At 43.2% G+C, this 65,617-nt stretch overlaps 1 protein-coding gene across 2 annotated transcripts; it reads right to left on the minus strand.

Annotated features, from left to right (window-relative positions):
- Window positions 1-8,102: 8,102 nt before the first annotated feature.
- lmx1bb (LIM homeobox transcription factor 1, beta b) lies at window positions 8,103-53,804 on the minus strand. 2 transcript variants are annotated; one of them, XM_035166874.2, is made up of 9 exons: window positions 53,486-53,804; window positions 53,074-53,199; window positions 52,395-52,581; window positions 15,087-15,319; window positions 13,001-13,176; window positions 12,461-12,538; window positions 12,015-12,081; window positions 10,448-10,609; window positions 8,103-9,299 (listed from the first exon to the last, which is right to left on the minus strand). In XM_035166874.2, the coding sequence occupies exons 1-9, from the start codon at window positions 53,625-53,627 to the stop codon at window positions 9,142-9,144; spliced, it is 1,329 nt and encodes a 442-aa protein (XP_035022765.1). In that variant the 5' UTR covers window positions 53,628-53,804; the 3' UTR covers window positions 8,103-9,141. The 2 variants fall into 2 exon arrangements, with proteins under 2 accessions (XP_035022765.1, XP_047197440.1); XM_047341484.1 differs by lacking the exon at window positions 53,486-53,804 and having other exon boundaries at window positions 53,074-53,230.
- Between the last annotated feature and the right edge of the window lie 11,813 nt (window positions 53,805-65,617).

Consider the following 65,617-nt stretch of genomic DNA (forward strand, 5'->3'; position numbering starts at 1 on the left):
TCATGATGAACTGATAATCATGTTAGTTCTCGCCACTATCAAAAGATCACAGCAGGTCAGAGTAGCGCTAACCTCTGTGCTATGAAAATACTGATTATCAACTTAGAGCGGGTCAGTGAGGTCAAAACCTGGCCCAGTGGTCATTAGACCAGTTTGGGGCAATAGCCAGTGTGATTTACAGTTTTATATAGGTCTTTGGAAATTACTTAAAATTGGATCTAATTTATATAAACAAACAAAAGGTGGTGTGACAGACTTCTCTTTTACAACTTTTCATAACAGAGGTTAAAGCTGTATTTTCCCAGCAAATGCAGGTTAGACAGCTGCTCATTGGAGTCATTAAGAGTATACAATAAGTGGAGCGTACGCGAAGGGAAGTGTGCCAAACGCAGAATTCCTAACAGTTTGGTTTAGCGCTCGCTGGCTGTTGACTTTCAGATTTACTGTCCACTCTCCGCTCGGAGGGTACACTGCCGGTGATTTATCAGCCTCACAGGTGAGTTCTGTCGAAACATCCAGGGGCTTAAATCTACAGCTCATGGCTCACCTCGTCCTGCAGCCGGATCCCACATCCAGAGGCCATGTTTGTGAGCCCTGCAACTCTCAAGTCATGTGTGAGCCAGAGGTGAGTGAGGAGGGAAAAAAACTGTTAGTGTGAATTCAAACTCGAACAGTCTTTTGGGTCACGCTGATAAAAATGATCCTGCAAACATAATTTGCGCAGAGGATAGCGGTACTTAAAATGTCTAAAGTAAAAGTACTAATAAATAGACAGAAATGTCCTCAAGTTAGAGTAAACGCACCTCATTACCATTTAAAAGTAAGCAAGTAATTGCTTTTCAGTGTACTTGAAGAATTAAAAATCAAAGTACTTCCCGAAAGCAGCCTATTACTAATGCAACTTCATCATTAACTGTACCTACTTTATATTTTGTTTATTTCAAGATAGACTCATTATAGTCATATTAATAAAGAAAGCTGCAGATGATGCTACTGAAATCACTCCAAAACACACATTGTAATATCAAATATCAAAGAGCTTTTTCTTTCTTTCTCTTTATTACTAAGTACTTTTAAAAATATTAGGAACAACATGAACATGTAACACAATTAATTTTAAAAATGTTGTGGAGTAGGGAGTACAAGTATTTTCTGATATATGTAGTGGAGTAAAGCACCTGAAAGTACAACAACTTAACCTAGTACAGATACATGGAAAATGTAAATACATTGTTGAAGTAAACATCCAGCTCTGGTGGGAGGACTAGCAGCACACGCATCCACGTGACCTTACCGACACGATTTGTAAATAGCGTGAGTAACCTGAACTGCACTGCAAACTCTTTTCAAACTCTTGTGGTTGAGGTGACTGCCTCTGCCTTTATCTGCCTCAGTGACACATTTAATTTTCTGCTCCAGTTTGACAAACGCACGTCCACGCAACCGCTGACAAACAACAGTGAACATGAAACTTAAGTCAAGGACTGATTATAAATACACAGGTATGATTTAGCTTGGCATGTCATGCTCTATAGAACACATCAGTACTAATTAATAACTACACCTCACATGTTTCCACTGAGTCCTTATTAAAGGAGAACGCCAAAGTGACGTGTGTATGTGAGCATATGCTCCAGTAGAGCGACAGTTAAAGGACTGAATGATTATTCTAATCGGCAGTCTTACACCATGTATAGCCTGGAGCTGATACTGATTATAAGAAATAAATCACTAATTCGATCATTAGAAAGTCTGCTTGAACTTTCATTTCTTGAATTTTAATTTCTAGAAATGTAATTTCTTAAAGTGACCGACCAAATATTACTTTGCTAAATGTTCTGATCCACAAAGATCAGCAGGACTTCTTTTTGTTTGCTTTCTTTTTGAACATTGTGGTGTTTGGTTGGACAGACCGACACTTTGCACCACGGGCAGTTGTTACTTCCAGAGGTTGCACCAAGGGACAACCCACTTTAACGTCTGGTTTGGGAACTGCTCGAATTTGGCATTTTTTCCAGCATCATCTTGGTTTTCTGAAATCAGATGTAACCAAACTGAAGGAGTGGGGGGCGGAGCCTAACTAAGAGCTTGAGGACATTGGGCAATGACCTACACCGGCACCCATTGGTTGGTGCTAGATGTCAATCACACAGTATCCACGCCTAAGTGTTTGATTTGATTTGTCATCTAATTACTGGGACCGTAATTCACAAAATGAACATCATGCTGTACCGAAGAAGAATCCAAATCAGTGACTGCAACCATAACCTCTGTATGAAACAGACTGGGACTTCTTGTAGTCTAAGAAACAGCTTTTTATAACCAGTGAATTCGCCCTCTGTTGGTAATTTAAGAGAACATGAGTTTCAGGCACATAAGTGTTGGCTTCATTTTTCAGACCCATATTATACGTCCATTTTATATACACACTACGGGTTATACCCTAATAAGTTCCGTTTTTCCATGATTTTTCATCTAGCGCCACCCTGAGGGTGACGTTTGTGGTTCACAGTGAGATGGCTCAACAGAAAATTGTAAGAACTTGAGAAACTCTCATCATCCTCAGCTTTTCTGTGTATTTAGTGCTTTAATTAAAGACGGACATTATGATGTTCACGGAAAACTACAACTGTTAAACATCAGCATGTTACATCATCATGATACACATGTTAGCATGTGGATGTTAGCATTTAGTGCAAAACACTGCTGTGCCCTCGTACAGTCCTGCAGAGCTGCTGCAGACGGCTGTATTGTTTTTGGTGTTGATATGTTGTTGCCCTCACTGCAGTAAAATTGCACAATGTCACGAATTAAGAAGTGTAAGAAGGAGTATAACAGACACTTAAAGGGGAAGGGGAGATTTTAGAAATAAAGTCATAATATCACAAGAATAAAGTCATAATATTACTAGAAAAAAAGTGAAATTTTACAAAAAAATACGAGAATAAACATAAAAACAGTTTTAATGAAATAAGCAGCAAGGCCCTAATACTGTGTTGTAATAGTGGAAGTGGTGGGAAACAGCTAATATTTGCTAAAACATATCAAACTGACTCAACATAAAAGTAGTTGTACCATTAGAGAAATAATGTTTCTTGAAAGATTGTGAACAACACAAATGAAATGTGGAGTAGCCTATTTTTATTGATTGTGGGAATATAAAAAAGAGAGAGATGTTCGCACATGACTGTGACTCTAATCAACTGCCAGATGAAATGGCAAATTGCAAAGTCCAAGGCGTCGGAGATCGAGGAGAGAGCAGGACTTTGGATTCCAACATCAAGGGAGAGGCTCCTGGAGGTTAGGAGTGCTGGCTTGTGTTAGACCATAAGGTCATCATTCCCTCCACTAATGCCCCTGGCATCACCTTCCTCCTTCACTTCAAACACTCTGGCTACATTCCTAGACCATGTACCAATAAGCACTAATAATGCAGAAAAATGAAAACCAAAACAGATGGGCTCCAATAGTGGTGGGGATTACCAAGTCCTATCCAGGGCTCTATCTGCACCCCTGGGCGCTGAGAGGTGAATCCCACACCATCTTTTTCCCAGCACAGCCACAAAGGCAGGAGGTGAAAAAAACAGTGGCAGCAATATGTTGACATGTCCAAGACATGTGTATGGAGAAGTTCAAATGGTCAATTGTTCTTAGACAAGAGAGGACGGAATGTAACAGAGTGCACTCCAACCTTGTTTGTATTTTTCTTTTTGTTTACAGGAGTTTGTATTTCACAGATACACTCTCCTCTACGAGCGCTATGAAAATGTGTGTGTTGCATCACTTGTGGTCTTTAAGCCAAAGAGTTTCCCATTGTGGAATCCACAAAGTAACAGTATACCACTGTTACTACAACTATGCTTGACCTGCAGTATGCAAACAATGGTCATACAGTGGCGGCAGCGTTTTGTGCCGCTGACTGACACAATAAAGCAGCACGCCGCTGGGAGGGCACGCTTGGATGTTTGGCTCTGTCCCCTCTCTATGGTCAAACCCGCGGCATAGTCTGTCATCTGATTACGCACGAGCCCTCGAGGCTCAAAGACTATGTGTCAGACTCTGGTTAAAAGTCTCCCTCAACAATTAACCACGCGCCATGGAAAATGCCCAACGAAAACACCCAAAAGCCCCCCCCCCACCTCTTCCCCACTCCCACTGGGAACTCGCTGTGAACTCCTGTGAACTCTGGGAAATCATGAGAAGAAATCTAGACTGTACTGAAACCCACAAACGCCACAATGTTTTCAGTCCTGTGAAGCAACGATTAATTGAGGTTTGGTTTGTTAAAAAAAACAAAATAAAAAAACGATATTGGTCTGTTGAAAAAGTGATGTGGAGAAATAATATATTGCCAACTGCCAATTACACCAGTAAAGTAAAATTTAAAAAATGGCCCTGTCAGAATAAAAGTCCTGCCTGGTTAGAATGTGTCACAGCCTGATTGATTTAGCGTGATGAAGTGATGCAGGGATACGCAGCCGTGTTGCGTCCTCGCTCCGGCCGCCGCCTGAGAACACGCTGTGCCTTTACGCAGCAGCTGCTGAGAGGCTTGTTTTAAATGACCTCAAATAAAAAAAATCAAGCTTTGTATGTTTTTCAAGGGTCGGGCATAAGAAGACACCGGCGAAGAGAGAAAACGAATCACAAACCTCCAATTGTGTCTCAGGTGGAAAATTTGCGGATTACATTATCTAATGAAAATATTGTCACTAGGCTCATTTCCTATGTGGTGCCAGGACGGCAGAAGAGTAAATGTGCGAACAGTTTACTGAAGGCTGACTCTTGACTTGGACTATGTGAGTTGGTGCATGTGTGTGTGTGTGTGTGTGTGTGTGTCTTCAGCTCAGGTTTCAGTGGACTGTTTTCATATCGAGGCCACGCTTACCTCAACCTCTGAGAGTCCTCTTTGGCCTATTCACGTCCCGGTGCCAGCGAACAAGGAGTGACATAGGTTATATTCACGCATCTCCTTGAACTGGAGAAAATGGAGAGAGGAAGCTAGAAATAAGGCGGAAGGGCACGAGGATGTAGAGTGTGGACGTATAAATGGATAATAAAATGCATCCTGGCCAATTTGGATTTCTGTTTTTACTCTGTCTGCTCCAACTAATACTGAGCCTGGGTGGAGCTGAGTGGGACTCTGGGTATTTTGGAAAAATGGTGATGCACGATTGTGACACTAAAGAAACAGTTGAGATGTGTTTATTTTGCTTTCTTCTTGAGAGTGGGATGAGACAATTCAGATCGCTGTCAGGCCTGTGTGGTTAATATAAATCTACTTGCAACCAAATGCACTGGTAAGCAATATTCTCCAACTGGCCAGGCTAGCTTCTCCCCCTTGTTTCCAGTTTTCATACTGAGCTAAGAGAACACGCTGCTGGCACCAGCTACATATTCACCGTGCCAACACGAGGGAGGGATAAATACGGTATTCTCCTTTGATTCTCGACAGGGAAGCAACCAAGCCTGTTTCCTGAAGTGTCAATGAGTGAGGACTGCTGTACGTATTTAACTGTTTTGGTCTCATCTGAGTGTGTGTGAAAAGAGATTGTTCAACTAATGCGAATTCTTCCCAACATTTGTGAGTATATATTTGTATTTACTGGATTTTTCTGTAAAAGTATGGATTAGCAACAACAACAGGGGGCACGGACCCACAAAGGGAATGTGAATATCCCAGGTCAAAGTTCACCAAAGTTGAACTCTGCAGATGTTTTGTTCACGCCCTCGCTTGCACAGATTGGAAGTGAACAGAACACAAAGGTTTGCTATTGAAACATTTGCATATGTGAGACCGAACCCTAAAGCATAAATCAGTTTGGTCTGTTTCGTTTACACATGTGCTTTAACTTGTGTTGCCTGAATTAACGATCAGCCATTTTTACCTCTTTCCACTTTTTCTAAGAGGATACGACCTCAAACTTTTATTCATCCTTTATTCTTGACAATTTAATCGTATGAATTTGTGATGGCAATTTACTGCTCCGACAATCACACGAGCGGACAGAAATAAACACAACAATATTTTAGCAAGGAAATCCTGCAGGAGAATTCATGGATGTTGAAGGTTTACTCTCACATCTCTACCACACAGCGCCAGCAGGTGAGTCTTCTGTCCTCTTCTGTCCTCTTCCACGCACAGACACCTCTCTGTAAGCTCACCTGTTCTGCCCCAACAAGGAAGAGCTTCAAAACAATTGTCCTGTCTGTCCCGTGCAAACACGGCATGTGCCCGGCAACCCCATCCATGTTTGCTGTAAACGGGCGCCTTTTGTTGCATGTGTGTACTCAGTCTTTCACATCTTTCACACTTAAATCCACACGCACATATATATATATCTCTATATATATATTTATACATAGAAACCGGGAACAAACCTGTATATTGTCCTTGTAAGTCTTGCTTATAGACACACAGCCTGTCCTGTTTTTTGTTCAACTTCACAAAGTTTCATTGTACGACTTAGGTGACAAGAAAAAGAAACAGAAAGTCCTTCAATACTTTTTGTGTCAGTTGATTTTGAGTCAGTTTTCATTCCCATGCGCCTTGAATCTCATCCAAACATGTTCCAGACTGAAGATGATGTCAGTGCGGTGCTTCTAGGTAAGTTCACCTATCACAAGGAAAGATAAATGGCAGTTTAATGTGGCCAACAAGTCCAGCACCTGGCTGTCAGATTGAAGTCCTGATAGTGGAGATATATAGATGTACCACACTGCGCTCAGGTGCGAAACAACACATTTCATACTTTCACTTGCTCCCTCAGCTCAGGAATAGCAGCAGGGGTTATAAAACGCTTTCATGCGTATGGCACTAGGAATAGAATCATAGTTATACGGAACACCATGAGTGTTTATCTGCGTGATCACGTTACCACACAGACAGTGGGTGGAAGCTTGCCTGGCCACATTGAGGAGCTGTCAGGGAGATGAAGGAGCACCCAGATGGTACATCCAAAAAACCGCCCGACAGGCCCCGAGGTGATAGGTGGGGCTCGCTCGAGTCGTGCAGCTGTACTGGTATGTCACCTGAACTTTCCTTCGACCTCACCTTGGCTACATGTGCATGTTTAATGCCGCAGCATCCTCATTCTCTGACTGAGGTGTCACGCGTTGGAACGGCTACAAGCCTCGGATGACTGTCGGCTCATCGGTTGAAGCCAAACGGCAATATGTGCTTTGAAGTAAACAGGTTGTGCTCGCTGTTTAGATTAGTCATGGCTATATTTACAGGAGTCCACGCTGACGGCTCTGCTAGCCTAACATCAACATGCTAACATGCTGAGCTTGCTGAGGTATTTTGGCTTGTTAGCATGTTAAAGTTTACTAATTACAGTAGCAGTAAACACAAAGTATAACAAATGGGAGTGTAATGAGTTTGGGCCGACGTGTCTCTCCCAGGATATTCAACAAATGCCTTTAGAAAGCAGTGCTGGGACGCGGGACGTAGACACAGCTACTCTGCACACACACGACATTCCAATTAGCTTTCTAAAGCAAAGTTATCTACATTGTCTGGCTATGAGCAAAGACACACATCTGTACAACAGAAGTGTCGTACGAAGTGGAGGCAAAGACCATTGTCATCCCAGGCCGTGCGAACCGTTGGTGAGGGCTAAACCAGGACTAAACCGTGTCTGAGGAACATGGAGGTCACCAGCCGTGCAAATCGGTTTTAAACGGTGTGTGTGTGTGTGAGACATGTGAGGGACAGAAGAAGATGGGGGACGTCTCTGAATAGTCGAGGATGGCATAGTTTGGGGATTCGGTTTCAACATACAACATTTTTCCAGATTCCTACGTTTGATTAGAGGGTGTAAACGTTTTCAAATATAAATAAATGTCATGATGTAAGCTTTGGCCCTGCAAGGTCCAACACTGTTTGAAACACTAGGTGGTGTTTTTATGTATTTTCTTTTATAAAATTGGAAATAAATGTGATATTAATACCAGCGTTCATGTTTTTCATCAAATAACAGCAGTGTATCTTATAGTTTACTGCTCAGAAAAATGTAAGTGCAGTATGACAGGATAACAACTAGTGGAGCAGGTGGTATATGAAATGTCACCACGTGAATGATCACTGAATGGCATTTATTTAATGTTATCAGGAGAAAGACATTGTTTATTCATCAAACCAGTCAACTTTGGTCAATTAGCAACTTTTAACATTTTTGAGAATGCACATATGACAATGACAACAAAAGTTTTATGGTCTGTACGAAATAAATAGCAACATTGCTCATTTACAGCTTGGCTGAAGAAAACAAAAACAAAAAGGGTTAATCTTCATATTAAAAAAGCATACAGATGAGTTGTGATACTCATGAACTCACTAATTGCTCAACAAAAAAAAAAAAAATGCTCTCCTTTTTAAATAAAGCTTTTCAGTTTTTAATATGTACCTTCAAGAGCCTGTTATAGTTAAATAAATAGAATGCTTTCCATTTTTAACATGCACATCCAATTTGCCTGGGGAAAGTATTTACACTTCACTGATCCTACTTTGTCCACCAAATGATCCTCCTTTTTTTTCCTCTCTCGCTCCTAACAATTCTTTCTCACCAGACTCTCATACTTACACAAATGTACAGTCACTCTTGCAGACATGCTGCACCTATTTACTATTAACACAATATCTAAACCTATTGAAAGTGATCAAAATGCTAACGGTGAACATGGGAATCCATGTAGTGTAGAGAAGAAACAGTCCAGACATCACCACATCTTAACCAGAGGAGGGGGCTTGCAAAAAGTTGTAGTTTACAATTGATCATGCACTTTATAAATTCACTGTTATTTGGGTTGAGAGTGTGTAATCAGTGGCTTCAATATCTACTTGTTTTTCCCTTAAGTGAACAAAGAAAAGAGCAACACATCTCCTGTGACAGATACGCGATCCGGCCAAATCATCTCTAACAATATTTAAGTTTTCCCCAGGAATCTGTTGGTCTGTCCTACAACAAGTGGTTTTACAGGAAGCTTCGGCACAAAACCAGGAGCCGCTGCGAGGAGGCGTCTCTTCTGTGGTGTCCGTGTTTGTGTAGAAACTCCCGGGCCATCGCACTTCAGATTGAGATGGGCAGTTTATTCTGTGCTGATGTTTTCTTTCCTTTTTTTAAATTTCTTCGCTTCTCTCTTTCATGATGCAAAATAAGAGTTCTGCATGGAGTAGAGGCGGTCGATGGGGTTCCCCACGCGGGCCTGCATGGAGTTGGCTTCCGACGACGCCATGAAGCAGTCGCTGAGGCTGGTTAAGGACGTGTCGCTGTCTATGTCATGGAACGCGGAGTCATTACCTGCGAAGAGACGATGCGGAGAAAAGTGTCAGGATCCGGTGGCAGAGGCGTCATTAAAAAAACGACAACAGCAAGAAAAAAACAACAACACAACAATGCCCCCACTCTGACCATGAAATCAACGCAATCTTGTATTTGAGATTTACAGCAGCGTTGGGAAATTATAATTACTAATAGTCACTTTGAGAAACTGCTGTTGTGTGTCATCACAATTGTGAGAACTGTTTAGTTCGATATCATCAAAGCTCACTTTTTGCTGCCCTCCCTGGGACAATTGCGGTCTGTGAGGGAGCATGTAAACAAGGGGCATCCTCCTAAAAGATCTGGTTAATAGCAACTGTTTACGCCTTTCATAAAACCTCAACATGTTATTTCTCTAGAGGGAATAGTTAACTTTATTACACTCTGGATCTTAATGATAGTGTTGCACAAAATGGGGACAGTGTTTGGAGACATATCTTTTAATGCCTTGCCAATATTGTTCTTTTCCCCAAACCAAAGGAGAGTGATGAGACCAGGGACTTGGGTTCTTCCTACCGAGAAGAACTAAATGGAGGCAAATTATAAGGAAGTTATGAACTTCAGGAAATGGTCCCTCTGGGGCTTGTTGAGGACATCACTCTGAAATATGTTATTCCGGTTACATCCTGTGGACCAACACTTGATTGACTGAGTTCTCCCCCCCCCTCTAAGTGTTAGCATTTTAATTCTTCCCTGTATCACACAGAAATCTGAGACTAGTTATTTTCCCATTCTGATTCATTAGCTCACAAAACCCTCAATCATTGCTGGGACCGCACTTCATCTGTAGCGAGAAAAAATGGTCGGTAACGGGGCATGTCTCCGAGCTGGAGGCGGAGAGTTAAAACCATATTAAACAGATTTGAAAATGAACTTCAAAACCCAGCAGCTTATTGGAAGGCTTGTGTTATCTCATGTGGGAGGAGAATCTGTTCGTACGTCTCTGTGCGCGGCTTAAATCAGGGGAGGGGGCGCTGTGGCCTGAACACATGTCCCACACTGGGGAGCTATGAGGTTGATCAAGGGACAGGCATGTGTGTGTGCGCGTGTGTGTTTCCAGAGCAGGAGTGGGTATTTTGGGGAGGGGGATGAATGGCTGGAGGGGGTGGGAGTCAGTGGATGCTCACCATATGGGTTCATGTGGTCCCCGGGCATCTGTGGGGGGGTGAGCCCCTGTTGGAAGGGGTCTGTGCTGTAGCCGTTCTGATCCATGGCGACCAGCTGCTGCTGTGGCGGAGCCAGCGGTGTGAAGGAGTTCATCATTCCCTCCATCCGATTGGACATCACCTCTGTAGAGCAATGAGAACAAACCATTAGAGAAAATGTGATAACAGAAAGGTGGAGCTGCACAGGGGGAAACCAGCGATGAGGAGTGCGGAGATGTGTTTTCGGTCTGTCTTTTAATACCTGGGGTTTTTTTACAAGCTCACCTGACTCTGAGTCACAGTTTTGCAGAATAAAAAAAAGTACAATACTAGTAAAAACAAAAGGGAGGAACAGCGACAGTAACGCAGATCACTTCCCTGGCAGTATTACCATGGAAACCTGCAGTAGTCTTTCCTGTGGCTTCTCCCATAATTCCCTTCACAAACACAGCTCTTGGCTAACTGACTGCTGAGATGGACACAAAGCTCTTGTGGCTTCATGACTGGAGCCCATCCCCCTGCTCTTTCCTCTGCGGCGGCTTTGTGAAATGACGTCTGTCGTTCATTTTGTTTGGCTCCGAAGAGAACGTCCCACTTTCTGTGACGTGGACTGTTCTTGTTTATACAGCGACCTGTTTGTAATCTGTTATTCTGTGTAGTTGCTGAATACACAGGAGAGGAAGCTCATATTTCCTGATTCAGTGGTATACCTGTTTGTTCAGTCATCACCCAAAAGAAGTGTCAACATTTCAAACAATACACTGCTATGATACAAACACAAAAACTTAGAGACCATCAGCAGACAAGTTTATGATATATCAAGCAATTTGTGTCTCGTGTTTTTGCAGAATTAGATTAGATTGTTAAAAATTCTTAAAAATTCACCTACTCCTTCTCTCTCATTGAAAAAACAGAATCGATGAATATATTTCCTTTTAAAATGGACAATGATTGGCTGACTTGTCATTGTAATGTCACAAAATCATGTCGCCACATAAACTAACTTTAATTTTCATGATATAATTTTCTTCAATATGATCTCTATGTATATGTCAAAATATGTATTGATGTAAAGCTTATACATTCCACAAGCACTGATATACATATATAACAGATATAATTGATTTGAGGGTTTTGCTGTTAAGCCAGTGTTTTGTTGTGTTCTGCTCATTAAGAACTAACTGTCTACTTTCCTCAGAGTCTTTAAGCCGGAAAGAAATAACGACCTGACATTTATTGTGATAATTATCAATATGAACATTTCATATGAACTGATATGAACATTTTAATTGTGATAACAGTTTTGGCCGTATCGCCCAGTCCTGCTTTAAAGTGGCCAAAAATCTGGACATGCATCACTTTGCGTGGTGAAACTTGAACATCCAGGTGAATGAGAAATAAGCAAAACACATATTTAAGTGAAAGGGGGCTTTCTATTTCTAAAAATGTAAATGTTAGATACATTAAATATGCAGCCACATTTCCCAGAGAAAGGAGCGTTGAGCCAGAGGGCCTCCATTGTGTCTGCAGGGTATGAGCACTATCGTACCTTGGCCAAGTCTCTGAGAATTCTGTTGTTCTTGTTGTTGCTGCTGTCTTCTTGCCAACTTCTTCATCTGAAACGAAAGGAAGGAGTCAAAGTTGTGAGGAACTCCCAAAACTAACATGCAGTCTTTAATTTAAAAAGGATGCTCCTCGCCGTTCACCCTGGAATGAACTGCGTAAAGTCTGTATCTCAGTGCACTTCATTATCAAGTATCAAAGGTTTTCACAAGATAATAATCAGAAAAGGGGGAGGGCGCAGACATTTGATGCAAGAGCGAGCTAGAGTTGCAACTCCTCGCTCGTTTTTTAATGCATTTGTGAAAAGGAATGCAGTGATAAATTTAACACGAATACTTGTGGTGATTTATTAGCTGGACTCTTCAGATGGAATAAGGCTGTTGAATGTGGACACGTAAGTCTGATTTCATCCTGTGAGTTCACTGCTCTCACCTTAGCTCGCTGGTTCTGAAACCACACCTGGACCACCCGAACGCTGAGTCCTGTCTCTGCGGCCAGCGTCTCCCTCACCTGCACACATCGACACAAGAGATTTCCAGGGTTACACAAGAAAACACACACACGTCATATACCCTGAACTGCTTTCTCCTCCTAAACATTTCCCAACAGGCCACGTTGCCTGTTTGATTTCCGTGAACGTTGAATGAAAGCAGCGACGCGGTCTGTTTGGAACTCTTGATTGTTGCCTGTTCAAAGCTTTGGAGCGGGTGCAGCGGTCGCACGGAGGCCGTCCTCCTCTATCTCAGTATGATGTTTGGTGCAGGCGGGCTGCGTTACACCAGTCTGTCTCGGCTAACACAGAACAGAAAGCTGCTCGCCACTTCAAAGCTCGCCTCTGAGATGGGGGAGATTTTTTTAATTTGAGAATTTTATTTGTAAAACTACTGTAGGGCTCGTGGTTGGCATCTAAATCCCCATGTGTTCATTACTCCAAATACAAACCAGAGTTTTTCTTGAACGCTTCCCTCTTACCTTTCTGCAGGGTTTTGAGGACACCTCGAAGGAGGCCTTGAAGGCCCGTCTCTGCTGAGTGGTCAGGATGGTGCGTGGTCTCTTGGGCCTCCTGGGATCCTTCCCATCATCCCCCTTGCCCTGGCTTCCGATCCCTTTCTCTGGCTTGATGTCCAGCTCCTCGTCGTCACTTTTCTCTGTGGAAAGAGTCATTTTTTTCAGTAACATCAGCACAAGCTTGAACTGACTACACCCTTTCAGCCACTGACAGCCTGCAGACAAATACATTTTCGCTCTTCCCTGCTCCGGGAGATTCACACACCACAAGTGCATAATCAAAGGAGACACATGTGTTTTTGATACTTTCTTATCAATTTATTACAAAAGGAAAAGGCCACATGTACGATTTGACTTACAGAAGTCTACGGCTCTTGCTTGGAGAGCACAAGGAAATATGCACATTTGTCACTGAGCTGAACACTGCGTCACTTGTAATTTATTGCTCTCAGCTTTGTCTGATTTACACCAAATCAATCTCTGATAAGAACACTACAACGAGTACAACATGAAAAAGGCAACACGAGTCCATATGAGAAATACATCTCCTGTGACACGGCAAGAAAATGCATTTTTTGCTCCGTTTTAGATTTCAAAATAATGACAAAATATATGGAATGTTAGATTTCTACAAGCAGCAACAGGATATTACAGTTCCAGGTAGCAACAGTGGTTTGAACTTCATGTTTCTAACCTACAATGTGCCATTAAAACTAAATAATAACTTGGTTTTATTAGATTTTTTTTAGATTAGAAAATCATATAGCTCTTTGCATTTATCAAAAATGACAAAACATCCAACACTCTCCCCGATTGAGAGATCAATTTGTCAATATTTTGTAAAGATCATTAATATTTTTGTATTGGAAAACAATGTGAAACCTCTAATTACGTTTACTTCCATTTTTAAAATAAATTGTTGTCACTGAAGAAAAAAAATAAAGAAGACGTATAGTGTGAAATATGCTGCGGCACAATTCTGCAGTGCCTTTCAATAACACTTGCAACAGAGGCCTTTGTTAAGCTTTGTAAACATGACGTGGAAATTAAATCAATGAATAAAAAAACATGAATTATCACTCTATGTGAAAACAACTGTTTCCCAATCAGAAGCAGCAGTGAACCGCTAATGAACCTTAATGATCTTGGAGTCTGCTGGCTGTGAGAAGAGGCACCCGCATGATGGCTCAGTGTCTCCTGTCATCTGGTTCTGATATGTATCGACATTTCTCCGCTGAAAACCTACATTTCAGCTGCTGCATACCGAGGTTAACCTCTGTTCATGTCAACATTTTCCCCATCTTGAATTTGGAGACGTGCACAAAGGACATGCCGGCGCGATACACTGGGACACGACCGATTGTGGAAGAGGCAGAGCAAATATTCCCACAAGTTGACAAAAGTTGACACAGGCACAGATGTATTTGACAAATTCCCCGCTTTTGTGCACGTCTAAATGTGAGCCAGATGGTAGTGAACAGTGAGGCTTGGCGAGAAGCCTCATTGTGTGTGGAGGCTATGGGCGAGGAACACTAGAGCTGATAAGAGTGGAGACGCAGGCTTTTCTGTAGAAAGGCCCCAAATCCCTCTGTCACTCACCATGATACAGTGATTTAATTCTTTCCAGAACCAGATCCTGCCCACGCATGGAAAGCCATTAATACGGGGCGGCTTGGCTTCGTCCTGTTTCCACTTCCTACTGTATCATAAACCTACGCTCCCCACTTGAATGAGAATGCTACAAAATCAGCCATTGAAAAGCTGCAGATGGAGCCGTGTTAGATGTTTTTACTGCTGGTGTCGCATGAAAAATCTCACATGCCTGGCAACTAGTTTAAGGCCAAATTAACTCAGTATTTGTAGCTTGTTTTATTGTTGATAATATAGTGCTTCAACAAGTGAGATCCAGCTCAGGATCATCATGGAGGATGTGTATGTTGGCGACCGCTGTGATGGAACAGAGCATACAGAATACAACACCCTGGTGCCACACGATGATCGCACCACAGTGCTGCTCTCACTCTGGTGCGAGAGGGTGCAGAGGGCTCACCTGAGTCTGAGTCATCGGGGCTGACCGAGCTGAGTAAGTCCTTCTCCCTCTCGTAGTCGATCTTGCACAGCAGCTGACCCTCCTTCAGGACAAACTCGTCGCCCTTCCGCAGCTGACGGTCGCACACGCAGCAGCAGAAGCAGTTGAGGTGGTAGACGCACTCCAGGGCGCGCATCACAAACTCCGTGGGGGCGATTTTCTCCAGGCAGCCGCTGCACTTAGTCGCAAACAACCTGCAGAAGGAGACAAAACAGACGATTGGAGGTGTGTTGATGACATAGAACATTTTGTACGAGAGAAAAAATTGAGCATTCATTCCTATATATAATGACTTGTCTAGTCTTGATGACCAATCAAAGGGCCACAGTTTTGCCATTCATCTATTCACACACAAATTCATGTCGAATCTATGTGCATCACTTTCTCTATTACACTTCAGGATCTTGCTCAAGGACAAGTGGGAATTTTTTCAAAACACAGCGACTAGGGTTCTTACAAGAACTCACAAATATGAACATATCACATGCATTCTTGCCTCATTGCACTGGCTACTTGTTTCTCAATCCCTGAACGGCCTTTCACCACCTTATCTACAGCAGACCTCCTCATCCCTTTCTCCCTGCTTGTACACTTTGCGATCTGATAACCAGCTGTTACCCTCGGTAACCAGGGCAGGACTTGAGATGGTGGAATAACCTCCCTTTGTCAGACAACCTGCAACAGCGTCCTCTTTTCAAACCCTTTTAAAATATATTTTTAGAAAATGGCTTTCAAGTAAATGTTTTATCCATCGTCTCTTAACTTGTTTAACTTGTAACAAGTAGATACAAATTTAAACAAGTAGTTTAAATTTGTAATCACATTATTTATTTTCTGCTTTTATGTTTTGGAGGCACTTTGTAAACCTATTTTTTGAAAAGTGATCTATAAATAAAGTTTATTATTATTATTATTATTATGATTAGTAGAAGTAGTACACAAAACGATCAATACGTAAGAAATGATATGTTCCACTGCTCCGTTCACTCAGGGGTTCAGCTGAAACAGCCTTACTGTAGCTCATGAGCTAATGAACCCTCTTCTACCTACTGTTTTGCCACATGTGACCACAGTTCAGCAAAACCTGCAGATTGAACATTTTAATGCTGATCCAACATTTCTCGGCCTGGTACGACCAGTATTTTATGCTGACTTAAGTTGGCTCGTCTTAGAAAAAAAATCATAATAAAGTCACATCACTGAGTGTTTGTACTGACATGATTGTCCTTCTTTTCTTGTGTAATTATTAAACTGTATTTGAACCGTTATCGTGATCTTATATTTGTCACTTGTTGCTGTTCAGCAGGAGTTACACAGTTTCACTTTAAGTGTTTTTCTTTCGAGAGGCGTGTGAGATCTTTATTTTGCCTACTTCAGCTGATCATGGAGGGTTTTTGATTAAGACTCAAGTGGACTGGCTGATCCTGTGTGCAGCTGAGGAGGTGACTTGTCTGGCAGAAGCTCTTCTGTTAAAGATTCTGGGGTGGCCCCCTGAAAAAAGGAGCCGGATCATGTTTTAGTGCAGCGACCAATCCCTGCTCATCCCAATCAGACCTTCACTGGCAATTTACACATTTCTTTCATAACCACAACACTTATTTGCATCAGATACCATATCAGAGACCATGATTCATTGCTGACTACTGGGCAGCACTGGAGTCTAGTTCATATCTCATCTGACTATCTAATATTATGCCTCTGTGGTGCAACACTGCCTCGATCACCATTTCCTAGACAAGACCTCCATCTTCTTTGATATCCTTTCAGGAAGATGTTTGCATTGTTTTATTGGTGACTGAGAGGCATTTAATTCATCCTCTGTTGTTCCGAAGAAGCCACATTAAATGCAGCAAGAAGGCCGGGAGTGTGGTTGATCTTGTCCAGCCCTAAAGCTGGATTTATTAGCGGCCTCTTTGTTTGCCCTGGTCTGGAAGACAGCTGGCAACCGCCTATCTATTTGTGGTGAACATCTATTTCATTGTGCGAGGCAGGGAGGCAGCGAGAGGAGCAATTGACATCATGTGCTGGTCCGGGACAGGGATGAGCGATAGTGATGAATATAATGTGTAAATATGAGAGGAGGGAGACCAAAGGAAGGTTTTGTTATGGTAATGCTGTTATAGGTGCTGATTGAGTGGTGATACCGCGGCGTGTGTGCATTCACACATGTGAGTGCATGTGTATGAGCAGCTGTGTGCACGCTGGAAACAAGATAGTGTGGTTTTGCTCGTCTGCACAGCCTGCTGAAAATAATTACTGCTCATCAGAGGAGCATCGGCAAGGCAGAAATTTATGTTATCTTAATGACATCTCATAGAATTGATAAGTTCTTTTACTAATATCATTCATTGTAATGAAAATCCCAGCCTGTATCTGGATCAGAACACGGCAGCTACAGCTTCTTATTTTCTTTTGAACCATCATGAGGCAGCAAAACAACAGAGATATCAGAATTAGCCCTCTCCGGGGTTCATGAAGTACTTTAATCTTTCATTTATTACAATAAGAGGCAAGAGGATTATTATTCAACTATGGAAAAACCTGAAGGATAATCCCCTTAAAAGACATTTCGCAATGTTTCTCAAACAAATTACTTGCCAACCTGGATGTATCTAAAAAAAAAAACTCTAAGTTTGGTCACCGAAAAAATAAAAGACACAAGCAACACAACACTGCAATTTCTGCAAAGATAAACTGAATATTCTGGGACTTGTTTCCAGTTTTTAGAAGGATTAGCGTGTTACATGCTGGGATCAGGGAGAAGAGGTGATGAATCTGTCAAGACAAGTTCCCAGCTCTAACTCGAATGTTTAACTAATGATCGGCGGCTTAGGCAAAGAAAGAGAGCAAAAAAAAAGTTGAGGAAATTACTTGTTAGCACGGTTTTGATATGTCCAGGCCTCTGCATTCACCTACGACCGCTCTTTTAAATCTTCTCATCTAGATGAAAACATTCTCATTCAGCCCTCTTTCCTTTCTTCTTTCTTCTCTCCGAGTCTAATCTTGTAAGCCATTATTTTTCTATTTCCCCTCTCTGTCACTTTGCATTATTTTTGCTGCTGTAATTCCTATTCGTCCCTTCTGGAATCTTCCTGTCCTGCTTTGTCCTCGGGTCTAATCCGGACTTTCTGCCTGTTTTCAGTCCCCGGTCCCCATTCTCAGCGGGGTTCAGATGGAATAGCCATGCGTGACGCCCCTTCTATGGCAACCACACCTCCACAGGAAGGCAACGGCGACTTTTCGGATGGGCAGAGAAGGCCTTTGAGAAGCTGGCAGCAGAAGTAAATCCCTCTCTAAGGAACAAGGAGAATTAGCAGGGAGCAGTGGACTAGGGATTTAACCCTACCCCTCTCCTTTGAAAGGCGCAGTCAGTCCCACTCCTGCGGCTCGCCACAATCAAACAGAGAAGGAGTGGGGAGGTGGCAGTGGGGAAAGGAGAACACAAACTCCCTGAATGACACAAGCAGTGGATTGTGGAGGAGCCTAATCCCACTTTAATACCTTTCCAAGTTCAGCGCCTAAAGAATGCTCTTTAAAACAACACCACTGTGTGAGCAGTGAAGGTTGACCAGGGGGAGGCACGCCATTCAGCCTCCCCGACATTACCTGATTAGTGGTTTGAGGACCAGGCCTGTGGGCCCGCACGCCAACAGGAGACAGAAGGAGAAGATGTAAATGATGATTTTATATATAGAAAAACAAATCGACAGGGGCTGCTGATAACATTAGCTGAAGAGGAGGTTTCGCAGCTTTCTGTGAGGCTCCACCGGGATATTAAAGATATCAAAGAAGCTGTCGCTGTGTCTGGAATCAGACTTAAAGTGGTTTAGGGCGATCGTTCTCTACTTTCTGCCTCTACTTGATCCCAGTGACCCGTCACACTAAGACCTGTATCCACCTCAAATCCACTTTCTGGACGTTCAGCTGCTCCGGTAACACGACTCCCAGTGTCGCAGAGGCAGGGCCGATCGGCACCTTAAAGCTTGCTTGTTTATAAAAGACACCACAAAGAGGACCACCAGCACGACAACGCCGCGTCCAGGCTCTCGCTCTCCCCTCCTCCCACACCTGCGTGCACAGATCAAGTGATGAGACCCTCCTGTGTGGATCAATGGCCGCATCTCAAGCGGAGGGAACTGTCAATATTTACCCAGGCCTCCCCAGAACTGGACTCATAAATGAAAAAAGAGCCCATCTCAGCACATCCCTCTCCCACAGGAATCATTACGTCCTTCGTTTTAATCCTGTGTCCACATACCTGTAATCCCTTGTCTGTCCTTTTCTTTCGTTATCTATGGTTGTCTCTCCCTCCCCGAGACAGATTATCACACTGCTGAGGCTTGTAACGCTACAAGCTGTGTTTTGAGCAAATGCAAGAAAGAAAACAACAAAGAGCACGATGAAAAAGACAGAAGCCAACAGAGACCGACAGTTATTTGTCTGATGAACACTTCAGCCGGGCCAAGTGCAGCTAAGAGACTTCGCCCTCTCCGCTGCTCTTCTTCTTCTTCTTCCCCTCCTTTTTCCAGGCACTCTGGAGAACTATGCACTCTCCCTTTGAACAGATTATAGGCAACTTAAAGTGTGACAACATCTTAAGCTCTCACCACATGTTGCCAATGATTTCCCTTCTACAGACATTACATTTAATGCTTCTGCCGCAGTGATAAGCATCAAGAGGACTGGGTGGGATAAAAGAAACCGGGAGGAATAAGAGGGGACGGGGGAAAGGGGGAGCGAGAGCGTAGAGCTGCTTATGTGTCTTGATAATCATGCTACATTTAGCAACACGTGCAACAGTCTCACCTACTCCCCTTTTGCTATTGAACAACACTTGGAGAAATACCATAACAATTTGGGGAAAGAATAGCCGGGGCTATTATGTCACCGCACCCCATCAAAGACAGAGGGGATGAGGATTATCCAGGCAGCAGCTGTAAGCCATTACTTTGAAGATGGGCTCTCGTGTTTGGGCAGGAAACCTGTGGCCATGCCAATCATTGCTGAGGTGAGAGATGAGGCCTGGGAGGCAGGTCAGACAAGGGCCTCCAGGGCAGGATGAAGGGCACGTGGAGCAATCGGTCAACTGTGCACGCTCCATATTTCCAGTCTCTTTTTTTCTACCGGCTTTATCTTGGATACAAAATGTGGGATCAAACCAGACATAATAAGATTTCTTCCTTTCAGATCAGATGTGAGAGATAAGGTTAATTTCTGAAATTGGGAAAATGCGCCCTCCACTGAAAGTTAGGTGAGAAGATTGACACCACTAAATGTATCCTTAGCATTAAGACTGACAACAGGGCGGACACATGATCAACCAGCTAGACTGTAAATATAAGTGCAGTTGCTTAGCTTAGCAGAAATATTCTGGTTTATGATCACTTCTAAAACTCCATCTTGTTGATCTTTGGTAAAAATTAAACAAACAAAAATAACATGATCTTCTCATTCAACTCATGACATTAAAGCATTCGGAGGAGGTTATATTTGCACCCATGTCCATTTGCTTGTTGGTTTCTTAAAAAAATAAAAAATAAAATAACTACTGGATTGAATTTAGGATGGCGTGTGGGTCAGGGAAGAATCTATTTGTACTGATCTGGATCAGGGGAATTTTTTGTCATGGATCTCTATGGAAAAAAAAAAAAAAATCACACATCACATATTTATGTAACTGATATCTGTGTGTGTAAAATTTGGTGCAGCTTGATTGGATTTAGGTTGACTGCTGGGCCTTGGTGGCGGTATGTGCTCTACTGAGTGCCACTCTAGTTTTACAGTTTTCACATACTGTACATCTGAAAGAAATGTTTAATGCCTGTATTTAATGAACAGCTAATTTTCAGGTGGATTCTTGTTCTGTTTGTTGTCTGGAATGACAACAAACGGATCTGTCTCACAGACGCAGCAGAGGTCTCCACACTGTGCCGCAGCCACTTCTCAGCGAGTCACCGGTCACGCCTCAGTATGTGAAAATTGGCTCTTAGCAACGGTATCAAGAGCTTTGGTCAAAGAGGAAAACATTTGATGCCCAGATGTTTTTCGCTGCACATGAACGAAGGCGAACCTTTTCAACTTCGTCTCAACATCATGAAAATTGCTTTGTTATGTTTGGTCCTGTTGTCCTTTAAATGCAGCAGACACTACATGTTGACCACAACGGCCTAAAAATAGCAACCTGAATTCAGCCATTACCAGTGGTTGATTGCTTGCAGAGGGAAAAGTAAACTCAGAATTAAAAAAAAGTGGCGCTTTAACACAATTCATTTGCATATTTAAACAGATCCAGCCAAGGTGTAACCTCATCCATTCTTCCTCTGTGAAAATGGGGTTAAAGCAAACTTCAGTCTGCTGGAGTAGTAAAGAGTGGTAGTGATAACACTGTGTTCATAAATGATCTCAGTAGCTGACCTTGTTTCATAGGATCAGCATTTCTCTTTGGAGCATAGATTCATAGAGAGTAATGAAGCCAAATAAAAAGTGCCATCCTTCTGCTCCCAAGGGCCAGCTCCAGTCAGCTCTAAAAGCTGCTTAATCACCATCTCGTGCTTACTGCATTAGCATAATAATGGCCTTTAAATTGAGGCTCTTTGTTTTTTAATTAAACTCCCAGCAGGTAAAAGTAAAACACATTAACGGGAGATGTGTACACCACTAATGGCCCAAAGGTGCCTTCTTCATCACACAGCTCTGGCCACAGGGTTCTTCTTGTTCCCCGCGCTGAGGCGCAGCAGCGGCTGCCTGCGAGCTCACAGGGGAGGGAGGGAGACGAGCTGATTGCACTTGGCATAGCGAAGATAATAGCAGGGACGTGTTCGATGTGTTGGTGTATGCATATGCACCTGCCCTACATCTCAGAGGGAGCACACTTAGTAAAAGCTGCTGAGCAGAGCTATAGCGGGCGCGTAAAAAGATGGTGGTTACAGTTCGTCTGCAGCAAAGTGCTTCCAGGATCATCTATCCCACACGTCTGCTATTGTGAAAACAAATATGGCCACTTCATTTCTACGGCAGCGTGAGCTCCTATGTGCTGGAATGTGCAGCAGCTCCTCAGACGAGTCCCCAGCCAGACAGACATATCTGTACATAACGCTATACGGCACAGCTGCACAAAGAAATCCTAACCCTTAAGTCGTTTTGCAAATGATCTCATTGCACGGATTGTGTGTTTCACAGATTGCTCAACAATTCAAATACAGTTCAAAACAAGCGTGGTGTAGTAACTGAGTGCAAGAGACTGAAAACATGCAAATAATGTGCATGTATCTTTTTTTTATTATTATTTGACCAGTCTGTCTTAAAGTAAATGTTCCTCATGGCCAGTGTTTTATTCAGAGGGATTGAATTATAAAAAAAGACATAATGCTAAATACAGTCAATACTGCATGTTCCTACAAAGCTCTGAGAGCGGTATGCAGAGAATGATCTTGCAGCATCAAGCAACCCGCTGCTTCTCCTCCTTCACATGTATCTGCTAATGAGTCACTGGGAAAACAGCATGGAAATAATCCTCCCCAGCCACACAGGTAGAACAAAGCTCATGGAGTGAAAAGGACAGTGTATTGGGCAGCAGAAGAGGCTAAGTACACAGCTAAATACAAGAGTAAGCAGGCAGGCACACATGATGCTGTTTGGACAGCTGGTGTTCCTGAGTATGTAAAATGAGTGCAACATTGCATTTAGGCTCAGTTTTGCGAGCTCAGAACAAACAATACGGTTGCACACGCTGCACAATAACATCAGTGAGGAAATTATTGTAAAGATGTTGTGGGGTTTTTTTTTCCATTTTGGCTTTTTTCCTGCATATTTTTTACCTGTCCCCAAAGCCGCGTTGATCCTTGAACAAATAAATTAGGGGGTTTGTGAATTACAAGGCGTTTATAAAGTGCTTTTCTCGGCCCTGTTTTTAAGGACAATCACTGCTGGAGACATGACATGTTTACAACGAGGTGGCCCGTAAAAAAAGCAAACAACCGAGGCCCGAATAGAACCAATTAATATCATACACATGCACACATTTTATACACATATTTTTTATAATTCTACAAGTATCTGTTTGTCTGCCCCTTCCAGGCTAATCTGTGTGAGGTGGAGCAGAGCTCACTCTTAAGGGCTCGGCCTCGCTCGATGAGCCACTGCGAGTGATTGCCGCCTCTGAAAGAGCAGGGGGAAGCAGAGAGAGTGATGGCTACAATAAGTGTAATGGCTATCACATGTTATAGAGCTATGGCCGGCTGTAACTACCCACAGATACATGCATTTCTTTTGTTATTTTTTGATTAGAGAGGTTGATTTGGGAGTTAGAAATCCTCGTGGGTTATCACCATTTTTGGAGAAATAAAAAAAAACTATGATCTAATTTCCATAGTCAAATAATAATTTCTAGTTGTAAAAGATTAAAATCATGAAGTAAAAGAAGCTTTTGTCCATGAACACATGGACATTTTCTTTATTGTGAGAAAATAAATGGACTCATCTTTGTCAGATTCAGCGCTGGAATGGTTAAAAAACAACATTTGGATTGGAGGGCTTTATAATTACTATTGACCCAGAGGTTCTGGGTCTAAGAAATAAAACAAACAGTAATATGAGGTGTTCTAAAGCACAAGTCTGCAAATATGCAAAGACAGGGTCTGGTGGAGAGAGCATCATGCTTTGGCTTCTTTTCTCCGCTCCTAATCTGTGGGCCTACACAATATTAAGACGGCTTTGGAGCCACTTGTGACCCAGCTGTGCACTAATGAAAAATTCCACAGCTCTGTGCAGGGGCCAATGGAGCTTGACCCCCTTCCACCCTGAACCAAGCAATGTCCATCTTGAGGAGTTTACCAGGCCTGAAAGATACTGGATTAATAGATAGAAAAGGAGAAAGAGAGACAATCTGGGAAAGACTGGAGAAATAAAAGGAACTTGTGTGTTTCCCCCCTCGCCCTTCTTCTCTTCCTCCAATCTTTAGTACATCGGTGTGAAGTAAAGTGTTTGCCCAGGTTTTAATGGGCAGAGATGATCTGCACATCATTGTGATGTGGGGCAGGTTGCATGGGGGGCACCCTGTTTACTTAACAGAGATTCAGTCTAAGCCCAAAATTAGTTTGGAGGGAGAGAATGTGAGGGAACTAGGAATTAGACGTTGTTCACATGATCCGGGTTCGTGTGTTTGTGATCCTGCTGCCCTTGATTCTCTGTCTCTGCGTCCTCACCGAGACAAAAGTCAGCGCTATAGAAGCAGATATCAAAAAGAACGCCAGGCACGATGAAAAGTCCACAGACTGGATGAGGATACAGCTACAGTACGCAATTATAAAGTAATGTGCACCATGTTAACTACTCAGATATGTCAATAAGCAGGGGTGGCTTTTATAAGGATGTATATGTTTTGGTCTAGTCTGTCTTTCATTAACTCATCCCTTTTTTTTTTCTTTGCATTTATTTATCCAAACCAAAACACCCACACCAGCCGCCCACTCATCTGCTGCAGTTGCTAACGCTCAGCCACACAGATACATAACCATGCAGATAACATCTAGGAAAATAGCAAAGAAACGCAGAGGAAAATAGACAAGAAGTGGAATGAAAAAATGGTGCCTTTTTTTCCAGGAAAAATGGACGTCACGATATTCATCCTCGTTTCTCTGGGATTGGGACATTTTTGATCTTAATTAGATCTTGAAACCCAGAAGATGGCAGAGACTGAGAGACTGTGGTGGGACACATCACTCAAGCAGGATCGATAGCAAGAATTTCACCCCGCGCGAACTTAACCGTAAAGACTCATCAGATAATAGTCGTCTCTAGAGCGGCATCCAAATCATCGATGCTTTGAAATTGCCACACACTGTAAAAGATGACTCCACCTATATTACGCTTGAGGGAATAGATAACAGATCTAAATGAGGGGTGGAAGAGCAGGGGGGGAGAAAATGAAAAAAGGGAGAGCAAATAAAACAAAAATAAACATTGTTATTGAAAGGCAGGATGCTTTAAGACCCGGGGGCCAGGGATTAACATTCAGATTAGCATTCAAATAATATATTTGAATTTCTGATCAGCAATCCTCTTCAAAGAGCTAAATCCCAAGATTAGCAGGTGTTATGCTAAAAAGCTGTGTTTTTTGTCGGGAATGTCGCTACACTAGCCAAACAAATATGTCTTTGAGTGTGAAGGGCTGGCATGGATGTATGGCTGTAACCATGGCGACTGGCTGGTAGTTAGGAGCCTTGGAGAGGAGCGCAGTGTTGGAATGTGTCAAACAGACAGAGGGGCGCACATACACCGCAGAGCAAACCAAAAACCTGCTGTTTCACTAAAGACCATCAGCGACATTATTGAGACCACCTACAAATACCAGGGGGGTCGAGAGGGACAGGAAGGTCATTTGGAGCCTTCATTATTATGTTCTTTTTTTATTCATTCTTTCTTGGTTTGATTTAAGAGTGTCTGAGTGAGGGAGTCAAACATAAAAGTGGTGAATTTATATTGGAAGAAGAAGAAAAAAAAGATCTATAGCTCTAGTAAAAGAGTCACACTGTGTTCAACAAAATGCCAAGAGCTCCACATTTTATCTACCACGGATTTTCTTAGTGAACTTTAGATGCAGAGAAATAGAGACTGAAATATTTGTAAAATATTGGACGTAACCTTCAGATCTACCAGCACAAGTATGAGAGAGGTTGTTAAAAGTGTTATGCAGTTTCAATGCCGTAATATATTTCTGTTAAATATCAGATACTAATTTATGCTTCAATTATTACACAAATTCCTTTTCTCTTGTATATTCACATAAATTCACAGATGCGATAATTGTTATATGTTTATGAAATTTGGTAATTTGTTGATTGATTTTCCATTCAGTGCCATGTGATTGTATTGCAACAGTTCAGAGGTGAAACTTGTGCTTTTTATTCCACTACAGCTAAAGATGCTTTTTACAAATAATAATTGTGAAATACAAAAAATATGAGGTCATAAAAAAAACTGCATTGTTTTAAACTAACAGTATAAAAAACTTAGCTCCACCAAAATGCCTCTAATAATCATATAATATAATATGCAATAGTATAACACTCCCTGGTGCTATATTTTTGATTTACGAGTTTTTCAGTAAATTTAGCTTAAAATACTAACATGTACTTATATCTTATTTCTTATATCTGAAATATGTAGCTTTTAAAATAACCCCTGCAGTCCATAACATTAATGTTGATAATTACATTATTGTTGTCTAAGACATACATTCCTCTCTAGGTACAAATAAGTCTAAAAGAACAATAATTGAATTGTCTGGACTTGCTGCAACCTGTGTTGTGTATGTGCATGTTTGTGTGTTTAATCTTGAAAGGGAAATTCTCTCTCTATCGTAGCAGCTAATGTTACTGTGAAACTATGTTGTTCACGTCTTAAAGTATTCAAGCATGCCTTTTGCCCCAGGAGGTCTGGCAGAGAGTTTGTCTGATGCCTTTTCTGATTGTTCTCTCTCTCTCCTCTCCTCTGTCTTTCCCACACACCCACACAGAGACACACACAAACTGAACGTTTGTCTGTCATGTGGTTGGCGGAGTGTAAAATCTCATCTCTCCAGCTGGATGAGAACAGGTTCGACAAAATTCCCTTTTCTCCACGTGGAGCCTTTAAGGCACAGAATAGAATGGTGATGCATGGCACGGCACGTCTCTCTGCAAACCAACCGACAGTGGATCTGCATGGCCCTGCGGCGCGTAGCTCCAGTCAGCTCAGTGGTTGTTGCCACAGCCCTTTAGTGACTGCGTTATGACCCCTGGAAGAACACTGACAGGGTTTGTTTTTTCTCTTCCCTTCAGCTCGGGACTCAATAAATTGACACTGTGATGCACTGCAGTCTGCAGAGATACAGGTGCCTCTACTCAACGGCTCATGCATACAAGGCCTGGTTAAACTGCCTCCTGTGAATCCTCAGGAGACCGTGATGCGGCAGCAGCTGTAGTTATGCATATTTGGTTGTGAACACTGGTGCCCCTGGTGCCCCTGCCACTCATTGTTGCACATGACTGGGCCGATATGGATCCTTATTTGTCTTCAGCTGCAATGACAATGTGTGCCGCCACAGTGACACCCGTGGTCAGCCCTCTCAGCGAGGAAAAAGGTTTGTATTCACCCACCAATTTTACACCCTCTTTAGGGCCAGGAGAGTCTTTGTTTGCCGGGGAGCAGCCCATTCTCTCTGGCTGTCTGAAAAAAGCAGCTGTTTCTATAATGCTGCTGCAGCACTTTATGCTGCAGAATGATAAATGAAGGGAAGAGAGGCAGAGCTGAGGTGCAGCTGAAGCACACACACGCAGAAACAATGGCATCGGAGGGTCCGTGCACTACATGGATCTGATCTCTACGCCTCTCTCTTTCAGCCCCTGCCTCTCTGTTGCTTGCACACACACCCACACACACACGCATACTCTCTCTCTGCAGGTTAGACTCCTGGAGCTCACCCATAGCTGGAGGTTATGTGAGCGTGTCGAAGCGGGGTGGGGTGAGGGGGGGTCTAAACAGACTGACATGTCCCACCAGTCCCTGCGCAGACCCAGGGGAATGAGAGGTTGCGGTGTCTGTCCCACCGGGACCTGTCGCTCCTCTGTCCTCGGGGCAGTCATCTTCCTCTCCACCACCAACCTAATGACAGAGCCCCGAGGCCTCATCACTCCACCCCCGCCAACCTCCTCCCCTCCCCAGCTCCACGCTCCTCTCTCTCCCCGTTGTCCTACCCAGGTGTCTGTCAGAGGGGTGTCTGCTCCGCGACTGGTGTAGCTGTCCACATAAAGCCACCCCCCTCCTCCCATCTCCCCCCCGAGCCTCCTCCCCATGGCCCGGGGCTCAGTCTTTCATTTTGAAGTGGCGCAGGCCAGCTCTGCACCAGCCTGGGCCCTCAGCCTGCAGCCTGCTCCATTGTTTGGCCTCAGAGAAAGACTATTATTTCAACTCAATTTACTGTGAGTAAACACTGAGTGATAAGGCCCCCTGTCCTATCCCTCACACACACACATGCTTGTCTGATCCCTCCCTCCCTGACCGTGGGCTGTAATATACACTGCCAACAAATCACTGCTCTCAGCCCGTTGCTATCACTGGCTTTAGAGTGGAGCTTACTAATTCACTTTCCAACACAGATCGGAGGACAGGCCTCATGTGTTTCAGAATATGGCTCCAGCACCGAGCGGCATTTAAAGGGCTTGTGGCCCTATGGTGGACTGTTATAAATTTTAAAGAAGAGCTGCCTAACATCTTTACCCGACCATTCACATGCTAAAGCGGCAATAATCGGATATAAATATTCAACGATTTAAACAGATAAACACTGCTGCGACAGTTTATTAACATAAAGAATTTTAATCACTTTTGGCATCAGGAATATCAAAGACAAGCCAGGTTATAAATGGATTGTCGCCTCAGATCAGTTGAGGTCAGAATAATCAAGATGGTAGTTTTTTGTTTCCTGCACAATAGATGCAGAGTGACTCACAGCTGCAGCAATGAAGCCAAGTGACCGAGGACACGACTGAGGTGGAATTATTAACACACAGATATGATGCTTTTCAGCCTGTATGAGCCTTGTTTTATTTTTCATTGTTTGGCCACAGAAAAGCCCTCGATTCCTCTTCTGTGTGAAGAACCGTACTATGTCTTAATTATACAGAATTATCAGCCGCCTTTAAATAGCAGTCGTTTGCACTGTCTCCGCCTTACGTGGTTAACATAATTATTTGGGCGCCTACTTCATCTTAGGCAGAAAGAGGCTGACACAGTAGCACAAACTAATGTGATAAAAGCTTAGCATATCACGGCTTGATTCTGGGATTTTAAAGGTAAGTGTTTATGACAAGGTAATAATGCCTCATGCAAAAGGCTGGCCTGTAAATTGGTTAGTTAGGGCATGATGGATGAGGGGGAGCCTAACCTTATTTCCAATAGAGCCTCTTGATTTCTAGAGCTGAGGATAATGAATTTGATTTAATTAGACCATCCCTCATCTAATTAAGAGTGGGAGAAATCTGACCCGGTGTGTAGTCTTAAAACAGACAGATCTTTGAACCATATGGACACATCTAAACAAAGATCGCAAATTAACTAGTTTGAAAGAAAGGAGCACTTCAATAAAGAGGCACCGCGATAGCCACCATCCCTGGTTATCGAACCCATGCTTCATGAAATAAGCAGCGGAAATGTAATCAATTAAAAAAAATGATTATTGTGTGAAATAAAAACAAACTATCAGCCCAGATGAGGAGATGAGAAGATGGGACAAGGGATTAGGCAACAGCTATAAAGGTCCAATTAAAGTAGTGATTCATCATCAGATTATTAATGAAGCTTACGAGTGTCCTCTGTAGTATTAGTAATGGGCTGCTTGGCCTATCTCCCCCTTAAACCCTATGGGTAGACCTGCTCCTTACACTGCCAAGGTAATCTCTTTAAAGGCCAAGGAGCTCCAGCCTCCAGGTCCCCGAAGACGCCCTTTGCGCTTCTCCCACCACCTGCGATACTCTGTGCTCCACCTCACAGGCTTGACAACTCTCATTATGGCTCCAACTTTTCTAAGCTTCGCCTTGGAGAAAAAAAGGGGAAAGAAAAACTCTCCCAACTTGATCATTGTGACAGCCCCGGGTGTTGTATTTTGTCATCCTCTGACTAACTGGATGTTCTTGCAAGAGCGAGGAAATCAGCTTCATCCAGGTCCAGATATCCAAAGCCAGTTCTGATTCACTTAAGGCTCTGATGATGTCTGTGGCTGTGGGTGAATGAAATACCTCAAATCAGCCATTATTACTGCATATGCTAGAGAGCCTTACAATACTTATCATTGACGGTCCATCTCCTAGTGCCCCTTGTAAGCACACAATACACATCCCCATAGATGCTTAGGTAGCCAACACACTGCAGATCCAATTACCTGTAATACACACTTCAGTTTATCTCACTCCCAGTCATTATCTAAATTGCCGACATATTATTAGGGTACCTGCTTGAGAAGTGTGTGTGCTTCTCTTTGTCTCCTAATAGGGCCCAAAGGGAGTGTTGTTTTGTACGCATCCCTCTGCAGGCTGTAAGGGAATGGGCTTTATAACCGTTTTCCAAAACAGAGGTGTGTGGGAAGCACAGAACACTTCACCATTATGCACCGAACACAAAGGCATATGTCATGACATGGTGAGTGGTAGAATCAGGAGATTAATTATGTGATTGTAGAGTGAGGAGTCAATGTGGTCCCTCATTACATTACCCCTGATCTCCAGAGGAGCCCAATTGACTTCAGAGGCACACAGGCTCCTCCAAGGAAGATCCACACTGATTGAGAACTGTGACAACTATTAACGGTTGATTTTGCACGGCCTCAGCGGTAGTGCTTCTCTAGGTGTAATTGTAATTGCACCACTGAGGTTTAAAGCTTGTTTTTATGGTTTGTTACCACCTATAGGCATTTAATGTTGTATCCCTAGACTCTAAACTATGGTTTCCAGTGAAATCCAGGGTCCAAGTAAACTCAGAAAAAGCAAATTCTTGAAAAACCATGGATAATCATGGTGCAATTTATTTGAAATGAAGCTGCTTTTAAAAGCAGTTGAGTGCGTTGCTTTTGACCGCCAAAATTCCTCTTAAGATCACAGATATTAAGAAAAAATAATACTCAAGCAGAGAACCTCAGACTGTGATCATGTGAGTGCAGCAGACTGTTTTGGCATTGCAGCTACAGTTTGTGGAAAAACTCTATCGTTGCTTAACAGTCACTATTCTTTGTTTGATGCTTTCACTTATTTAATGAGCGGAACGTCACCAAGACTGTCACAAGGCCGCAAAGGGAGAACTGGAGGCAAATCGTACCTCTCATCATTCAAATCGTGTCCGTGCAAGCGAGATGTACTCTTGACACTGGCCGCTCCTCCGAGGGCCATATATGCAATTGCTGAATAGCTGCAGCTGGAAATGTCTCATCCATAGGGACACTCGCAAGCAATAACACGCCGTATGAGAGACAGACAGCTAGATTGAATAGAGAGACAGCTAGACAGGCAGAGATCAAGTCCAATCCCGCTCCCATCATCTGGCTGCACGCTCGCAGGTCAGGCTTAGCTAATCTAATTCCTGGGCTTTCCCACAAAAAGCCAAGTGCCACTCAGGAGAAGTGCCAGAAAAAAGAGAGGGAGAGGAGAGGGGTTGGGAAGTGGACGAGGAGTGGGCTGGTGGTGGTGGCGGCGGAGGAGGTGGTGGTGGTGGTGGGCTTGAATAATTATAAATCAGAGGAGCTTAACCTTCTGGGGAGTTAATTTGAAGAGCACTGGGGACAGGGGAGTGGGACTCTTTATTTCCCTGGGGTGCCCCTAATGCCATTGTGAGGGAATGGAGAGATCAAGACACGCGGCAATATCGTGTCTGTTAGCGACCATATGACGAGCTGACCCCGAGAGCCGCGTTCACAACCACACCTGCCGTCATCAGGGCTAATTTGTTAAACATATCAATAGCGGTCTGCTGGTCCTTTCTCTGCCACACCGGACCATTGATTCAGCCAAGGCGCTGAATGACAACCCCCGACCCCCTCGACTTCAAACCCCACCGTCAACCCTCCACCAACAGACACATCAAATTTATGGCCTGTTTTATTTTCAAGAAATGTACAAGACAAAAAAAAAAGAGTTGGATAATAATTAAAGCAAAAATAAATCAATAAATTTTATATGTGTTGGCACCGTGGCAACAATTTCAAGTCAATCTATAAATTTATTACACCTACTAAAAGCCTATTTACACACATAACATTGCTTTGCCTCCACCAGCCAGCCCACATGCACAGTAAAGCAGGGAGAGACACGTACAGCACTGGAGGACGGGGGGAAGACAAAGAGGGGATAGAGACGCAAACCGAGGGTTAGATAAATCACAGCATGCACAGAAATGATACTTTGCAGCCCTTGGTTCTGTGAGCGCCATGAGCTGGAATTCTTTTATTTGGACCGGGGGCCTCTGTCTCAGGGCTCTCACCGGGAGAGTCTCCTGTCATGTTGAAGCATGGAGGCTGAGGGATTGGCTGGCTGGCTGGCAGAAAGAGTCTGTTGTGTGGCTGTGGCTGTGGCAGCGGCGGCAGCGGCAGCAGCAGCAGCAGCCTATGGCAGCACAGACCTCGACATCTGGATCCAGTTTGCTGAGAGCACACTCAGACAGGCTTGACTCTGCCAAGGGGAATCTCAGCCCTTTGATTCCTACTCCCATGGCCCGCTCTAATTGTCATCCCTCATTACTTAGTCAAAGGTGGAGGGATGAATCATAAACTATTACAGAGAAATGACATTTCCTGCTCAGAGAGAAATCCTCCTCAGCCTCGCTCCCCGTCTCATCTCAGCTGATAAGGACGATGAATTTTACACACGGCCGGACTGCAACCATCTCTCCTCTCTGCTCGTGTAATTAAGATGTAGCTGAGAGGGTCTGTGATCTTATGAAACCGCAAACGATGCGAGAGGGGAGGGGCGAAGGTTGCAGCCGCTTCGATGACAGTCGACAATTAGAGAGGGGATCTTGGCTGTCAGTAACGTCTTCACAAAATAATAAGCCCACGCTCAAACCAGGCATTAACGGTAGCAACTGCAGGAATTGCTGCAAAGGAAAGCAACATTGTTTTTTTGTTGTATATGGAAGGTACATATTGCAACGATACAGCGGGTCTCATAATTTATAGCTAATAGAGACAGAATTATAGCAGAGTTTAATGTGTGCGGAGCATCTACTGAGGCTTTTTAAGCACTTTCTCACTGTAAATAATCGGATCTGCAACAGGATAATTGTATTGCTTTTCTGTTATCAAGACCTCAAACGTACCCCTGCCGCAACTTTCAGCTATCAGCTCAAGCCTCTCGTTCAAATCCACCTCAACAAATTAATCACCGTGCTTCAAATCGCATAAATTCCTGCAATTTATTTGAACATCATTTGGAGAAGCACCAGAGCAATTTTGTTGATTGATTAAAGAATAATCTTAAGCAAAAGCCCAAAAAATAACAGTCTAACTGAATAATAAGAAAATGTTTCTAAAGAATTCTTTGTAAGATGTCAACTGAATAAGATCAAAGCAGAATCAATGTGATATAATAACTATATAATAAAGCAGCAGTCAAGCTGATGATATAACCAGTAATGACAGCAATGTGTCTATGCACAGCACGGGGCCAAGTGAGAACAGGTTTTGTTGATCTAAAGTAGATCACAGGCTGAGCTACAATACCTGCCTTTGATATTTCCTCTTGTTTGTTTTGGAAACTCAATGGTGTTTGAATGTGTCCTGTGTTCGAGTGTGAGATGTGCCCTGCTCATTACCCCAGAAGTGGAATGTGTTCTCTGCTTTCTATGACACATGACAGCATCCGTCATTCAGCGGCACAGAACTACACTGATGACAGATCACTCAACCCTTTTTAAGTGTAATTTTATTTTTACCTGAAACAGAGAGGAAGCCGCGCTGTGGAGTACCGCGCCTCCTCCGTCAGTGCGTTGTCGACCGCGATCAAGTTTCAGCATCATGTACTGACTTACTGTACATTTGCGGGAATACCAAACGGCTCAGAAAGATGTATATCAGCGCCGTCTCCCTTACACTGCTTTGACTCGTCTTTTTTTATAGTGGTCATCATTCACTCACCACCGGCTAGATGAGCTATTTTTTTCCAACTCAATGCTAAGCCTACCATCAGATTAGGCAGTCTCTGATTACAGCGCTAATTGTGCACGTCCACTTAAGAAGCTGACAGCTTGGCGAATGAGGAGGCTTGCAGGCCTCCGCGGCATGACACTCATCCATCACAGCCTAACCGATTGCATCCCTCTGAAGGCTCAACACGCTAACACCATTAGCTCTACTGCTGGGCATCTAACTAGCACATCACTCACACGGCTACATGCTAACAGCATTACGGCTAATGCTGCCCCTCTAACTAACACATCCGTCATAGGGCTAGAAATCCTACGGCTTTACTGGAGCACACGGAACCACAGTGTCTCTCGGAGACAATCACCCGCATTATTTTGCTCCTGTTACTTTTGTTGCTCCGGTGCTAATACGCTCATTTGTCTTTGAAGATGCCGAGTGCCACTGAAAAAAAGTTGTTTTGATCCTGTTTGCCTCTGCCAACAACAGATCTGGGTGTATGGGATAAATACGCATGCCTCTGTGAAGGGAGCTATTCAAATAGGATTATGATTTCATATTTCACAAAGACAGTACACCACTAGGATGATTTTTAATTAGAACCAGAATCGGTAAAAAGAATGGGGCATGGAGACAATAAAATGAGGAATGCATTCATCCATGGGATGATTCTCTAGCTTTATTTAAGATCCGTGCCAATGTGCTAAAAGCATTAATGAAGTTATAAAGAATTATGAGGGGAAATCAAATTTGCCTCGCCACTTGAGCGCCACTAAAATGCCAAACAATAAACTACCAGATTGCAAATTAGATCAGTAAAAATATCAAACACATTGCGGTGCAGGAAAATCCATAATTGCATTTAGTGCCTGGCCTCTCCTGGGGGAAGAGACACTAAAGATCATCAGCAGGCTACACAGGAGCCGCTATTGACAGAGCGGTAAAAATCGACAGGCTAACTAAATAAACACTCCAGGCTCCATTAAATATTCAACGACTGAGATTTGACAGTCTAGCGTGCCTGCCTCTCCCCATCGCCTCCATTGGCTTTCCTCTGCAACACATCCTCTCCCCGTCTTCCCTCCTCCTGTACCACCCCCCTCCCAACCAGCACCACCACCTCTCCCCTGTGACTCCTGACAGCAATAAATGATGCGGTGCCTGAGGGCGTTGCTCCAGCGGGAGACCTGGGAGGATAGAGCAGGAGAGCAAAAGAAATAAAGGGGAGGCAGCCTATGACCAATGGCCATTAACCAAGGACTGAGACAGGGCCCTATGACATCTACTACTGACACCCCACCCCCTCAGCCCACGCTCAGGCAGACTCACACATGCACGTACCCTGCTACAGCCTCCTCTCTCCATTTTGTTCTTTATATTTCGAAACCACAAAGACAGCTGAGCCAGAGAGCTCATGCAGAACTGTAGAAAGGTGGTTTCCGTTTCCATTCTGCTAACTCAATCATAATCAAACAGTTTATCCCATATGTTTGAAATAAAACTGGCACCTAGACGGAGGTAAAAAACCCGTCCGCTCATGTGCCATCAAAACTCCGCTGCTGCCTCTTGACGAGATCATATGCATTCATCTGCCGATGCGAGCCGAGCAAGGTTATGCAAATGAGAGATGACAGTGTTATTGTGTGAGGAATATCAATGGAGTAATTACTGTTCCATGTCGGGCTATTGGCCCTCCGTTGCTGCGCCCAGCCAGCGTGCTTCATTTCTCAGCAGCCCTCTCAGGGGACAGATGAGCGGCGTGCTCTGGAGAGCAGAGCTAATAATGGCAGCTCGGATACAGGCAGGGCTTAGACGAGCCCCGGGGTCCTGAGCTGCAGACTGCTAAACGTTGCAGGGGTCTCAGGAGAGCCCCCCAGCAAAGATGAAATGATTAAAAAACCACCCAACGTGACTGACAAGCTGACCGGCCACCTATAACTCTTTGTGTGTCGGGTCGAACCACCAGTGCTCGCTTCAATCATAACAGCAGGTTACCTTTCTGGACATTAGTACACGGCCTGATTATGATTCTTAGTAGAGAGAGAAGGAAGGAAATAAAAAACAATGTTGTCAGATGAGAGGAAATGTTCCAGGGAGCTAACCAGCATAAATGTGCTCACACTTACTGAAACACGTCAAGTTTTAAAAATGACTCAAATGAATTGAAGGGATTTGTAAGTCAAAAAATAGAAAAGAAGAGACGGAGATAGGTAAACACAAAATAATCCTGTAAGTACTTTGCTTCCCTGACACTGTGAGTCAGATCATTATGATCTGGTCTGGATTCTTTTTAGTGTCTTGGCAGCCATCCAATGAGCAAACTCCTTTGGCATGTAAACTGTCATCGAATTTAAAGCTCAAATTTGTTGGGTTGTTTAACAAAGCGCTCTCTTCAACGTGCAAAAGTGGCGGCTGCATGTAACATGTCAACTTTATCATCTTTTACATGTGAGGGATTGTCTAATAAATAAAAATGTTGAGCAGCCAATAGCTCACCTGATGGGCGAGAAAGGCAACGTGAAGAGAAACTTCAAAGAAGGTGGAATGGTACAAACCCTGGAGCTGTGAATTAACATACCAGGCAGGAGGAATGTTTCTCCCACACACCTTAGTGAAGCAGCAACCTAATCACTTTCTCGTTCTTGAAAAAAAAATCACCTTCCAATTCTGTGTTTGTGTATTTTCTTCATAATTCAGTTAAAGAAATCAAAGTTATTAGGTATTACCATTGAATTCTATCTGCATTTATGGCAGCTGAAGAACTAAATGTTCAAATTTCACAATCTATAAAGGAAACTGCTTTAGGGACTGTATGATAAAATAAAATGAATGAGTGTTAGGTATTTTCTTAAATTTCTTTGCTAAAGGGAGACTTTTTTGCAAGCATTAAGGGGAGGGCAGCATTTATTTATGTCTTATTTTTATGTTCCTGTGCAAATGAAATATTAGGATAAGAATTAAATTACAATAATGAAAATGATCATCCCTTTGACATACTATGGTTATTACAGGGTGATTATTGCAGTACAAACAAAAGTGAAACAAATAGTTCGACCTTCCCTCCCTGCACCAGTAATTTAATATAATATTACTTACAGCTTTATCGCTATGATATAAAGTACAGATGTTTTAACGTAAATACCAGATCAAATCTTACAATCCCACCAAAATACAACCCCGTCTGCAAATCTGATATCTGTGTCGTGATCTGGGGCGTTGCGCTTACGAGACAGGGGCCGTATGAAAAAGGAGGTTCATGCGCTGCACTTGTACCTTCACACTATTCATTTCCAGGTCAGGTGCACCTCTCACACTGTCCAGACACCTCATACATCATGCAGGCAAGGACCAGCTTATCTCCATACTTATCTCCCGAGTAATAATTCCCACTTAAAGCTGTAGCCTGCAGCAAATGACTGGACGGAGCGAGAGTGGCAGGCCCAGGTGCACTCCCTGCTATGAACACGAACAGGAACACGTGAGAAAACTAAACTAAACTAAAAAATATATATAGAGAATTTTACTTGCGCATGGCAAAAAAAAAAAGGGAAATTGATTGTTGTCCCTGATTTCAATGTGAACTCCTATGAGATTAAAAACAACAACAAATATATTATTTAAATTGCCTGAGGTCAAAAAGTGAAACTGATTTATTACCTTTGCCCCCGGTGTAATCTGGTGCTGCAGCGTGGGGTTGGGGGGCATTCAGGGGGCACTTGTGTGAACATACGCAGCTAAAACAGTCAACTCAATCAGCCGCTCCCGCTCGACGAGCGCCAGAGTAGAGCCCAAGCTGAGTTACACACACACAAGAATACTTCTCCTTGTAATACAGCCGACCACCCCTCCTCCTCCTCCACCACCCCCACACCGTCAAAAAATTCACAGAGGATGAAAAGAGTCAAACCCGATTTTCCTCCAGTGTCTCATTTCAATCGTGAACAAGAAAGAGAAAATAACATAAGTATATAAAGTGCCCAAAAAAAGACACCTACTGTATATTTGCTAAATGTGAAATGTCTCCTCATCGCTGCCATTGTTCTTTTGCTTTACAGGCCTGTTTTTTTGGACTTGGAGTCTGTTTTTTTTTCATAGCAATAAAAAATAAAAAAAGCCCAGCCTGACAGAGATCTGCCTCTCCCTGACATGGTCTCTCGCTGTCATAAATCTGAGTGTATGACTAACTGGCTCTTTTGTTTATTATTCCTGTTTCTTTGGCTAATGTCCTTTCAACAGAGCTTTGATCCTGCTAACCTTATGGATTCTCACCATAAACACTTACCTTCTGAAGACGTTTTTATCACCCTCGAGGCTCGATGCCAAGCATCTGCACGGAAGTGCAACAGCAGATAAAGTTGCCAGTTACCAGCGAGGGCAGAGAGGACACCAGACCCTCTGAGTTAAATGTTTTCAAACTGCTCCATCACCCTCTGGTTATGGTTTCTGTCTGCTGTGGGCTGCAGACTTGGCAAGCGGAGGTATCATGAATGTCTTCTTTATCTAGTCTGCCATTTAAACACGTGACTATCTTACTATAGTTAATAAAGTCACCACAAAGCCTCATGTTTTGAATTGCAAATCACAACTGTGATGTCATTCTGCACCAGAGGAACATCACATTATTCCAGTTCAAGCTTATACAAATAAAACTGATGGCCATATTTAACCAACTAAATAAAAATACAAGCTATTTTTAGTAAAATACTGACTATTTTTTTCAAACATTCAATCCCAGCATGTCTGAGCGTACATACAAACACACAAACCGCCGCAAACACTCAATCGCTGCCAGTGATGTCTCTGTGAGCAGGAGACCACAGGAATTGTTTATCACTGCACATCAGAGTGACTAATCAGAAACAGGCTCTTTCTTCTTGAACCTGAGGTCGAGATGTTTCCTCACCCCCACACCGAGACACAAACGTGCCACGGCACGACCTGCACCTCTCCTCCTCCTCCTCCTCCTCCTCCTCCTCCTCCTCCTGAGCACCTCACCAAACCCAGGTCCCAGATCCAAATACAAAATCTGTGATGTTCTGCCATCCTAGACTAAAAAACAAAAATCCATGCTGAGGGGTAGCAGGACGCCAGGAACCGTGTCTTACTAAAGACAAATGTTCCCTTTCGTTCTGGTTTATTTATCCCACCGTTAATCTTAATAATTAGCAGATAATGCCATATTCTTTCCACTCTTCTCTCGCAGCCATGAGTTCATACTTAAGCATATCAAAGACACAGACGAATAATTATGGTAAATAAAAAATAAAGAGCAACCAGAAAGAAAGGGAACGAAATGTGATTGCTAGGCAAAGTAAGAGTTTCCATTAGCATTTGCCAAAGTACCATTAAATGTTATGGGCACATCAAGGCCCACAGAGTATGCTGGTCAGCACAGTGGGAGTATGACATCTTACACTGTGCAGGGCCTCATTCTGGACCATGCAGACAGCTTCAAAAGAACTTAATCGTCAGGAAAAAATGTCTGTAGGCCTTAACCACACGACAAAAGCAGCGCTCACAATGAGATAAATGCTTAAGTGACTTAGCCTTGGGGAGAGCATAATACTTGAGGTATTATAGTAAGTTATACAACATTTCTTTGATATAAACAACAACAAGCTGATCGTAATATCCATGGTGAGGCCAAATGCGGAGAAACAGGCCGACTGCTACAGGATATAATGATGCCGAGCCGAGGCACCGTGATAGAAGTGATGGAGCTCTGTTGCCCATGAGGGATGTTTCAAAGCCACTCGAATGCTTGTCAGTGCAGTTTATTACTTCCTTGAAATATCTGTAAAAGAGGAACCATTGAGTACAAGAAAACTGTTTGAGGGCTGAGGGTGTAAATCTCTTTTAATGCCGCTGATCCCCGTGTTAGTGCCGCTTCCAGAAACCGCTCACCGTTCCTCCTCCCCTATGGTTCCCTCATTACGCATCGTCGAGGAGAAATGGCCACCTTTTCTCTTTGCCTCCTCAGATATTGCAAACTATAAGCGCTTTTCTAAGTTATAACTGCAGAGGCTGGCTTCTGCCAAGAGTCTGTCGCCTATACTTAGTTCTTCTCCCCCCTTTTATTTCTGTGGCAGTTGATAAAGAGAAGGCACGTCGCGAAGCCAAAGTTGTGACACAGGGAGGCCCGTTGTTGTAGTATACACTTGATATGGATATTTGTGATACCACAAGAACATCTAACAGTTGATTCTGATGGCTACTGTGTGATTCCTGCTCCAAGTTGGTCACTGTTGCTGATTTTGATGAAGAAGTAAATGTTTATTTTTCTTCTTCCTGAGCATTTTCTCTCAGTGAGAATAGATTTTGACACGGGTCTTGAAGCCCTCTGTCTCTCCCCCAGGTTAGGGTTAGTTCCTGGTGGGATGTTTTTGTGCCGAGAGGCCACCTCTCTCTCTTATCTTCCTGTCATCTCTGTGGGACGGCAGGGCACGACTCCTTCTCTGGCTCCAGAACCACAGGCTTCCCCAGGACACCAAACCGCCGCTCCACACTCGATGTGCTCTTTGAGAGTGTGGTGGTTTAGGGTGTGTCAGGGCTTATTAGTACCAGAATGTGTGAAAAAAACCAGTGCTGGGTGACGCAGTATTTGCAAAATATGGTTTAATGGGTTGTTTCGCTTGGCTTAAGTGCCAGCAGCGCAGGGTTTACCACATAAGGCAGAGCCAGCGAGAGAAAATTGGGAGAACCATAAGGAAACATGGGAAGGTTAATTTGTGATCGACAGTTTACGTAACACTATCTGCACACAAAGCCTTATGCGATCCTGTGTTGCCAATACCTGCATTGTTAATTTGAATGCATTTTTCGGTTAATTATATTAATAGAAAGTAGATATGATAGTGGATGTTTTTTGGGTTTGTTTGGTTAAATTTGCCATAGTAAAAGCTGTTTCAACTATTTGGGGGGATTTTTAGTATTTCATATCTGTTTGGACATATGTGTTTCACTCAGCTTTCTGTTTCAGCTGTTTATCTACTACATTAAGTAAATAATCCATTTGAATATGTGGAGGAATTTCTTGTGTCATTTCTGTTTCTTTAAATTATTGCTCTACTGCAGAATCCTTCCCAACAAGTCATCAAACAGAAACAAATTACCATCTGACATGACCCATAGGAGAACAACTGTGAATGTTACAATGCTATAATAAAGGCCTGCTTAATCTTTAGGCACAGAATAACTTTAGGTTTAAGGTTTGAGTAGACCATGGCCTGGGTTTCGTAAGTAGCAGTTACGAGAGTTAAAGGACCTTAATGGTGATTACAATAATAAACATAGAGTTAAGGTAATACAGGGATGGTTAAAAGAAACACAGTTGGTCAAACAGTGGTCTCCTGTGTGAAAATTCAACCCATCCATCGCCTGCGACCCCCTCCTAACGCTGACTTAGTCACCGTCATAATTATTATGGCCACTAGAGGGCTTTGTGAACATGAACGTGTTGTTTTGGGGTATTTCCTGAAAAGACGACGTCGCACATACACACCGCTGGAGGTTGCCTGACAGTAAAAACTTAACTATGGCTCGTAATAATCTGCTTGCACAAATGACCTATGGGGTTGTTTTTTTATGGTGGGACAGTCTCATTTTTCCACATATGGTAACTCAACTGCAGAAGTACCCCTGGTTGGAAATCACTACTTTAAAGCTCCATAACATGACCATCAACACTGTTAGCTACCAGTTATGAAGACCACTAGTTTCCCACGTGGCCTGATAATAATTAACACATATGTAAACAGAAGTTATTAACAGGAGATTACAGAATTAAATACTCCTTTGTATGAGCTATATTGAGGCGAAAACCTACAATAAAATCATGAATGGCAGCATGTGTGTTGATAGTACCTCACATAGACATACTTGTGGGCAACAAGAAAAACACACGCAGCCCACGGAGGGGCTCGACCTGCATGCAGCTTGGAGAATGTTACTGTGGATTATGGTTAATGTACTTATAATATTCACTGCAAAGGCCAAGCTTGTTTTGCCACCGTCTTTGAAGAGGCATGGGCTTCTGCCAAGCAACACTAACTTTCATGTTTATGTTGTGAAAAAGAAAACCCTTTCTCTCTGTCAAATTGAACCAAAGAGAGTGCTGCTTAAATAAAGAGGAACTCTCAGGAGGAGCAGATAGAAATTCCTTCTCTGTCAGACCCAACGAGGCTGTAAGTGCTGTAATAATTTTTCTAACATGTAAGCCATAAAGAGATGCTGATGCCAGAGAGCACGCTGTGACCCCGCCGACCTTGCGCCTGCTGCCTGGCTTCTGGTTAGTGTAAGCAGCATCCAGCTGAAAGCTACCAGAGGCCATCATGGGTATATGTGATGTTTCCAAGGAGAGATGGACCAATTAATCTGATTATAGTCGCAAATCCCCCAACATGTGTAGGCCTGTCTGCGACCATGTGCGGTGCAGATGTGTGTCCATGTGTGTAAGCTTGTATGTACCTGTGTGTGTATCAGATAATGCGATCCACAGACAGAGTGGAGGTATGGCTCCATGTATGTGCATACAATCAGCATCTCTGCAGAAAATATATGACCCACAAGATTTATATATGTCTTGAGTGACATTTTGCAAACATTTATCAATATGATGAATGGGAACGTTTTTTTATTCCAGAAAAAAAGTCTTTCAATGGAACTGGAACTGGATGCAAATACACACTGTGGTTGAGTAGTTGTTCCTTGGAAGTCAAAAAGCGACAGTTAAAAGTACCTGAAATGAAATACTGGCCGAAATAGTAAACCATCTGTCAAAGCTTTCGCGGTCTGTTTAAAAACACAACACCCGAGCACTTAAAGGGTTTTAAACAACCCCTTTTTCATTGGCATGACTATGAATATGCCTATTCTGAGGGTGATCCTCTCATTTTCAAGCCAGCGATCTGAGTCAGTCACAGCTCGCCGTGTGTTCGCGCCACCGAATGCAGCCTTCGCTGAGGGGCGGGAGGAAGTGGAACGAGGAGCTGACAGACAGGGCCCGATACTGCACTTCCACCACAGGCCAATCCCCAGCTAACCCCTGTGCTGACAGCCAGGATGTAGCACTCATCCACAGGCCACAGCTCAGGCACTGGGGCCCAGGAAAAGGAGAGCAGGGAGTGGGCCGCTCGGCTGATGATAGAGAGGTGGGGGGAGACTGGTGGTTTGGGTGGCACGCATCGCTTTCTGCCTCCGGAGCAGCACGACCAAGAGGAGAATCCACAGACTGTGTCGCCTGCCAACAGCGTGTCCGATGCTTGGCGGAGTGACAGACCTAATGCACACAAGCCAAGTGGGCACGCTACACTCACACACTCACACACACACACACACACACACACAGGATTATTCACGCAGGAATGCAAAAAATTTGATTAAATGTAAAGTAAAGCTGGGACGTATAAGATGCCATGAGATAAACATGCTGTATTAAGAAACTGCAAAAACCCAGACATTAAGACACTTCACACCACAGACACTCAGAGTGGCAATTTTCCGAAGCCCAGATTTTCTGGTTACTTTACAGATTAAAGTTTAGGAGTGAAACTATCCAACACAGACATAACAGATCACGGCCTCATTGTATTTTCTTTGGCACGGTGATATTACTGACAGCACAGGTCATGTGAAACATTCATCTCGAAAATTGCGCAGACCGAACCAACAATTTGGGAAGCTCAACCTCTGAAGCTCAATGTAATTGATAACATGACCTCATCAAAACTTCAGTTCTCTGATATTTGTTGTGAGACCGAGTCTTAGAAGAAACGCAGACTGCGGTTCAATAAATAATACAGTGCTGGTCGGTGCTGCGCAGAAGCACAGCGGAGTGATGGAGGTTGAGAGGCCACCGGTGACCCCGGCGTCAAGCTGCGCGAGGGCTCCGCTCAGAGCCAGAGCTGTCTCTCCAGCTGGGATCACAACACAGAGCTGGATCTCTGGTTTCAGAGCACAACTCTGGCCTGAGGCTGGGATGGCGCACCCCTGTGAGGCAAGGCCTGCAGGGCTAACGTTAAGGCAGACAGACACCCAGGGGGTCGGCCAACCCACCCACTCTCAGGAGGAGGCAGCGACAAGCACAGAGGCCGAAGACTGATTAAAGCTGCCTCCGACCACAGCTTTGCTTTTTTAACTGCTGAGTTTGGGTTTTGCATTAAGCCTCCGCCTGCTGCAGCCATTTCGGTTCAATGGGGTTTCCATTGAGCTGGCACCAGAGGCAGATTCTGTGCATAAATAATGTGCCACGAGGCCACGAAACAATACTATAGTCGAGAGGAGAAAATTTAGACGAATAGAGCAAACAACTCGGCTTTCACCTGGAGCAACACATTTTTCTTATCAGGACAACCAAATAGAAATATCCACCTAGAGAGCACTAGGAAATCACACACGCACAAAAAAAAACCCACTTTGAAAAATCTTTATGTTTTATCCCCCTATCCATCCCTTTCATAGACACCAGATCATTTTGCAGTGTTCAGGAGTTGTGGAATTTCCCAAGAAGACGAATTGTAGCAGCTTTCTGGGAAATATTAATATCCAGCCTGCAGAGGAAAGGTAAAGGGAGAGGAGAAGGGATCGGGGGGTGTGCAGCAGGGGGGTGGGGTACAGACGATCAGTATCATGGCATGGTACCTGATGATAAAATGTCCTCTACTATTGCAAACTCTTTTCAAGCCCCCGTGTCTGTCTCCTGAGTGACACTGGTGGCCGTGGGGGCCTGGGTTTGGTTGAGTGCGTGGGTGAGAGCCAGGGACTGAGAGTCCAGGATGGGCAGTCGTCTTCTCCGTTCACACTCTGCCGCTGTCATCACGGCTGCACTGCAGATTCTCCACATCTGCCTTTGCCTTACACCGCTCTCAGCCCTGCTCTTACCAAGCCCCCCCATCATCTCTGCCTCCCTCCCACGTCTCCACTCCCCCATCAGGATCATCCAAATATTTCCCCTCGCTGCTTTTTGAAGCTTCCATGGGTCACGGGACCTCATGCACAAATCATGCTGGCTTGCCGTGGGGGGGCCGGCCAGAGATGACGGGAGTGAGTCAGACACGCAGAAACCCAATCTGCACTGTTTTCATACGGCGTTATTTTTCCTGCCAAGACAGCCATCACCAATCAGCGGCGGGTTCTAAACAGCCAGTTCAGGGAGCTCTCGATGTAGATGCCGGTGCTGGCAGCTGATCTCAACAATATTCAGCGCGCTACACCAGGGGGGGAGAGATGGAGAGTAAATTCAGAGAGGCTGACAGCCTGCAGTGGTTTAACATGGGGGTTAGCCCCAGATACATAGTTCTGGGTTTATGTTGATGGATGGATAACCAAATCCATCTCATTGTTTGCAATAAAACATACATGTTTTTACACGGTGACACCACACTTGCTATGGCGCTGAATTACGATCTGCTGAGAGAGAGAGATCTGACAAATGCAAAAAAAAAAGTCAGGACCCACTTTTAGAAGTTGTATTCTTGAGATGCAAGGGAGAAAATAACAAAAACACTCAGATAATAAAAGAATGGAGTCAGCTCTACAGTGTGTGGGCACAGGAGGTTTCACTGCCTAATGCTGAATTTTCATAACAGAGAATATTGGGCAGGCCCTCCCTCCTTCCCTCTTCCTCCCTCCCCACCTGCAGAGCTCACCAGCTCAGGGTGAGAGGAGATGCTGGGCAGGAATCTGCAAGTGCTGGTTAAAGTAATCACATTGGTCTCACTGCATCTGATCTGCAGTCTAACAGACTTCCAAACAGTTGAATGAGTAAATAAAGTGCCCCAGGGGACTCCCGCTGGAGATGGATTACCACAAGGGTGCACACACAAAAGGAGCCGAGAACCCCACAACCCGATATGAGCCGCGGACAAAAGGCCCGGCGCTGGACCTCGACCAGGGAACCGGCAAACTTTATTAATCTCATCCTAGACTCAACCTCCTGCCATTGGAGTCCATGAACTCATAGATGAACGCATGCTCTGTTGTGCATGTGAGCGGGTACACACTGGAAAATCACTGTCCGTATTTGTGTCTATCTCATTGAACGCACTGGTGGACGAACAGACGCAATCAAGCGCAGGACACCCATACATTTATGATTGTGAGCATGCAATTGAGCATTTAGGCAAATTGTACTGTAGATGCAATAACCTGTTTGCGCCTGTGTGGGTGTATATGCGCCTGCTCGAGTGCATAGACCACATAAGATGAGTCTCATGCTCACTTGGCTGTGGAGGCCGGGTCTGGAGGGGACTAAGGGCCGTGGCATTCTGCAGCCCCATCCCACCCTGGCCCCATTCTTCCCTCTTTCTGGGCCTGACACAAATAAAAGGATTAGGAGCCCCTGTTTCCGTCAGACCCTCCATTCAAGACAAAGCTCGGACCAGCTTAGTGTCACACTTAATGATAAAAGTGCAAATCTCTGTCAGTCACTTTGGGCAGGAATACCAGTATTTTGGGGTCTAATCTCATTTGATGAAGATTAAAAGGGGTAAAGAAAGGAAAAGACAAAGAAATGCGTTTTGTAGTATCTGTGCAAAAATCTGTACCGCTGAAATTCAGACAGACGGATTTGACAAGCGGCGACGAGGACGAGGCGCTGAAATGTATCTTAAAATACAGAGAGTGAATGGGAAGCAATGGAAGGAGCTCGGATTAGAGACAAAGAAAGTAAGGAGCAGAGAGAGGAAGCGAGTGCACGCGCACGCATGCACGCACACATACATACACGTGTCCACACCCTCACTAAAACCTTGGGTGTATTTAGACAAATGCAGAACTCTGCCCATTCCCATGTAGAGCTAGAATGTGTGACGAGAGTGTGAGAGTAAGCCTTGGGCACACAACAGTCTGAATGCAGCACTTGCCACTATGATGCCAGTCCTCTCTAGTGTATCTGTGAAAAGCCTACGTGTTGGAAAAACATTCCAGAGTGGGATCACATATACACAGTTGGGGCCAGCAGCGATACCGCGAGCCAGCAGCAGAGGCCATGTCTCAATTTCTCATGCACGTTTGACCAGGCTGCCTGAAGAAACAAGTGTGGGCTATTTCCATACGACACATGCAAAAGGAGACAAACATAACTGGAAAAGGATTCAAAAATACTGCAAATGTGCAGGAATAAATTAGCCAGTGTCACAATTTCACCAATCGTAGGCGTAGATAAAATTTGAAATTAATCATTTCAGCGGAGCAGAAATCCAGCCACTGAAAATGTTCAGCGTCCTGATTTGAACGTGTAATCTGGCAAATTGAAATTGAAAACATTTGCTGAGTGTTTGTATTTCTCGGCTGGCTACTTTAAAAGGCCTTTTTGCAGTGTTTCATAGATTAAGCCAAAATCTAATTTGTAAATTGCATTTAATGGTTTGTGGTTGCCTCCCTTTTTGTTATGAAGAGTTGTCATGCTGTGAAAATAAACCTGAAGGCCCGAGGTCTTGGAGTCTGTAATGAAAATCACTGCGTTGCCGAGCCGAGGGCTTTCTCTCCACCGTCACTGATTAGCATTCCCGATTGACTGACATGTCCCACTGGCTGCCTAACAGCCGGCTTTAGGAGATGAGGTTAAATTGTGGCTACCAACAAATTGCATGCTTGAGTTCCTCTGCACCCCTCCGCTATCATCCAGTGTAATGTGAGCACACCAGGCAGATCCCTCTGCAGATCCTTCTCCTCCCCTGCACTACAGCTCCCCCACACAAAGCCACAGAGACCTCTTTCCACATCCCCTGCCACCAGTCTGGCTTCTAAAGTGGTGATGGGCATTACCGTGGCTGAGCCTCTGTGGCTTCCCATAGCGTCCTGCAAAGTGCTTTGTGCTCCAACTGCTGCTACACACACACACACACACACACACATACACACACCAGTACGCAGTTAGCTCCCCTACCCCACTGAGGTTTATATATACGAAAATAAACCTCCATGAAATCACCTGATTTAATCATGTAACTACTTTCTCTTTAGATTTATCGACAGCGTCACAAAAGCAGCAGACACTGAACCTTTTATGGACGCATGGTGTAAAATGCACAATGACAGAATTCACACGCACAAGAGAACATGTAAAACGATATGTTTAAATCAAATATTTATCACTCAGAGATACTCGTGGGAACCAGAAACAGGAAGAAAAAAAAGAGGATCCAAGATGTGATTTTCACACCATTGTACCAACAATAAACATCTTGAATCGGGATGCAAATAAAAAAGCACTGCAACAGGTCTTTTAATGGGTCTGAATGTACCGGGGAGTGAACAGTTAGCAAACCATCAGATGACAGATGATGCATCCTAGTATGCTGCTGGGACAGGCCGAGCCATGTTGACATAAAATCCAATACTTCCTTACTGAGGAACGAGGCCAACTTCAGCTAGCTCCTTGCCGAGCACTAAAAATCTCAGCAAGCTGAAGCAATATTATCCGGCTTAGTGTTTCTAACATTAGATTTGTCTCTCTGTAGAGGTCTTCTTTTATTTACCTAAGAGTAGTGGCTAAAGACACATTTTATCCTTTTTAGGGAAAATGTAAAAACAAAAAGACGAAGAAAGTAGCTGAAAGTTAGAAAGTCTTCCACAAAGGACCGTACACCCACACGTCCACACACGGAGCAGCTTCTGAAATGCTTTAGCCGGACTGAGGACGGTGAGCTGAAAAACTACCCGACTGGAATCGACAACATAAAGTACATCCTAGTTTTTTTTTTTCTTCCTTTTCCTTTCTTCTCTTTTTTATTTTTGTGCGCATGAGCGTTCACAAAGTGCCAGGCCACGCGGGAGTGTCCTAGAGTGAGTAAAAACACACACACACAGAAACCCAGTCGTCAGCACCTATCCGGCACACACACTGCTACACCGTCCCAAGCACAGCTAATTAAAAAACAACAATTTCACAGGAGGGCACTCCAAACAGTTCTAAAAAGCACCTCTCAGCACACCGGGGGATCGTCCAGCACACACCGAGGGTGAGACGGGTTCTGGGAGCTCTGCTTTTATGGCCTCGGCGCTGCTGTTGTTTTCCTCCTGCAAGTACTGCCGTGACCTGAATTTCATTTTGCTCATGGCACGTGAATCTGAAAATCGGATCAAATCTGAATGCTGGCATGTTTGGATTTGTTACAAATAAAACATTCGAGAATAAAATTTTGCCAGACAATAAAACTTTATAGAGCTTGGAAAGAAAAAACCCAAATGTAGTCAGCATGGTGTATACTATACTTCTAGTTAATGTTATGTTTTGTGGATGGAGCCCATGGCAGTTTCTAACAAGGCAGTCCATTACAGGGGTGTTGTCCAACACTTCAGTGGAGTGATAGGCCTTATTACATGGCTGCTTTCAAAGCATCTGCTTGGTTAGAGGAAAGGTCCCTCTGGGGAAAAGATCTCCCTCTTTCTAATGATGTATAATTGACCTCCAAACACCAGGGCACAACAAACTCTCTCGGGGTGGTGTAATTCCACTCTGCTTTTTACATACCACCCGTCTCGTTCGAGCTTGTTCCTCCTCTACGGCTACGGCTCCCGTCCAACTGACAGCTCTGCCGAGTTTTTTTCTTCTCGGGCTTTGCTCTGAAATATTCTTTGACATTTACCTAAAATGATCCTCTTCTGACATAGATTTAATTTGACTATCCCCTCTTTAAAACATCTCATCTATTGTCTGAGAGTTTGTTGGACCCCCAAATTTGTAGTCGTCAGAAATTATTCACAAAAATACCTGTTTTATATCAGAACAGGGATCAGCCCTCATGAAAAAAAATGAGGCAAATATGAGATGAAGCCTCATACAATCCAATCTTGTTACTGCGCTGTATGGAGCAGGATGTGTAGAACCGTGTTGGTGGGAGTTTTAATAACACTCGTACACAATTGTTTTTTCCCCCGTCTGCACTTAAACCTGGTCCAAAGGTGTGAAAAAAGACTGCTTGCCAATTCCTTGATTTATTATAGCTAAGTGAGAGCTGATTACGGGGCATGAATCAGTTGCTGTAGGAATGTAATTAGGCACGTAGACCTCTGTATGGCTAGGAGCTCTCTTCACAGCCCCAAGCAGTTTGTGGGCTGACAAATGCATCTTAAATGGGTGTCATAAAAGTCAAAAAGGTGCCAATTACATCTTAAAGTATCCCATCAATGCAAATGGAATAAACAAAAAAAAAAAGAAGGAAGAACTACTTGTGTCTGTGCAATGGAGGGATACTCCTGTTAGAGCTTTCCAAGCTGGGAGGAGTTAAAGAAAAGACCGAGGAGGCAGAAGGATGGATGGAGAAGAATTAAAAGATGTGATGAATAACAGTGTGTGAGAGCAGGACAGCGCCCAGCAGGTTGTTATGTTTGGCCAGGGTGTTAGGACCTGCCACACAAGCTCCCAGCAAAGAGAAGAGGGGCAAATGGTGAGATAAAACCCAAATATGGAACCACAGAGAAAATGCCAGGAAAGAGTATTATTTGGAAGCTAAACAAATCCTGTCTTTCTCCTCGTGTTTATCTCTGTCCTCTTCTCTCAAATTAAAAAAAGAAGGGAAAAAAATGGACAGTGCTAAGTGAGGCATGAGAACGAGATCCTCTCTCTCCCTCTCTCCCCTCTCCCTGCCGGACTGTCTCAGCTTCCAGCCACCCCTGAGCCGTGACGCCGAGACTCCGGTATCCCCTGGTTACTGCTATGAATTTTTCCATTGTTATCAGTCGACTACACTCCTGCCACAAAGCTGGATGAATGGCACGCATGGCGATAGATGTAACTCTTTGTTGCTTGCAAGGTATCTAGCCGAGAGCCATAATGTGTCGGTAATCGAAGTAGAATTGTTAAAAAGGTCGCACACAAAAAGCCGAAAATTTAGTGACAAGCATGAAAAGCGCTCAAGCGATGAGAAACACAGGGGCACCCCGGGGTCCTCGCAGGCCAAACAGCAACCCTCAGCATTGCTACACACTGTGTCACCAGAGCCTCAATATTTGCTTCACTATATATCTGCCATCTCTGCAGGGTTTATGTGATAATTCCCTAATTCAATTTACACATTTATACCACTGCTTGGATAACGACTGTCATGCTGAAAATGTTTTCCTGGATAAAATGTAACAACTGCCACAGAATTTATTTAAATCAAATAGTGAGTTTTTACTCAAATATTTGTTGTCATAGGCCTGATTTTGAATGTAAAACTTTATTGTAATTCATTCAAAACACAAACACGGAAGGGACAAATCTCAACTCCCTCTTATTTATTTGTACTTAATAAAATGGTAAATTTCCTCGTGGGTTGTATTAATAATTATAGATATTATATCATTTTTTAGAAATAAATAAATTCTATTGTGTTGGTGTGAATTTGTCAAATAATCCAATATAAACTTTTATCACATTGTTCTGCTGTTGTGATGGCATCCTGGCATTTTGTCTCAGAATAAGTTCATATTTTCAAAGAAGCAAAACTTGTAATTCAACACTTAATTATTAATGCCTTTGGGCGAGAGTGTTTATCTTTTGATTGTGTGCGCGCGCGTGTGTTTGTGTGTGGGTCACTCGAGCGCAAACGGCTGAACCTTTAATTATTAGTCGTGATAAATCCACGTGAACGCATTTTAGCTTCGAAGGTACAGACTGAATTCCTATGGAGTAAAAAGGCGCAGATCGTTTTTCAATGAACCGTTAAATTCCTGCAATGACTCATATGCAGAATAAAACAGATCATATATCAAATAGAATAAAATACATACGATCAAATAAAAATAGGCTAAATTAAATTAAAAAATATAAATATAAAGCTGCAACAGCCAAATAAATAAAAAGAATAAGAAATTCATATTTACGGTAAATGGAGCCATGTGATTAATACAGGGAATAAAGTCTATTCGGAAAACGAATGTGAAAACTGCTGAAATCATGTTTTTCCACATTTAGTGTGAATGTGAAGGTTGATGGTTGATACATGGGCGAAGGCCACAAGGTGCAACCGGGAAACATAAGACACAGAGCGGAATAAAAAAGAGACACGCCTGCACATTCACGGGCCTGCGTGGATCACATCTTATTTTTGCTTGTGCGTGTAATAAATGCTGCTTCCGCCCAGAAAAAGCTGGAAATATCGTGGGCCACTGTGACAACAATAAAACCAAGCGTATGACAATAATAATAATACACTAATGCGTGCGTCCTCCAGCCAGAGTGAGCGCACAGGAAATATTTGCATCCCTCAGCTTCAAACAACAATTTAAAAATTATGTTTTGAATTATGTTTCAAATATATTTATTGATGATGCTCTTTTATTCATTTTGTACAATTTAATTTGTCAATATTGACCTACAACTGAAAAGCAACCACAGGTTCATTTATGTGAAAATATACATGTTGGTGGATATTTTTCCCACTTGATAAAATGTCAAAATAAAATATGACTACACAGTGGCTGAGGGACACACACACACACACACACACACACGCATACACGCATACACACACACACACACACACACACACACACACACACACTGAAGGCCTTCAGGCCAGCCACAGCCATCACACAACAACAATGTCTCTTTTTTAAATCACTGCACAGCAACCGAAGCAATGCAACACAGAGCAGAGAGAGAGAGAGAGAGAGGAGCTTACTGTTGGTAGTCGTGTTTGCAGTAAAGTTTCCTCTCTCTGAAGTAGCAGCTGGTGGTGAGGGGCTGCTGACACACGGTGCACTGCAAACACTCCTCGTGCCACGAAGAGTCGTTGACTCTCATCAGGAAGCGGTCGGAGATGGGCCGCTGGCATCCTTCACACACGGACGGATGGTGACAGTCGGAGCCTGCGTGGTGGACACGGATGAGGAGTGTTTTTGGGGGGAGAGGAGGAGAGAGAGAGGAGGCCTGAATCAAGGACTGCAGCGTGTGACTGAGAACTGGAGGCCTATACACTGGCTGCTTTTAAAAAAATCAACTGGAGCGTGTGTGGGTGAATCAGATTTAATGGGGGAAAAAATGAAAAAAACATGCTTTAATGGAGGAACTTAATGTTTTCTCTAATGTGAGGCCATCACGCACGTAGCATTTAGATGTCTGGATAGCTCAATGTGTGTCTCCTTGACAATAACATGGAAATAGAACTACATTTGCCACTCTAACACGTACCATTTTATCCAATTGCATGCATTAATATGACCTAAATCAGCAGCAAGTGGGCATGCATGCACAACTAATGGCTTCCATGCAAGCAGGGGTAGCAGTATACCTCAGAGGGGTTTACAGAGGTATAGTGAATAAATAACAGTAATAAAAGGAGAGGAAATAATTAAACTTACCGAGCATAACTCCCATCGTGGCCTGTCCCTGTCGCATGGGGTGATCTTCAATTTTTATGCCGTCCAGCATGATGCAAGTCTCGGACTGTTCTCCCGCGGAGAGGCGCTCCTGCAGTGACACCAGACCTGTTGCAATATCCATAAGAAGACGGTCAGATAAGTCCCCGGTACACAGAGGGCTGTGTGGAGGAAGAGCGGGAGCACGACCTGCTGTGTAAATGTATGTATATATATATAAGGTATATATATACAGCCGGGGCAGCAGGACAACACAACTAAACTGATCGAATGCGTAAAGTGGAGTCAGATGCTGGCAACAGTTGGGAGGCGAGAGTCGCTGTGCGCCGGCTCCACTGATCCCTGTGTCACAGGGGCAAAGCAAACAATACGCGTGGAGAAAGAAGTCAGTCACCTGTTGTATGATCAGAGGAACCGAGCGAGTTTGGTCTTCTGCGTCCTCGGGCAGACTGGAGAGCTGCAGAGGAAATGTCTTCACGGAATAAGAGTTTCGTCAAGGAGGAGGGAGAGTGAGAAAAAAAAAAAATCACACTCATACGCGCAGGAGGAAGAGGAAAAAGTTGACAACAAATCCAAAGATATAGGAGTGAGTGAGTGTGTGTGTGTGTGTGTGTGTGTGTGTGTGTGTGTGTAGATGTCCCGGCTCTAACTCTTTGGAAGGAACGGAGGCGGACGGTTGCTTGGTTGTGCTCCTGTCGCTGCTAAAAAGTCTGAGATCGAGATTGAAGCGAGTGGATGGATCCTCCCACTCCTGCATGCATGGCTTCACTTTTTTTTTTCAGTCCTCCCCATTCACCGCCATTGGGATGCTATTGGAGCAGAGTACAGTGCAGTCCAATAACAACACGCACACGCACACGCACCGGCAAGAAGACGAGAGGCAGAGAAATGATATTTAACAGAGGCCTGGCTTGACCCTGACGACAGTGCCATAATAATAACATTATTTTGATTATTATCATTATTTTTTAAATTATCAATAATTACAGCATCCATAATAACAATAGCCTGTTACTAATCTATAACTTAATTTCCAGGTCTATAATTTTACACTTTCTGGCAGTTTGACACATTATTTGGAAACAACATGATAACTTATAAATATTACAAAGATATACAGAAATAAACCTCTGCTCTCATCATGAATTGCTACATGTCTCTCAGTGAGATAACCCAGTCTACAGATATCCCTCTGTGTGTGTGTGTGTGTGTGTGTGTGTGTGTGTGTGTCTGCAGCACCGCATGCTTTCTTTTCCTCTTTGCTCTTTTGTGTATTGTTTCTGGTGGAAGCTGCTTTCCTCCTTTCAGCTGATGCACCTGGCGATCAGCGGTGATAACAGCGGCCTGTCCCGCACCGAGGCCAACCACCGCAGCCCCGGTCTGCAGGCTGCACCTTATTCAGCCCAGGGAAGACAATAACCGCAATAATAATACAGATCACACTTAGAATAATTATAACAGTAATAACAGTAATATAAGGGTCGTTTATAGGCTCTGTGCGTGCTTGTTTTGCGGGAGAATAGCAGCTGTAGATCAGATCTTATTATCGGCGGATCAGCAACTGATCAGTCTGATCTGCGGGGACCGAGCCCTCGCGCGGAGTCACGTAAATCCACGCGTGTGACAACACCGTTCACCTTTTGAAAGATACATCATTTCAAAAAATCCAAACACACAGTGTATGTGCACCACGGGTTCTGTTCACTGAATTGCAGGAATTATTGGTTCATGTTTGTTTTTGTCAAGTGGCGTGTTAATGTGCGGAGGAATATCGTGCACTGAGGCCGGCCTGTGTGAAATTACAGGGCTGCTAATGGGACCGTGTGTGCGGGTCACACCGCATGAAGAGACCGATTTTTATCTGCTCCTTAAAACAACACAGGAACCAAACAATCAAGGCCCAGGACAGACACACTGAGAAGACTGGACACATGGAGCAGGGCTCAGATACGTGTTTTGTCAGGAGAGGTTAAAGAAATAAATGTGCATGATGGGTTCAGATTTATGGGGAATATTTGTGACGTTTAGGTTCAAAAGTATATTAAATAACGTGCTGCGGAATGAAGAGGTAGACATGCCTGTAGCACATGACTGCACGGAGATGGCTGACGTGGCAGAAACGATTCAATAGCATAATATTAATATTAATAATAATAGCATAAAATATAAAAAAAGAAAAATAATAATAGTTTACATCTCAGAAGAGTTATTGCCGTTAACAGAAGATACGACAGAATTTAAATCCAACCCTTGAATGATGACATGTAAATTGTGTTGACACAATTATAGCTTTTATACACACAGCATCTATAGCTACCTTCAGTCCTCGTGTGTGTGCGTGTTTGTGTGTGTGTGTGTGTGCGTGTTGTTGACGTCCTTTGTGATCAAGGCGATGACCTGTAGCCCAATTTGGAAAACACAGAGCGGGCTGTTGGTGGTGCCCCCTGCCGGTCAGAGGGAGAACAGCAGAAGTTGTTGTGTAAAGATACAGAAGACATTTCACACACAGTCACGTGTTTTTTAGCAATAGGATAAAAACCATCATATACATGGTGAAAAGACATAGAAGCACGTTATGAATGTTGAAATAATTCTATTTTTCGTTAGAGCACATGTGCTTAGTTCAGATGAGTCCATACCTGCCAGTCATGAAGTCATCCACCTCCGGCTTTCCCTCTTCTCCCCCTCACAGCTCCTCTATCAGCATGGGGTCAATTACCTCCGCCTCGCACTAATATTGGATTATCTCCCCGCTAAGCAGCATTATTATGAGCTGAACACCGTCAATACAGGATAATCAATAAATTCTCAAATCACACACACACATAAAGCCTGTCCACCCTCCCCACCTCCTCCCCCTCTCCCCATCCCCCCCCCACCCCACCCCGGTTCATTCAGCACTTATTGGCCGGGTCACGTGTGTGAACGAGGACATCAAACATTCATTCAATAAATCAATCCGCCAACTTTCTGCCCGCGGTGCTTTTAATGAGGCTCCGCGTGACGAGCCCTCCCTCGGCCGGTATAAGGCTGCAGCAGGTGTGCGCCTCAGACGGAGGTGCACACGGTCCCCAAAGTGAAACAGTGTCAAACTAAGCAGAACTGTTGCATCCATCGGAAAAGGTAAGAGACACCTCCTATAATGCGCCATTACGCACGCACGCACACACGCACACACACACTGCTGCAGGCTGGATCAGTGTCTGCTGGGGTTTCGATTAGACTTTTCTCAGTCACTGTAATCACTCTGAGAAAGAAGTGATGTGCACCACAGGATGTGAATCAGATCCCCCAGACTCCATTAATGGTTTCTGAAAGAAGGAAATTATGAGCCTGCACGTGAATAATGCGTAAAAGTTAAGAACCGCCAAAAAATTGCGCGCAGTTTTGGTGAAACAAGGTTAAGAGGAAATAACAAAGAAATCGAATCCTGCTAAACTAATTGTCTAGTTTTTATTATGCAATTACCTCCATCTGAATTAATATTTCACTGAGCATTTATGTTGAGGATATTAACGGTTGTCACGGAAAGAAACATAACTAATTCTAAATAAATGAAGAAAACCAGGGTTTAATTGTGACTGCGTTCAGTTTAAATTTCATCTGCACAAACACCTCAATCAATGTAAACCTCTGCTATTGACAAAAGAAAAAATCTATTTTAATTACATTTACATCCCGCTGTTGAGGGGCCACACTGGGTCCATTTATTTTTCAGCCCAGAGAAGAAATTGCAGCGGTGTCAGGCCTCATGTGCAAACTGCAACCTGATCAATACATCTCAAGAATTAATAACAATAACAATAATAATTATATTAACCCTCAACGTAAGATTTTAACTTAATCAACTGGATTTATGTGGAATATAAGGAACGGTATATCTTTACAGATATATTTATTACAATACTATCAGCATTTTTCCTGAGCTGAAACCTGAGGGTTGCAACTGGCGCCTGAAACAAAGCGCAGCGAGGAAATTCTCAAAAATAAAAGACTTTGTGTAAAAAAAAATGAAACGAGAAGAGAAAGTCAGCAAACAGAAACACAAAGGCTCCCAGACAATACGGGGCCACAGCTGGAAGGATGGATCCCTCACTTTTATATTTCTTTAAGAGTCTAAACTCTCCGTGATTATGTTTAAACAAAAAGATTTGATGAAAATAATGAAAGTGGTGCTTGTAATAAAACTACTTTCAATTGTACTTGCTGCAAAGTTGCACTCTGGCGCCTTCAGCACAGCAGCAGCAGCAGCAGCAGCAGCAGCAAATGATTTGTGATCCCGGAGAAGACAAAGAACTTAAAAATGGTTTAATGATATTCTTCTTATAGCCCGCGCACGCTCCTCTTCCCCCGGACGTTTCTGTTAAATCTCTGCGGCGGCCGTGGAGGGGTTTCAGGGGGCAGAGCTGCTCCCTCCGCCGCTGACAGTCGTGGATCAACAGTGGAGCTTATTGAAGGTTTGCACGGCAGCTGTTTGCGACGGTAATTCAATCCGTCTTCTGCTGACTCCTAATGTTTTCTTCTACTTTTTATTTTAGCTGCGTTTATACCTTGAGAATGATTATTGTTGCACTCGGATTTCACATCGAGCAAACAGGCGGTGTTCATGCTGCACTAACTAAACCGACTAAGAGATTGCCCAGGGCCCCACACAGGCCTAAACGGGCCCCTGAATACTAAATATAAAAACTCCTTCAGGTTTAAATTATTTATTTGAAGGGACTAATCGGCTCCATCTGATATTGCAATTCAAAATAAGCATTATTTACAGGGTGCAATGTTATTTGAGCTTATTTAAATTCACAAATGCTCTCATACTAGATAGATGTTTTTGTTACCCTTCTTTCACCCTCACATATCTGTGTTTTTATTCTTACCTTATACTGAGCCAGCCAAAAAATATGATACGTCAGGATAATCCCAACTCCCACGGGATTAAGCCCAAGTATAATACAGCACTGTCAACCCATGGATGTGTATTTGTTTATGGTATGATTTATTGGATTCAGCTTTTTTTCTCCTTCCAACTGACAAATTTATTGAGTTCCTGAGAGATGGCCTGACAGCGAGCTGACATTCAAGTTTGAAACGTGTCACTGAAAAGTGTTTACCTGCATGGGCAGCATCAAGTTTGTTAACACAGGGAGCAGGAGCCCCATTAACAGAAGATCCAGTTCTACATTATACACCAAGCACTGAGAGACAACCTAGTATTAATAATGTGAAAACACACAGAAATGGTATTGATATGATTACTGATGTAATTAAAAAAACTATGACCTAGAAATAATTTAAAGAAAATCATTATGTATTTAACTATTTTAAGTTACAGGAAGATAAGTCAAAGCAAGTCCCTACAACAAAGATATTAAGACTTGAATCTAAAATGCATTTCATAAAATAATCTTAAAATGAACTAATGTTTTTAAAGGTGAATATTACCAATGTTACTGAGTAAATAACTAAAAATACCACAATTACAAATGAAAAACATAAACATTACTTTTTGAAATCGCCATCTCCAGTTTGCTAACTCCACCACATTCAACATTTACTTAAAGGCAATCTTCAAGATTATAAAAAAAATAAGCAATGTTGGACTTTTATAAAAAGAAAAAAAATTGAAAATATGATAAAACCCACGTCATCAAACTCTTTGTCAAAAGTAAACTGGCAAAGGTTTAAGGGATTTTTGCAGAATGTATTTAAATGTCTTGCCATGTATGGCGATGAATCACCAGCACATACCATCAATAACCTGATCTTTGGTGTTTGTGAAGGAGCAGCTCATCTCGGGACAGTGATCCATGATGCAGGCTGATTTATCATCTGGCCTCCTGACGCAAACACGCACTAATTCACAGCTGTATGCGGATCCTATGAAAACCAACCATCTGAATTACAGCATCGCCCCCTGCTGGACACAACCAGGCAGTACAACCGGCTCTGCTTTCACCACGGCAAAGCTACTGTCGCCATTTAAAAATATTAAATAAGACTAACATGAATAATGTGAAAGCGGTTTGATGTTAAGTTCTGGATATAAAGCGCATTATTTAACAAAATCGTAATTGATATATTCTTCCAAGTCATATTAATAAAATGTTTTTGTCAAACTTCCATTGAAGTACAAACTATGAGCGTTTTATACTCTACATGACATAAAAATATATATTTTTAAAAGTCTTCTTATCAAATGTATTTAACATATTTGTATCTGTATTATGACAAAAAACGTCATAGAACGAACTTAAAATACTTATACTACTAAAATATAACAATACTACTAAATATTAATGATTAATCCCTCAATAATATTTTTTAACAGAACTAAAACCAGACTACACATATAAACACCAAGTCTGATATTTATACTACGACATGTATTTGCTATTCATATAAAAAAAGACTTGTCATCCTACAGTCTCATTAAAAAATATGAAACCCTTTAAATACCCATTAGTGATGCATGTTTATTTTACAGTAACATGTCAAAATATGTAACTTCACCACAGTGTGATATAATATTACTTGAATATGTTGTTAATATGTTACATGTTCTTCATTGCAGCATTTTGACTTGCATTTTGCCAGTTTTCTATATTCTTGTTTTTTTCTCATTTGATTTTGTGATATTTGTCAACTTCTAGTTTATGTTGTCTGGTACTGTTCTTGTGATACTATAATAGAAATATACTTTTGGTGAAAACATGTGTACAAGTTGTGTTTTCTTAGAGAAGTACATTGAATGTACGTACATTCAGTCCGAGTTTGTAACAATAAGTGAAAATGATTTTACACATTTGGTTCAATGTTGTGAAGATTGTTTTAAAGCTAAATCAGCATTGGCAACTATGTTTAGAGAATTATATACTTTAAAAGTAAAAAATATGAATTATTGGGCTATTGTATTTACAAACAAAGGCAAAATTATTTTTTCTTTTCTTTATATTTTATGTTAAACATGTGCAAATTATGCATCTTGAACTATTGTTATTTTTTAAATTAAATTGTTTGTTTTAATTTGATCTTTAACAGAAAAATAAGAAAAATAACATGTTTCCTCTTTTTTTATAACTTGTTAGATCACAAAAACTAAATTGACATATCTGCATTGTGTCACACAATAATGATTAATAAAAGACTCATTTAAATTGTTTTGTAACAGCCTAACGATTTCCCCCCCACCAAAGGATTCTCCTTAAAACACTTTAAAAAGTAGTTGAAAGTTGGATCAAACATGGCAACAGATGATACATTATGAAACCCTGCAATAACAAATGCTTTCTATTGTGTGATGTGGGAATCTCCCTTTCTGTTCTGTTTCACTTCACACACAGGCCACGGCCAAACAAGTCTGCATGTGAGCTGAAGCTGTTCAGACACATGAGGAACAACTTACAGCACGGCCATTTCAAACTAAATTAAACCATGGTCTCATAATGTCTCCATGTGACACACGCCCACATGGATTTGTCCAAATGATAATCACCTAAGAAATCTTAAATCTGCCTCCAACCAGGTCATTGAATATCCCACACAGAGGTGCTGAGTGGAGGAGTTACACTGATATAAAACAATGTTTTGCCCTTTGAGAAAAGCCTTGGCTCTTGTGCGTATGAGCAACTGATATTATATTGTCATGTCACAGTGGGATACACGGCATTTGTTGTTACATGACCGTTTTCATCATCAACTAAAGTGTCACAGCTCAGGCAAGATTTGCAGCCCCTTTCATCAGATGATCATGTTATTCAGTGGATTTGTCTTTGTAAAAATAATGTTTCCTCTGACGAAGAAGTTGGAGCTGCGGGAGGCCAGGAGCATGATTTTAGGATGTGTGCCATTAACAACAAACATAGGCCTTCCCTACCCGCTCCTCATGTGGAATGTATAAATTCTGTCTCTGCAGAATAAATTTCATGGGTTCGCAGACTTTGTGGCTGAAGTAGGGAAAGATATTCTAAATATGTCTACACAGATACTGACTGTGATACAGGGCTGCAGCTGAATGGCTTTGTTTTCATGGCTAGCACATATCTGTAGAATCAGTTGAACCTGGTATCAGCACTAAACCGTGAGTTACATGTTCTCCATAAACAATGCACGGGACACAAAAACAAGAAGTGAATCATTGCAAAAGAGAGGCCATGTGCACAAAATCTGGCTTCTGGGGAAATAAAAGAGAAACAAATCAAACATCTGTATGTGTGATTTTGTTCCTTCTCTGCCTCAATCAAACACACGGGATGTGTGTTGTGTGTACTGGATGTGAGTGTGCGTGCACGTGTAGGAGTTTGTCATTAATAGGCTGCACTTCAGAGAAAAAAGGTAGAAATCCTCCAGATGTTTTGCAGCTGGGTGGATCTGGTAGTGAAGATCTAGACAGCATCTGTCACAGGCGAACATTTCTAATCTGTCCTGAACATTAGGCAGAGAGCACTAAAAACCCATCACTGGCCGCATGTGCTGCTCAGTTCACAATGTGCTCGCCACAGGCTCTGCAGCTCGGCCCCCGAGAAGCTTCAAAAACAAATGAGAACAAAAAAAGAAGAAAAGTAATATTCATCGCAGCGGAGAGGCCATGTTAACTATTCCACACTCGTGTTTTAGAAACTTTTCTCCTTTATGCAGAGACAAACGTTTAGAAATTAAAACAAGGCCTAACCGGCTAAGTGAAGTTATTAGGGCAGAGCGCCTGAGGCTAAAGACGGAGGCTTTGAACTAGAGGTCCAGCAGAGCTTAGTGAGGTCAAGATGTGTCAAACAGCAAGCAGAGCTAACATCACAATGCTCCAGACAAACATGTCTTCAAAGAACTTCAGCTGTGCAAGAATGAAACAGCTATGTATTTACGTTACAGTGAGCAGTGCCATTTACATTTTAGCTTCATAGAAACAACTTTATCACAAGGGTAAAAACCCCTAGTTCAGAAAACAGCCTCTGTAAACAAGATAGATCCGATCACTGAAATCCACTTTCTGTATTCTTATTGTTGTCCTGGCAATTAACTTCCTATCATGTCTCAGCTATAGGGAACTAGCATGTGTTTAGCTTATAGGCTGACGTTGCCTGTGCTTTATGCATCTGTGGGAATCGCTCCAAGCTGACCTTGATGGTCTTGAGATATTTCCCTTCCTGGGTTCATGTGCCTAGTTACCAGTTGGTCAACCTCGTGCCCTGTGAACTGACCCTGTCCTCCCTCTGAGATTTGAAAGGAAAAGAAACCCAATCCTCCGGGGAGCGCTCCGACTAACAAGAAAACTGCTGGCCCGAATCTCTAAGAAGTGCCGTGTTTTCCCACTGGACCACTTTCAGCTTAATAAACATCTTAACTAGCCAGAGGTCCCACGGGAGCTGCTGGGAAATCCTCTGGGCAGCCAGAGCTCAGGAGCTGGCCCTTTATTGCATCCAGGTGGCTGTTAAAAAATGCTGGCCGGTCATAAATGTCCAATAAAATGCAAGTGGCACCTTCAGAGGTGGACAGGGTCAGTGCACCTGTCTGTGGACGAAAGCTCCACTCGCTCCCCCATGTCCGAACAGTTTGATGTGGCACTCATATGTTGTGCGACCACCCTGTCCACAAGGATTATTTAAATGCCCCAAAGTGGGCACAGGCTCCAGGGAACCAAAGATTCAGGCAGCCAAAGACAAATTGCCAAAAGAGAGACACCAAAGACAAATCTGACGTGTTTGTAGTCAATTTGTGTCTCCTTCACTGTGTCTTGCTCTTATAAAGGAGAAGGTTTGGGTCTGGTCTATTTCATCAAGATGCATGAATTATTCTCTAAAATGTTGAAAAACATAAAGAAAATTAAACAAATTCCCAGATCCAGACCACATTCTTCAAACATGTATTGTGATAATCGATCCAGTTATTTCTGCACAATCTCGTTTACAATAAAACAAACAAACACACCAACATACAAACGGGACAGGGGTGAAAACATAACCTCCTTGGCGAAGGTAAGGACACATGAAATCAACGAGAAGCAAAACGACTTCAGAGAGACAACATGACTACTAAAGAGACACAGAAGTCAAAGTCCATTTCCCATTTGTCCGCAATGTCCTCCATAAAACCTTTCCACTCTGCTGTATTAATGCACAACTGACGGCAAATGAAGGGGAATGCTCATCGAAATTCTCATCAATCGCTCCCGTTGTTTACGACTACTTCACACGTATGTGAACAGTGGCAGCCTTCATCTGTCTGGCCTGGTCGCTGTCCAGAGGGAGATTTTAATTGTCCCACAGGTTGAGCAGAGACCTGGATGGTGTACTTTGTCTTTGATCTGACTTGAAAGCAGTTAATTGATTTCTGTGTTACAGGCGGTGTTAGAGGAAGGGAAAAAAAAAAAGAGATGCTTGCTGGTCATTTCACAACATGTGCAGGAATATCTAAGAGAGAAAGAGGGAGAGAGGGAGGGAGGGGATGAAGAGAGAGATCACCTCACACCCCACTCCATCCCTGCTCAATTACAATAATTTGACTCACATGGGCTGGCTGTTGTGGCAGAGAGAGAGAGAGAGAGAGAGAGAGAGAGAGAGAGAGAGAGAGAGAGGTGAGCCGCTGTGTGGGAGATGGAGTGATGGGGAGCTGGGGGATCCCGTTCTGGGACATCACTCATCTTACCTCTAGCTGAGGTACAGAAAGACAAATTTGATGTGCGGCTCCCCTCAGAGTGCAGCCCGGGGGCTTGTTAATGTGGCGGTACGGAGAAGACCACACGTCTAACCTCCTGAGTCTCAGAGGGGCACTCCAACTTGGGATGACGTCAACGCGCAAGGAACCAAGAGACAGTGTTGGAGGTGTGTTTGTAAATAGCAGAGTAGTTTCACAGTCTGTAATTAGTCGAGTTTATAGAAAAATAGCACTTATTTGTTAATTTAAAGCATTTCCTGTTGCTGTTTCTATCCCAGCATGAACTCACATGAAGGAATCACATTTGGAGGCACGATGTCCATGTTTGTTCTTATGCAAACATGAAGTGGACATTAAGTGTGGCTTGTTCGAGTGATTTGCTGCTTCACCTGCCCAACCGTCTGTTCACCAGCTCTGGTCTGGAGCTGCTTTGACAGGCCTTCACTCCTTCACCTCTCTCTGTCTCTGGTCAGCCCAGCTCTGGGGGGAAACGGGGCTGTCAGAGGGAGAGTGGCTGGCTAAGCCCGTCTTAACACAGCACCTCAAACCACCTCATAAATACAGGCTTCCTTTTCTAATTTCCAAGCAGCCCATCCACCTCTGTCTACATGCTTACACACTGCTCCATGTCATGTGCCGGGGTGTGAGTTTAAAAATGACCACGGGACATCTGGTGGACTCGCAGAGGGGTGGGGCTTTGATGTGCTGCTCTGCAGTTCAGCTCAACCCCGGCGGAGCCAAATCCTCGGAGCGATGCAGCAGCGGTGACCGAGGAGCCTGAAGTGGGCCTGGTCAGTTTAGAAGATAGCGAGGGAGTTTAAGACATCCCTCTCGAAACAGATTCACCATATGCGAAAGGCTTAGAGGCAACAGCCCCGAGCTATTCCACCATCGTTTAAACTACTGCAGATCAGAAAAAAAACGTTGTATCCATTTTAATTTTAAAATGTGGTCTTTGGAAATCATAATTTTCCACATGATAAAGTGGAGTGAGAGGAAAAGTGAAACCATGTGAGGCAGCTTTTTGATGGGCGATGCTGGGCTGGGCTCACAAAGGAAGTGCAGCTCAGAGTTAAACTGCTCGGTGCCCATCTGGAGAGCTCAGCCACGCTGCTCCAGTCTCCATCAGCACAACAGTCCCGACTAATGATCAGTTTCACTCTAAACACTTAGTTCTGACCTGCAGGGCTAATGTCAGACTCAACCTGCCGTCCATCACTGATAACATCTATGCTTCTGACACAGAACGGAATATTGTGAACAGGTGACATTTGCCGGCATGGGGCCACATTACTAATTTGAAAGGATAAGTTCAGATTTTTGCAATTGTCAACACTTCCCGTAGCTTGAGTGGCCCAACAGCCTCCTTGTGAAACCGCATTTAAATGGATTATTTGGATCTGCACCAAATTGCACAGTCGTAAATATCAGCCCCCTAAATATGCCTTGTTTTTTCATCAAGATCCATGAATTACTCTGAGAAATCAAGGAGACTGTAATAGCTTCTTCCCCGACCCACACCACATCCTTCCTTCCAAGTTTTGTTTTAATGTGCCAGTAGTTTTTGTGCAATCTTACTTAAAACCAACCGACCAGCAAACAAACAGAAAGAGGTGAAAACATAACCTCCTGGGAGTCTCGTAATACTTCCCTGCTTGTCTGTGGCACTATGTCCCAAACATAACCAGGAATATAACTTTGTATTATTTTAATTGCCAAATGATTTCCTTTCAGCGGCCGGGCACTGTTTAGCACATATTACTGAAACAGTGAATAGTGCATTTGCACGGGTTTATTTTCTGCAGAGGATTAATACTCATTCTGTATTTACAGCAGCAGAAGGTGTAAGTGGGATCAGTTCAAAATAAATGATATTAGTGTT

Source organism: Hippoglossus stenolepis, chromosome 9 (genome assembly GCF_022539355.2).
Source record: "Hippoglossus stenolepis isolate QCI-W04-F060 chromosome 9, HSTE1.2, whole genome shotgun sequence".
Classification (NCBI taxonomy): Eukaryota; Metazoa; Chordata; class Actinopteri; order Pleuronectiformes; family Pleuronectidae; genus Hippoglossus; species Hippoglossus stenolepis.

What these genes read in the sequence shown, in the direction of transcription:
- lmx1bb (XM_035166874.2), bottom strand. Translation starts at nt 53,627, where the DNA reads ATGAGTGTGATTTTTTTTTTTTCTCACTCTCCCTCCTCCTTGACGAAA. An exon ending in TTCTCAGAGACTTGGCCAAG is followed by an intron (nt 10,610 to 12,014) that starts GTACGATAGTGC and finishes ATTGCTCTACAG; the next exon opens with AGGTGATGTCCAATCGGATG. An exon ending in GGACCACATGAACCCATATG is followed by an intron (nt 9,300 to 10,447) that starts GTGAGCATCCAC and finishes GTCTCTTCGCAG; the next exon opens with GTAATGACTCCGCGTTCCAT.